This window comes from Geotrypetes seraphini, chromosome 16, assembly GCF_902459505.1.
Source record: "Geotrypetes seraphini chromosome 16, aGeoSer1.1, whole genome shotgun sequence".
Lineage (NCBI taxonomy): Eukaryota > Metazoa > Chordata > Amphibia > Gymnophiona > Dermophiidae > Geotrypetes > Geotrypetes seraphini.
In genome coordinates this window covers 5496479-5568567 of record NC_047099.1, presented here as the reverse complement: position 1 = coordinate 5568567, position 72089 = coordinate 5496479, and the positions used below count along the sequence as shown (strand labels likewise).

General features: G+C 45.1%; 1 protein-coding gene across 1 annotated transcript; it reads left to right on the top strand.

Annotated features, from left to right (window-relative positions):
* Positions 1-32834: 32834 nt before the first annotated feature.
* On the top strand, positions 32835-70912 carry LOC117349957 (myosin-7). Its single transcript, XM_033923751.1, has 40 exons — positions 32835-32940; positions 33516-33556; positions 35152-35360; positions 36329-36472; positions 36686-36842; positions 37691-37718; positions 37827-37935; positions 38192-38284; positions 38425-38488; positions 38585-38683; positions 46125-46228; positions 46517-46655; positions 47126-47244; positions 47770-47919; positions 48176-48346; positions 48543-48852; positions 49544-49614; positions 50840-50927; positions 52247-52364; positions 52487-52610; positions 52865-53001; positions 53694-53949; positions 56131-56373; positions 56465-56641; positions 56772-56917; positions 57098-57188; positions 57707-58096; positions 58390-58516; positions 61677-61795; positions 62004-62200; positions 63018-63201; positions 63610-63775; positions 63936-64060; positions 64575-64883; positions 65530-65733; positions 67500-67625; positions 68710-68985; positions 69789-69884; positions 70017-70154; positions 70804-70912. Exons 3-40 carry the CDS (start codon positions 35160-35162, stop codon positions 70822-70824), a joined length of 5817 nt encoding a protein of 1938 aa, XP_033779642.1. The 5' UTR covers positions 32835-32940; positions 33516-33556; positions 35152-35159; the 3' UTR covers positions 70825-70912.
* The last annotated feature ends 1177 nt before the right edge of the window (positions 70913-72089 follow it).

The window sequence follows — 72089 nt, the reverse complement described above, 5'->3', positions numbered from 1 at the left end:
CTCCATTGATTTTCAGCCCATGTTTATAGGATTTCTACTTAGTCCTGATCAGTGTTTAAGTACTTTCAAATCCCACAACGTTTTCAGTGGGATCAATGGCATCGATTCCCTCCACTTTCCCTAATAGTGTTACAACAGTGTTAAAAGGCTCCAAAAATCACAGGGAATCCTTGTCAGATGGGAGGCGGAGAAGGCAAGTGAAGGAAACTAGAAAGCTACTTTTCTGTAATAGAGAACAGGAAAGAAAAACTGAGGGTACAAACATCCAAAAGAGCAATGGAACCCAACCCCACCCCTAAAACAAACCCCTTCCCCTGACAATGTCTATGAAAGGGGATCCAGTCCGATCCTAGAGAGAGAGGGGGAGAGAGACATATGCAGTGTTCAGAAATGGTATCCAGGCTCTCCTTGCAACATACTCAGAGCTCAGGAAATGGATTTGACCATACCCTATGCACACAGCAGAAATAAGATCCAGCCGTATCCTATGCACACAACAGAAATGAGATCCAGCAGTATCCTATGCACACAACAGAAATGAGATCAAACCTTACCTTACACACACAGCAGAAATAAAATCCAACCGCACCCTATGCATACAGCAGAAATGAGATCCAGCTGTACCCTACACACACAGCAGAAATGAGATCTAACTGCACCCTATGCACACAGCAGAAATGAGATCCAGCCGTACCCTACGCACACAATAGAAATGAGATCCAACTGCACCCTGTGCACACAGCAGAAATTAGATCCAGCCGCAACTTATGCACACAACAGAAATGAGATCCAGCCGTACCCTACGCATACAGCAGAAATGACATCCAACTGCACCCTCTGCACACAGCAGAAATGAGATTGGGCTGTACCCTGTGCACACAGCAGAAATGACATCCAACTATATTCTATGCACACACCACAGATGACATCCAACAACCATACTCTAAACACAGAAAAAATGACATCTGGCCATACCCTATGTACACAGCAGAAATTAAATCCATCCATATCTTATGCACACAGCAGAGATGAGATTCAACCATACCCTACACACAGAGTAGAACCAGAATCCAGCCATACCCTATGCACACCCAAGAAATGGGATCCAGCCCTAGCCTAGAGACACATTCATACACAAAACAGTTTCTGCAATGAGACTCCTTGAATATATATATAATATATATATATATATATATATATATATAGTCATAGAATACCTCATCAATTCAATTCAGCTCACTGGAACAACACTGGAAAGAGAGACACATAATCACTTGCAACAGAGCCCCCACCACCATCACCATATACTGCATGAACGAGGGGATCTATCCCTGCCATAAAAAGACCCTTTCACATATACACAGAGACACAGTGGTCCAGCTATTGGACTCAACTCTACTCCAGAGACTACCCTTCCTCCCCCCCCCTACATCCCAATACCCTCTCTTAGTGCTCCAAGAAACCCTGATGCACTCGCACACAAAATTCCAGCAGTAAGACCTAACCCTGCCCCAAAAAGACTCCTTCATACACACACTGCTCCCACAGTAGGACCCAATCCTACGCCAGAGAAACATACACAGGTCTCTGTGTACTGGAACATTCCCTAGAATCAGATTCTCTCACCTGCATGCTGACTCGAGAAAAGTATTGACTGGTGGATACAGACTGCCACCTGCTGCAAGTCCGGGGAATCACAGAGCAGCCCCTTGGGCACATCCTCAGCTTAGACCCTGTCAAGTAGGAGCCTCAGATGCCTTTCCTAATACTCTCCTGGTCTAACATTTCCAGAATCTAATAGAAGACATGCATTTGATTTTGTCACTTGCTTTTTTAATGCAGAGGTGAAGGAAAACTATGATGCAATCCTATTCCCAAGGGATTACAAGTTACCCTGGCACCCTGGGCAATGGAGGGTGCACTGAGTTGTCCCAGGTCACCAGGGACATCAGCAGGAGAAGATGGACTTTGAACCATGTCTTGCCTGGTTCTCAGTCAACTGCTCTGGTCACTAGGCTACGCCTCCACCCGTGAATCTGAGAGAAATGATCCCCACTGGTAACACAGAAATTAAGGACAGTGAAAGATTTCTCCAGACCACCTCACTAAGCTGAATTTACTCCCTCACAAGTTCAGAACCATGCAGGTCAATTTAAATTTACTTGTATTTAATTAAGTTCTTCATAGACTGACTTTCTCAACAATGTTTACAGTAGGCCTGATATTCAGAAAAGCAGTGGTTAGAGCTACAGCCTCAGCACCCTGAGGTTGTGGGTTCAAATCCCTCACTGCTCCTTGTGACCCTGGGCAAGTCACTTAATCCCCCCATTGCCCCAGGTACACTAGTTAGAGTTTCTAATCTAATCTGGTCTTCTATTTGTGTGTCGCTCATACCAAAGGGAAGGTGGAAAGAGGGAAGGATGGAGTCAGGGGAAGAGAGAAGACTTAAAGGAAGATAGCTGAATTTTTTTTTTTTTTTGGAGGAGGAGGGAGAAGAAAGTTGCATGTAGATTCAGGTGTCAAAGAGAAGAATTTTTAGTTTACATGAAAGGCCACAAGAACAAGCGGCCAAAAGACCCGGTTTGGATGACACCTGAAGTAAAGAGGGCAATCAGTGACAAGAAAGTGTCCTTCCGGAAATGGAAGAGGGACCCAACGGAAGAAAATCACCAGGAGCACAGGATATGCCAAAAGGAATGCCACCGAGAGGTTAGAAAAGCAAAAGGGAAATACGAGCAGGGGCTGGCCAGGGAGGCAAAAAACTTCAAGGCATTCTTCAGTTACGTAAAGGGGAAGAAACCAGTGAGAGAGGAGGTGGGGCCATTGGATGATGGGGATAGGAAGGGAGTGATTAAGGAGGATAAAGAGGTAGCTGAGAGATTGAACACGTTCTTCTCGTCGGTCTTCACGAGCGATGACAAGTCCAATATACCGGACTCAGAGGATCTCATGAGTGGGGAACAGGCTGAAAAATTGGGGCATATAGAGGTAAGTCGGGAGGATGTCCTCAAACAGATTGACAGATTGAAAAGCGGCAAATCTCCGGGACCGGACGGGATCCACTCAAGGGTTCTAAAGGAACTAAGACAGGAAATAGCGGGCGCAATCCAGCATGTTTGCAACCTATCCTTGACAACTGGAGAGGTACCAGAGGACTGGAAACTGGCGGATGTCACACCTATCTTTAAGAAGGGATCGAGAGGTGACCCCGAGAACTACAGGCCGGTGAGCCTGACTTCAGTTATAGGGAAGATGGTGGAAGCAATAATCAAGGACAGCATTTGCGAGCACATCGAGAAAAATGGCCTACTGCGGACAAGCCAGCACGGATTCTGTAAGGGAAGGTCGTGCCTGACAAACCTTCTGTAATTCTTTGAGGGAATAAGCAGTCAGGTGGACAAAGGGGAACCCATAGACATCATTTACCTCGATTTTCAAAAGGCCTTTGACAAGGTGCCACATGAAAGGCTGCTTAGGAAGCTGTGGAACCACGGGGTGGGCGGGGATGTACACAGATGGATCAAGCACTGGCTGTCAGGTAGACTACAGAGGGTCGGAGTAAAGGGCCAATATTCTGACTGGCGGGGAGTCACGAGCGGTGTGCCGCAGGGATCGGTGCTGGGGCCGCTACTCTTCAACATATTTATCAATGACCTGGAAACGGAGGCAAAGTGTGAGGTTATAAAATTTGCAGACGATACCAAACTCTGTGCCAGAGTTAGGACCAGGGAGGAGTGTGAGGAACTGCAAAGGGACCTTGATAAGCTGGAGGACTGGGCAAACAAATGGCAAATGCGCTTTAACGTAGATAAATGCAAGGTTATGCACATAGGGAAAAAGAACCCGCTGTTCGAGTATAAAATGGGGGGGGGATTGCTGGGAGACACCGGACTTGAGAGAGACTTGGGTGTGCTAGTGGATCCATCCATGAAACCATCCGCACAGTGTGCAGCAGCCTCGAAGAAAGCCAACAGGATACTGGGCATCATCAAGAGGGGCATAACAACCAGGACGCGGGAAGTCATCATGCCGCTGTATCGAGCGATGGTGCGCTCACATCTGGAATACTGCGTTCAATATTGGTTGCCGCACCTCAAGAAGGACAAGGCAATTCTTGAGAGAGTCCAAAGGAGGGCAACGAAACTGGTAAGAGGGCTGGAAAACTGCCCATATGCCGAGAGGCTGGATAAACTGGGGCTCTTCTCTCTGGAAAAGAGGAGGCTCAGGGGGGATATGATAGAGACCTTCAAAATACTTAGGGGCATGGAGAGGGTGGACAGGGACAGGTTCTTCAGACTAAAAGGGACGACAGGTACGAGCGGGCACTCAGAGAAACTGAAGGGGGATAGGTTCAAATCAAATGCAAGGAAGTTTTTCTTCACCCAAAGGGTCGTGGACAAATGGAATGCGCTCCCGGAGGAAGTGATCCGGCAGAGTACAGTACAGGGATTCAAACAGGGATTGGACAGATTCCTGAGGGAAAAGGGGATCGTGGGGTACTGAGGGAGGTGCTGGGGTGTTGCATAAGTATAGACAGCTCACCAGGTCGTGCAGGTGCAAGGCCGGAGGGTTAGGACATTGATGGGAAGATAGGACTTCGATGAGAAACCTAGGGGGCAAGGGGGCCCCTTCTGGTGATTAAGGCAGGTCATGACCTGTTGGGCTGCCGCGGGGGCAGACTGCTGGGCAGGATGGACCTGTGGTCTGATCCGGCAGAGGCACTGCTTATGTTCTTATGTACTGAAGCATTTTTCCCTGTCTGTCCCAGAGTGCTTACAATCTATCTAATATACCTGGAGCAAAAGGGGAGATTAAGTGACTTGGCCAGAGTCACAAGGTACAGCATGGGTTTGAACCTACAACCTCAGGGAGCTGAGGCTGTAGGTTTAACAACTGTGCCACACTATCGTCATCTTCCCCCCCCCCAAAAAACAAACAAACAAAAAAAAAAACCCCAACCAAACAACCCAACAACAACAATTTGGTAGCCCAATGGTTTAAAAAGTTTCTGCCTGATTGGAGGGCAGGTTGTATTCTCAAAATCTGAAGGAGTGGACAGGAAAGGAAGGTCCTGAGTGCTCCCAAAGGGGTTGGCTTTCTCTCTTATTACTGTATTCATGGCTGCTCTCCGTGGACTAAACAGATTACGGGTTCCAAGAAAAATAGTGCTGAAAATACAGTGTTGAAAAGGTTAAACCTCTTGGGGACTCTGTCACTCTTTCTGTGGCCCTGGAGGAGTCAATTTTCTCCCTATACCTCAGTTCTAATCCCCGGCTCTGTCACTCTCGGCTTCACTCCTGGGGTGTAAATTGTCTCCCTGTGCCTCAGTTCTAATCCCCGGCTCTGTTAGTCTCACTGTGACCCAGTTGTGGGGGTAGGGGGTCATTTTTCTCCCTGCACCTTAGTCCTAATCCCCAGTTTCATCACCAGCTCTAGGCGTGGTCTGTCTGTACTCGTTCTTCAGTCTTGCATCAGTCTGTTCCTGCACCCTCCTGTCACTTCTGCCAGCCCAGTGTCAAATGTCAGGGGCTCTGTAGCCCTTCCCTTTCTTTCCTCGGTATTTAGACACCACACAGACACGACATACTTTCAAGAATTAACAGTGTGACAAACTTTTATTGTCAACTCCTGGTGCATTAGAAGCGTGTGGAAGAGAAGTGACCCTTCTCTTATCTCAGAGAAAGCAGCAGAGCACACAGGGTGACCGTCTCATTGTATAGGGAAGTCTCCTTGCATTCCTTCTTGGAGAGTCTCTCTATATGCCACTCTGCCAGTCTCTCTCACACTCACATTCAAAAATCTTTCTTGATATAATAGTTTGCTGGTGTGTTGCTAAACAATTATTAAAAGTCTAAGAATGGATAAAATCTCACCAGTCAAAGGTCATCCAGCCCAGTCAGCGAAACACCAGCTGCCACAGTCAAAATCTAATAGGATATTCATGGCCTTTATCTGGATAGTGGACAGTCAGCATCGGAACTTATCCAGAGAGCAGCAATATTCAGCTTGCTCTCTGGATATTTTATCTGACAACTTAGCATGGCCTGTCCTAAACAATCTAGAGAGCAAACTGAATATTGCTACTATCTGGACAAGTACTGGGACCACCCTAGGTCTACTCCAGAACTGTCCGGATAGTCCGGGGAGGGCTATAAGGATATTCAGATGCACTATCTGGATAGTACACAGGCGCCTCAAGCCCCTCCCAAGGAACAGTGCCTGAGGAATCTGAGTAAATCAGGGCCTTCAATGTATGTATACTTTTCACATTTCACGGGGCGTAATTGACAGGGCAGCATTGTCCTGCGCACACTTGTCCGTGTTTGCAATTATTGAGGTGCAATTTTCGTGCATGGATTTGTCGGTGTGCTCGCAGCACTGTACATTAAACACGCAAGTGATGGTCCCTGCTCAAAAGAGCTTACAATCTAATTATGACAGACACACGGGACAGAAAGGGTGAATCCATTTGGTAGGGAATTAGAAGGGAAGCAGTGTTTGAATGGGTATGTCCAGAAACTGGACACTCAAGTCCAGGGATCTCAAAGTCCCTTCTTGAGGGCCGCAATCCAGTCGGGTTGTCAGGATTTCCCCAATGAATATGCATTGAAAGCAGTGCATGCACATAGGATCTCATGCATGTTCATTGGGGAAATCCTGAAAACCCGACTGAATTGCGGCCCTCAAGGAGGGACTTTGACACCCCTGCTCAAGTCTGTCTGCATGATCAGTTATTAAAGAAATGGTCTGGACCCCCAATCTCTCAACATTTTAATCCACTCTCTCATTATATCCAAGCTTGACTACTGTAATGCATTATATAAGGGTATTTGCCAAAAAGATATTCACCGCCTACAACTGATACAAAATACTGCCATAAAAATTATCACATGGCGTAGAGCAAATTGGGTCTAATATGGATGTTTCCAAAAGACTTGAAGAATCTATAAAAAAGCCTACCACAGGCTAACTTGAGTGTATCTATCTTCAATATTAGCTGTTCCCATATAGAACAAAATAATCTACTATCTTTTTCTAAACAGTAAGGAAGTCCTCTTCCTGATTTACCTTTATAAAAATTATCCCAAACAGGAAGAAATTTGATCATGTCACTCCCTTACTAAAAAGTGCGCACTGGCTGTCAATTCCACACCAAATTATATCTAACGTAGCTATTCTCTCTTTTAAGTCTCAAAATACTAAAGAACCAGCCTTCATTCACAAGCTCTTTATTCCACATGACCCTCTAAGAGTCCTAAGATCCTCCTCTCAACATCTTCTTCATACGCCATCTTTGAAAATCATTAGCTCGCGTCGGGCCCCTACAGTATGGAACTCCTTGCCACTCCATATCAGGGCCGGGCAAAACTTAGATAAATTTAAGGAAAATCTAAAATGCTACCTCTTCCAAGATGCATATGATTGCTGAATAGATTTGGTGACTGCCAGGGTAGTCTAATAATCTTAATTCCCTAGCTTCCCTTTGGTTTAAAAAAATGGAAACATATCACCCCATACTTCCAGATACTCCACTGGTTGCCGGTGGAATCCAGAATACTCTTCAAGTTTGCCTGCATCAGCTACAAAGCTATCTTTGGGATGCTACCAACTTACCTCGCCTCTCAATTCATCCTCAACAGCTCTAATAAGAGCTCTCGCAGAATAAATCTCTTTAATTACCCATCCCTGAAATCATGTCTTTACAAGAAGTTCCTAGACAGAATGTTATCATTCCAGGCAGCCAAACTGAACACATGGCTCGTAAAACCCATTCTCGAGGCCACTTCTTATGCCGACTTCAGAAAATCACTGAAGACCCGTCTCTTTAACAAATTCTAATTCCTAAATCTTGCCCAATCCCCCTCAGCTATCCTCATCCCAATCCCCAATTCTCTTGATTTTAGATTAACTCATCCTTCTTCCCATTTGTAAAGGTATTCCACCTAAATTGTTTTCCCCTGCACCCCAATCTCTGACTAGATACTTCCTTTTGATTCAAACCATCTTGGTTCTCTTCCATTTGCAATTTGTATCCCAGAAAGTACTTTTTCTGTTCCCCTTACATCTCTTACTCTCATTGTATGTAACTTGTTGTAAACCGCTTTGAACTTATGGTATAGCGGTATTTATGTTTCCTTTACTTTTAAATTGTAGTTCTCCCCACTTTACTATTGTTTTTATGTTTGTCAAGTATTGTTTAGTCGGTACTTATCAGTTTAATGTTTTCCCCTTTTTAATATAAATTGTAAAACGCTTAGAATTCATGATTAGCGTTTTACCAAAATTTTAATAAACTTGAAACTTTGCTTGATCGGAGTACAGAGGAGATCTGTAAGACTATTCAAAGGCTCTATCCGGATAGTACAGAGAAGATTTGTAAGGTATTCTAGACAGTGGCATAGTGAGGGTGAGAGGCGCCCCGCTCCCGTCCTCTTCTCCTTCCCCACCCCCTTCTGCCACGTGCCCCCCCCCCACCAACTATTACTGCTCCTCATTTCTAGAATCAGTGGTGTGGTAAGGATGGGCTGGGTTGGGCGATCCTGGTGGCGGAGCACCCCCACTAATATAGCACCCAGGGCGGACCACCCCCTTCACCCACTGTGCAGGGTTTAGTTCTAATCTGTATTTACTTATCCTGTATTTGGTGAGCATCTGTTCATATTCTGCTCGAGTGACAGGTGTGAGATTTTGCTAGTGCATATGCTTGTTCTTTTGTCCAGGTAGCAGGTATACCGGTGTTCTAGGGCTCGATGTAATAGTTTTAGTTTGCAGTGCTGTGTTCTCCTGGGTGGGATCGCTGTAAAGGCTGTTTTGCTACACGGATGGCGAGTACTTTTCAGAATTTTGCGTTATAGAAATATCACTTCTCTTTGTGACACTCTCCATCAGGGAAGTTGTTCTCTTGTCACCGACTGAGGGAAGTCACCCTGCCAATGTTTCTCATTGTCTGAGGAAAGACAGTAAGTTTGTGGTGCTAACATCTGTCTCAGTTGATGAGAGAAGTCCCTATGCCATTTTCTCTCTCTCTCTCTGTCTTGCAGTGTATTAGGGAGATTAGGAGTGAAGCCAGGAGTTGCAATGCTAGTGTCTCTGCTTGAATTTAATTTTATTTAATGTGGTGTCTTATATACCGCTAAATCTCCCAAAGAATTTGAGGCGGTTTACAAAACAATTAAATTGACTTAAGTAATGGCTAAAAATCTAATCAGGTACTTTGACTTTCCCTCTCTGTCCCAACGGGCTCATAATCTAACTATAGTCCCTGTGAAAGAAATAATTATTTATATTTACCTATAAAAGAGAAGAAAGAGGGAAAAGATAATACAATAAATTCAATACTATAGGTACATAAAAGGCACAACAGAAGGGAAAATGTCAATATCAAAGAACCCCAAAGAAAAGTCCTAAAAATAAAAGCTGGAAAAAAATAGAAAAATTAAACCAGCCCCCCAAAAATAAAGCACAACGAAAATAAAAAATAAACCTGTCATCCTCACTCTCAGTCAGCTTCTAATCTGCTGTCCACTGTGTCCCCTCACTGCCAAGCGCCTCTCCTCAACATGGGTAACACCCTCCTCATTCTGCGCTGTAGCAGGGCCCTCATCTCCTCAGAGCGCAATCCATACAGGACAGGAATGACGCACTGGGCCAGATTCATGGCCACCGCTTGCCCTGTCACCAGGGCCTGGATGGTGGACAAGGAAAGCAGTCCACGCTGGATCATAATCTCCAGCAGCTGGTGCAGCAAGGCAGGGAAAAGGTAGAGTGCCATCTGTAGGCCGTGGAGAAGGACGATGCGCCAGGCTTTCAGATTCAGCTGTCACAGTGCCCCATCTGTAGAGCGTGCAAGGGCAATGCTGGTGAAGGAGAAAAGAATAGCACCCAAGCCAGCTACCATGCAGAGCCCCACCAGGGCTTTGCGAAAGGTGAAGGACTCGGAGGTGGCGTCTACCCAGGAGCAGTTCCGTACAACCAGCAGAAAGCTCCGGTGCTGCAGGGAGAAAAGCGACACACCATAAGCTGTCACCAGAAGCCCCACCGCGCCCCAGATCACTAGAATAGTGGTGACCACCCGGTGGGGAGCAGCAAGAACCGGGTAGCGCAAAGGCCAGCGGATGGCCAGGTACCGGTCTAACGCCATAGCACCCAACGTGAGCCGGCCAGCCTGCAGAGACAGCATCACCAGGAGAAAGTTGAGGGCACAGAATACCAGGGGTGTTCCGCCAGTGGAGGAAACGCCCAGTCCATTTGCAGTGGAGGCATCTAGGAAGACTGTGTCAGCCAGCAGCTGGGAGGCAAGGAGTAGAAAGTGGGGTTTCTCTCGCAGGGCTGGCTCCCTTAGGATGAAGATGGTCATCCCAGCTGCTGCAGCCAGGAAAAGGGGAAAAAAAGCTGTGAACACTGGAGTGGCGTACTGCCAAAGAGGTTCAATCTGCAGGCCTTTTCCCGTGTAGGAGCCCATGGTGATCTCTGGGAAAGTGAAGGACTGGCAGAGCACAGCTCTGCCTGAGCTTAAGTACCCACCTTCAGAGAGAGGGGTGAGCGAATTCTCCTAACACGGTCCAGGAAAACTAAGACAGCAGAAAGAGCACCATCTAGCCCCAGAGACACATCAGAGCCTGCGAACGAAGTAATTAAAGACAAGAGTCCGAGATAATGGCCCCTCCTGAGACTGGGGAGAAAAGGACAGGAGGGAGGTGTGCAGTCTTGAGAGTTTCCAGGTCAGTGGTCCTCTGATGAAGTCGATGCACAGGTGAGAAATGGAGGGAGGGAACGGGTAATTAACCCTTCGGACCATGGGAAGGAAAGGCCACAAACATCCTCCCCCTAATAAAATCTTTTGGACTAAAAGAACCCCATGAGACCTTCCAGTCCCAACCCGGAGAGCAGACTGACTTACCAGTCCCCCAGGCTCCATCCCTGATCACCACCACAAGAATGAACAGGGAATGGGGGGTATTACCTCCATCTCCAAAAATTTGCAGGTGAAATATGAGAATGAGGAGACAAAGTAGCAAAAACTGTAAAAGAGCAACAGAGAGTGAAAGAGATGGGAAAGAACAAATGGCATTGAAGGAAGACAGAGAAAGCCAGTAGATAAGGTGGACAAATGTTTGTCTAGAACACCATGGGGAATGTGTCACAAACTCTGCTAACTTTAAGTTTCTCTCACCTTTTATCTCCGTCTGCTTTAGCATTTTCCTCAATCACTTTACGGGAGATACAAAACTGTAAATGTAATTTAAACAAATCCATTTCCAGTAAACGCACGTGAATGACTTCTAAACACAAGCTGAATTCATGAAATAAGTGGTGTATTGCCCCTTGCCCTGAATTAGTATTAGAGAATGACACGGTGACAAAATTCATCACCGTTCCCGTTCCCGCGGATAACCGCGGGAAATAATCCCATGTCATTTTCTAGTGTCTATTTCAACCTCAGTCCTTCTACACCAGCATTCTTCAAAGCAAAGCTTGCGGGTCAGTGGTTGTGGCCATTCATACTCTGATTCTTATGTGAGCCAAGGATAATGAAGCCATTGTGACATCACTGATGTGATTGGCTCTTAGGCACTGGTGGAATGAGGCATTATGACATCACAATATCTGCTCTGGATACCAGAGACTGTCATTCTTTAGTGTCTATCTCAACCTCAGTCCTTCTACACCAGCATTCTTCAAAGCAAAGCTTGCGGGTCAGTGGTTGTGGCCATTCATACTCTGATTCTTCCCTCTCTCCTTAAAGAATGACATGAAGATGGTTTCCCACGGGAACGGTGATGAATTTTGTCACCGTGTCATTCTGGAGCAAGAAAAGTTCCTATCATAATTACTGGGATTTATGGACCGCCATTTTGAAGAAATTCACTCCAGGCAGCAACACAGCAAGAATAATTTAATAAATAAATAAACCATCTGAATTTGGGCAATAGACAATTACAGCAGATAAAAATTCAGATTACAGTATTTTATTTTATTTTTTTTAAATAAACCATTACAAAAAACAACAACTCACAACAACACGACAAATGTAGCTTCCAATAACTTGAAGTAATACAGACGTTGGTAACTATTCTGAGAAGGGTCGTCTGCACAAAGGTTCATTTTACACTTTAATACCCACCACAAACCCCTTGTCTCAAAGCAATAAATATGTTGTCAAAACCGTCAACTGCAGGTAGAGTCCGTTCTGCAGCCATCTTTGTCAAAGCACAACCCCCTCCATCCCATAGTGCTTTTGTACATTTTCATTTTCCTGTGTACTGTAAGATGGAACTTAGGAGAAATTAAGGTCCAGATCAGGGCCTAGAAAGATGGAATTAGGGGCTTATTTGATGTTGTAACATCCCCTAGTAGCACACAGGAAAGAGAGTCAAAGCAAGGACATTTGGTGGATTCTTTCACATTTGTTAATGTAAAACGTTCTAGGTGTTCTGACGCTTTCTTTTCATTTCCATCCATTAAAGATGTAAACTCAAACAATATCATCAACGTCTCTTATCTTACCAAGCAGCATCCTGGAGTAAGGATTTGAATTCTTTAATAGTGAATGCTAGTATGAATCAACAGGTTAGGAAACATCTCAAAACATATTTGTTCACCAGATTTCTAGGCAAATAAATCATTCCTCTTGATTGTTTTTTGCTCTCTTCAGGAGAGAATTAAAAACTAAGTTGTTCAGGAAATCTGTCAAGTCAAACTAACCTTCTCAATGTTTCCCTGGATCCCAATGCTTCTTCTAATTATCTCTCTTGTAATTTCATTGGGTTTGCCCAGACTAATTCTTTTGTAATCCGCCTAGAACCGAAAGGTATTGGCGGAATAGAAGACACTAATATAATGTAATGTAATCTTCACAGTAATGCGGTATAGAATTAAGTTTTTATGTTATGTTTTGTTTTGTTTTGTTATGTTATACTGGAACCATCAAACACCACTTGGTCTTGTCAAGTGCTCAACAGCCATAGGGCTGCCAGGGGATCCTCCAGCACTATAAGAGAGAACGATAGATACAGTAAGAAATGGGACAGCACTGGATAATGTCACAGCATTCTCCCACCCCGAGGAGGCAGTGGCAGAGCCAAAGAGACCACGGTACCTTCCTCACCCTCAACCTAAGGCAAAGAAGTCTCAGGGCCAGTTTCTCAAACCTCGCCCTGCTTGTAACGATGGTCGCTAAACTGGTTCCAGCCGGTTTAGTGTGCCAGTATTTTACCGCTGATTCTCAGAATGGCTCAACCTGGTCTTTTCTGAGCTTCCTAGCAGCCTCCGACTCTGCCATGCAAATGTAGTAAAACGAGGTCATCACTATTAGAATGGTAGTAAAATGAGGTCATTAATATTTACACAAGCACTCCGGGCTATTCTCTGTCATTGCTGGGTGATTCTCCAAATGAAGTGCTGGCTTTTCAGGTTTATTAAAAATTTGATATACTACCTTATCAAATAACAGAGCGGTTTTACAAAGTATTATTAAAAATAAAAAATACACTAAAAATGATTTCCATACAGCAACAGGAATACCCAACAGACAAACGATGACTTACTGGTACGAAAGGTAACTGGGCAGAACTACAATATTTAGATAGAAAAGTACGGGAAGGGAAAAAAACAAGGGGGAGGGAGAAGCAGGCCCATCAGCCAAAAAGGCAAGGCTAATGAAAGTATAAGCATAGTCACATAGTAAATGACGGCAGATAAAGACCCAAGTGGTCCATCCAGTCTGCCCAACCATAATTGCTCCATAAATTAATTTAGTTTAAATGGTCCTTTTTCTTTAGATATTTCTAAAAACTTCCTCAACATTTCCTTAAAAGGACGATCATAGATCAAACGCATCTTTAAAAAGAAACGCTTTTAAACAGAACTTTGAATTTTTCAAGGGACGTAGTCTCTCTTAAATGGCTAGGGGCCAAATTCCAAAGTGTAGGTGCCAAAATACTGGTCCTCATAGTGTTAATGTATCTTAATGAGGGGATAGACAGCAGATTTTGATTCGAGGAACGTAGAGCTGGTCCAGGGGTGCTGGCACTGAGAAAAGCGCATCTCGGGCACATGTTTCTGGCTGTGGCTCTTGATAAAAATGTATAAAACCCACGATATTCATATAAATTGTAGTAATATAGTAATGGGAAAAAAATCTCAGCGACAGGAGCAAGAAGTCAACACGAAAAGGAGACCACCATAAAAGTGCTGGGCTTTTATCTCTTTTGCAACATGAGCGCCCATACTGTGCTCCAATAACGCACGCCTATGATATGGGTGCTTAAGCAATTACCAGTGACTGATCTCCTGTAAATCTGGCGACCCTCCGCGAACCCCATTTGCGTGCACGGTTCTGTAAGAATGGCTCATGTTTTTCGAATCGTTAGATTTACGGCCAATACAGCGGCCCGTCAGATTTTACCGGCGATATTAGAAAATCCGGCCCTCGGTGCCTTCCCCAATCCCCCCATGTAATTGACATCATTTAGGCAGAGGCTTTTACAGCAGCCTTTGACATGGTGTAAGGTGGTCACGCTTAATGCAGACTAGTATTCCATGACAGCAGTTGATGATATAGAATCGGCATCATCCCGGTGCCTAACGTTAGGTGACCTGCAGAGAATCATCCACTCATTCCCGGATTCCATAAAAGGCGTCTATATTTGGATGCCCAAGTTTGCACGCACTACTAAATTAGCAGTTGACAGCACTCGTATCATACGAGGTATGACACTCCTCTTTGATTGGTTTTTGGTCAAATCCATTTGAGTGCCAGCATACTTCGTATATCATCATTTGCGATTTTTAAGACTCCTGAGGCAGGCCTGATGGCCGAAACATGTACATGTCAAGTCATTGAGTCGTTGAATGTGTTATTTTGATGTTTGAGCAATAAAGATCTTCATATTACCAGACGAATTGGAGGACACTTTTTTAGTGCACATCATTCTTATTTGGACAATTCCAATCTGTTTTTTGCAATTCCATAAAGAACCATGCCTACATCTTTTTTTGCACGCAACCAAAAGGGCAAGGCCACGGAAGGGGCATGGGCAGGCGTTCGCAACAGTTGGATGTACTGTCATTTGCACACCTAAGTTGGGGACCAGGTATCAGCTAGCGTAAATCTGGCACTCAGAATCGCAAGAGGCGGCACTGGCGCTGTTCAATAAAGGGCACGTGCTGAGGTTTTAGGTTTTTTTTCCAGTGCCTTAACATTGTACACAACTTAGTGAATCCAATTCTAAGTAATTTAACAGGGTATTTTGCCCACGTAAATCAGTAATCTGTACATCGCCCAGGCCACACCTTAAAGCACTTGCTTCCATATTTGAAAGGAGGCATCATAGGATTTGTCTAAGTCAGGGGACGATGATGGAACCTATAGGCTGCATTTTCAAACCTATGTGCATTCATTTCCTTGCAAGTACCTGCAGGGTTTCAAGGGCTGAAAATTTGTAAAGGCTATTCCAGTAGAATACAGGACTGAATAAATCAGCGAAGGCTCAAAATAAATGTAGAAAACTGAAGGTGATGAAGGACATAACAAAATGCTTTGGACACATGTGCTGAAAATTCTGGCAGAGTGGAGAGAGTCCAGAGCCAAAAAACTGCGGAGGAGACCTCAGGAAAAATGAGGAGCGGTGAGGTCGAAAATACAGGAGGAAAGACAAAAATGATTTAGGAGACTCAAGTAACATACAGAAAGCCCAGAGACTGAAAATACCAGAGGAGACTCCAGCAAAATGCAGAGAGCGCAGGAGCTGAAAATGCTGTGTGCTGAATGAAATACCTAGAGCTTTGATATGTGAGACGAGACATTACCCTTCTTGTAATTTTGCTTCCTGCTGGTCAAGCAGTGCCGCTACTGATAAGGAAATTCAGAGCAGCTCAGGAAGAGTCTTTGCACTAGATTGCATTTTTATCTCTGTGTGCTGGTCATCGCATTTCCCCTCCCTTTGTAACTTCTGACCTTCTCTTTTCGCTACGGATGTGTCATTGCAGTGCATGTGTGTTCCTCTCTGTCCCCTGCATTGTATCTGCCTCTGTCTCCCTCTCCTTCCCTCCAGTGCTCCCTTTCTCTTGGTCTTGTCAACGATGCTCTGGGCACTGACGGCTCTCTGGTGATTACTGACCTCTCTTGACAGAATGGTGATGGATGAGTCATTCCCTGGAGGCCCCGATGTCCAGGAATCTGGCCTTTTCTCTTTTTATGGACTTATGGATGGGGAAGTGGTGTGGCATAGATATTTTAAGCCCATGGCCACACGACTCACTGTCTGGCAAGAGGCTGCTCGGCTGGGAGATTACTGAGGTTTAACAGAGCAAGGCAGCTGGGTGCATCACTCTAGCAGGGACTAGAGCCAATATTTTTCATATCTGCCTTTACAAAGAGGATTGAAGCAAAGTGGCTTACAAAGATAAACAATGTGGAAACTTAGAATCAAATCAACAAGCAATTCAATAAACAAAGTATATAAAGAATAAACCAGAGCTCCTGTTTGCTTTTTATTGCCTAGAGAGTTATAAAATCAGAGCACTGCAAATACTAACTTGTGCACTCAGAAAATAAGAATAAGGGATCCTTTTCTTCCCTCAATATCCACTTCTGTACAATAGGAAGCTTGCAATCCTGTTGTGGTTTTATTGCACAGGGGCAGAGGGGTTTGCAACCCAGTCTTCAAAACGCATCTAGCCAATGAATATGCATGAGGTAGATCTGCATACAATGAAGGTAGTGCAGAGAGAATAAAATGCGGACAAATTTGTCCCCCCGTCCCTGCGAAATCTATCTCCATCCCCGTTTTGTCCCTGCCCCATCCCTGCAAGCTCTGTCCTCATCTGCCTCTAACAATTTCAAATCACAAGTGTTTGACGCTTGGGCAGATGAGGGCAGAGCTTGTGGGCAGGGATGGGGCAGGGACAGAACTCACAGAGATGGAATGGGGAAGGAGACAGATCCCTTGGAGACGGGGTCAGACTTGTCCCTCTGTCATTCTCTATTCTCATACTCATTCATTGTGGGCTCCTGAAAACTGGACTAGCTAAGTGGAGCTTGTTACACCATCCTTATGTAGGACTCACTGTCTCCATGTTCTCTCTTTCTTTTAGCTAGTTTTGACAGTACGGGGGCAGCTGTTTTAGGTGCATCAATTCTGCAAGGTGAGAGGCTATTCTATAACAGTGTCTAGGTGCCCAGATTCCGTTATAGAACTTGACATCAAAGAACAGAACATATAAATATAAGAGTTATTGTACTGTATTAGATCAAGTATCCCTCTAGACCAGTAGGTCACAAGAACATAATAGAATCTCAGATAGTGACTAGATTCTGGAATCCCAAAGACTAGAAAGATTCAGTTCAGAATTGCAGAGTAGCAATATTCCATGCAGAATCTCACAGACTAACAAGATTCCGTGCTCTGGAAGGCATTGCCAGAGGTTGTGGTAAGAGTAGATAGCATAGCTGGTTTTAAGAAAGGTTTGGACAATTTCCTGGAGGAATAGTCCATAGTCTGTTATTGAGAAAGACACAGGGGAAGCCACTGCTTGCCCTGTATTGGTAGCACGGAATGATGTTACTCCTTGGGTTTTGGTCAGGTACTAGTGACCTGGATTGGCCACCGTGAGAATGGGCTACTAGGCTTGATGGGCCATTGGTCTGACCCAGTAAGGCTATTCTTATGTTCTTATGCATACGGTAAACGTGAACATATATCGTACACCCCACATGGTCGCAGATCTAATTCGTTTTCATTTCCCTACACAGATCTGCTCTGTTTTCATCCCCAAACTTCAGTTGGCCGAGAGGTGAGAGGGTTAACCTGCCTGGAATATCTCTGATCTCCTGCTGCCTTCTGCCCGTTCTGGGTCTGCTTTTCACAAAGCATCCTGTCACTGTCCAACCATCCTCCTCTGTTCCTTCTCTCTGTAATGGCTCCCTGCATCCCCAATTTAGACTCCTTTCCACAAAAGGCTGAGGGCAACTGAGAGGAGAGCAGCTCCGGTGACAGACTCCAGAATTAGCCACGGATTCCCTTTTGTCTTTCTCCTTTTATCAACTTGCGTGTGCCTTCCCCTTCTTCTGTTCTTTGCTTTTTGACACCCACCATCCTTGTTTCTTTTCCACAATCTCTTTTTCTCTCATTCCTCTTTTTCTGTTGCTTGTTTTTTTATTGCTTTTTTTTTTTTCCTTATCCATTTCTGGAGGTTATTTTATTTTGGCTTTTACTATTTTGTCTTATTTTTGATTTAAGAACATAAGAATTGTCATAGTGGGACAAACCAAACGTCCATCAAGCCCAGAATGCTGTTTCCAACAGTGGCCAACCCAGGTCCCAAGTACCTAGCTAGATCCCAAGTAGTAAAATGGATTTTATGCTGCTTATCCTAGGAATAAGCAGTGAAATTCTCCAAGCCATCTCAATAATGGCCTATGGACTTCTCTTTTAGGAAATTATCCAAACCTTTTTAAAACCCTGCTAAGCTACTGATTTCACCACATTCTCCAGCAACGAATTCCAGAGTTTAACTACACATTGTATGAAGAAATATTTTCTCCAGTTTGTTTTAAATCTACTACTTAGTAGCTTCATTGCATGTCCCCTAGTCCTAGTATTTTTAGAAAGAGTGAACAAGCGACTCACATCTGCCCTTTCCACTCCACTCATTATACTGTGTGCAATTTTGGAGGCCACATTACCGTAAAGATGTGCTCAGAATTGATTCGGTTCAGCGGATGGCCACCAGGATGGTCTCGGGGCTAAAGGGTCTCCCGTACGAAGAAAGACTGAGCAAATTGCAGCTCTACACTCTCGAAGAGCGTAGGGAGAGGGGAGACATGATTGAGACATTTAAGTACATCACAGGACGGGTCGAGGTGGAAGATGATATCTTTCTTCTGAAGGGACCCTCGACCACAAGAGGTCATCCGCTCAAACTCAGGGGAGGGAAGTTTCGTGGAGACGCCAGGAAGTACTTCTTCACGGAGAGAGTGATTGAGCATTGGAACAAGCTTCCAGTGCAGGTGATCGAGGCACGCAGCATCTCAGACTTCAAAAATAAATGGGATACCTATGTGGGATCCCTACGAGGGTCATGCCAAGGGATAGGGTCACTAGGGTATAGACTTGAAAGAGCGGGTCAGTAGAGTGGCAGTATAATTACAATTATACTTAAGGGCGTCATTAGACTTACCGTATTAGGGAGGGTCAATAGTGTGGGCAGACTTGATGGGCTGTAGCCCTTATCTGCCGTCATCTTTCTATGTTTCTATGTTATTTTATAGACCTTTATCATATCACTCCTGAGCCATCTCTTCTCCAAGCTGAAGAGCCCTAGCCGCTTTAGCCTTTCCTCATAGGGAAGTCATCTCAACGCTTTTATCATTTTCATCACCCTTCTCTGTACCTTCTCTAATTCTGCTATATTCTTTTATGATATATGACGACTTGAACTGCACACAATATTCGAGTTGCGGCCGTACCATAGAGTGATCCAAGGGCATTACAACATTTTCATATTTATTTTCCATTCCTTTCCTGATAATTCCTAATATTCTATTTGCTTTCTTAACTGCTGCCGCACATTAACATAGTAAATGACGGCAGATAAAGACCTGAACGGTCCATCCAGTTTGCCCATAAGTTATACTCATTAAAAAATACATGATTAGATTAACTTGTCTCTTCTTTGATATTTCTGGGCCGTAGACAATAAAGTCTGGTATTGTCCTAGGTTCCAAATGCTGAAGTTGCCTTCCAAGTTCATTCCAGTCTATCCAACCATCCCATTGTTTGCAGGACATCTACCATAAAGTCTGGCCAGTAACATCCTCCTGTTCCATATTAGTGGAGTTCCCATTGATATCCATCCTGCACCGAATCACCATATATGGGACACAGACAATGCAGGTTTGTCCAATACTGACCTTAGCTCTTTCATTTACATTCTTCATTTTCTAATTAGAGATCCTCTATGTTTATCCCATGCTTTTTTGAATTCCATCACCGTTTTCCTCTCTACCACTTCCCTCAGGAAGGCATTTCAGGCATCTACCACCCTCTCCATGAAAAAGAATTTCCTAGCATTGCTCCTGAGTCTTCTTCCCTGCAACCAGGGTTTCGACATATCCTTAACGATGACATCTAGATCTTTTTCCTGGACAGTGATTCCTAACATGGAACCCTGCATCGTGTAGCTATAGTCTGGGCTCATCTTTCCCATGTGCATCACTCTCCACTTGCTCACATTAAATATTATCTGCCATTTTGTTCCCAATCTTCCCAACTCACGAGGTCTTCTTGCAATTTTTCACAATCCTTTTGTGATTTAACAACTTTGAACAACTTTGTGTTGCTTCAATTCTCTTCTTTGCTTTCTTTTTGTCTTGCTGTCTCCAAACAATATATCCTTCTGATCTTTATTGGCTTTGACTCTATACAACATATTCAGCTGATTACCACTGATGTCTGTCATTTTGAATCTTATGTATCATCATTTGAATTATTGTACTGTTTTCATACATTTTTGAAATTATTATTTCTTAATGCATTTTTTTTTAGAAGTAACAATTTGTATTATGACAATACCAGCATAAACAGATGAGACCAATACAGCACATGTCATGCAGGATACAGAAAATAAACTCCCGTCCCCCATCCCGAGAAATGACAAGCTGCGTATGAAACATGTCAGATAAAGAAAGCACAAATGAGCTAAAGTATAATCCAATGAGAACCTTAGGAAAACAAAAGAATAGGGGGGGAGTCCTGTACTCTTAGGGCCCCCCCTCCACGCAGCTAAATAAACAGTATGACTGACTGATATGCAAGTTGCTTAACCTCAAAGCCACCCTTCCCCTCCCTCCCCCCCAAAAAAAAAATCCCTCTCTGGAAGTAACCAGTCACAATATTAAGACAAATCATTGAGAATTAAACTTCTAGCTCGAGGTGATAAATCCCGGAGCTATGGGTCCCAGAGCTGCAAAAAGGCACAGTGATGTTCAGCAGAGAGACAAGCATCCTGGAACAGCAACAAACGATGAAATTGATTGCACCACTGCCAGAAGCCCGAAGGAGCGTCCTGCATCCAGCATTGCATAATACATCATTTTTAACATACCTTGGGGTCTTTTTACTAAGAACCCCCTTACCTTATTTTAAATAAGCTTTTCCTATATCATCCAGAGACTTGATGCCTGGCAGCGTTCAAGGCCCAGTTAAAACCCCACCTCTTCGAGACTGCTTTCAACTCCTCACTCCTCTCACCTTGAGTTCTGCATAGGGTTACCATATTTGGAGCCTCACAAACCCGGACGCTCCGCTCTGCCCCCATCCCCGCCTTGTTCCACATCCAGCCCCACCAGGTTCCGCCTCAAGTTCACTCCCTCAAAGCCTTGTCTTCTTCCCCGATGAGCTCTGGCCACGTCTGGAGAGCTTCGAGGACATGCAGATGTTTTTGACGACATTCGCGCATGCTCAGAGGCCCTACAGATGCAGCCGGAGCTTGTCGGGCTTTCCAAAACCCAGACAAACTGCCGGGTTTTAGAAAGTCCATCTGTCTAAAAAGAGGATATGTCCAGGTTTTCCCAGACGTCTGGTAACCCTAGTTCTGCATCCTTAACCCTATATGTCATGTCTGTCCAAGTACGCTCTTCTGAACAGGTTCCGTCTATTAAATGTACAGCACTGCGTATGCCTTTCAGTGCTAGATAAGTGATAAATAGTTCTTGCCTCGACTCCTGTTATCATTCCCATGTAACTTAGACCCCTGCGTGAACCTTTTTTTAATCCAAACAAGGGATTCCCTCTATTGTCCTCTGAACTCATGCTTCAGAAATGGACTACAGCTCTTCCGCCAGAAAACAATGGGATCCCCCTTCCCCAACATCCCCTTGGTGGCAAGAGAGCATGATTTATCATTAGAGAGGGGTACTCCACAATATGTCATATTATCTCATCCCCTTGGTCTCCCTTCCAGTTGTTGACATTCCAGGCCGGGCCTCAGTGCCAGGTAACGCTCCATTGTTCTCCATTGTTATCAGAGCCAGGGTATAACTGTTTCTCTGAATGGAATTCCAAAGCTATTGTTCAAAGTTCCAAAAAGAACAATAGGATTTTGGAAGTCCAGCCAACAGCATCCTCTCCTATCCTGGCACAAAGCTGAAGGGGAGCTACCAGACAGAAGATTATGGACACATTTGCCTCCAAAAGGTCTGCCCTCAGATTCCAGGCCTTGGGCACAGAAATTAAAATCACTCTTTTCTCCCACTGTAAATCAGAAAGGCGGATTGCTTCTCATTTTTCATTTTTAAATCTTTTATTGAGATTTTCATAATAATAAGAATAACAGAAATAGAAAGATGACTTATACCAATCTTAACTTTACACATTTTTATGATGCTTGTAATATATTACTTTCTATGAGTCTCGTAAAGAGCTTTTTCTTTATGCTGGGTTTTTTTTTTTTAAGGCTTTGTATAATTGTTGCATTTGCTCCCAATATACAATACATAGGTGCAACCAGGGAACAACAGGCACCTATGTACTGTATATTGGAAGCAAATGCAACAATTATACAAAGCCTTAAAAAAAAAAAAACCCAGCATAAAGAAAAAGCTCTTTACGAGACTCATAGAAAGTAATATATTACAAGCATCATAAAAATGTGTAAAGTTAAGATTGGTATAAGTCAATATTTGGAAAAGTTGGAACATATCTTAATGAGAAGATGATACAGTAGATAAAGGGGACCATATTTTTTTTTTTTTTTTTTTTAATCCCTTATTTGTAATTGTGCTAGCTTTGCATTCAAAATTATATATCATCAAAATGGTAACCCACCAGCAGGTAATATTTAACAACTGAGCTGACTTCCAGTGTGATAAGATCATCTGTAAGGTTATAGCTATAAGAGCATCTAATAATTTGGATTGCCAGGATAAGGCACCAGACAGGGCAAGTGATCTAAAAAGAATTATATCAAAAGATAAAGGATCTGAAATGGGTAAAAAAGTGCCAATGATTTTCACACAGAGTTCCAAAATACTTGAATGATTGCTTCTCTGTTATATCTTTGGTTCTCTCTCTTGCATTTCTCTGTGATTCTCACTGCTGTTTATACAGAGGCAGATTAGACATTCTCAGGTGACAGCCAGGATAATACAACCACACCCGAGGTGATGTCATCAGACAGCTGCCTGCACAGAATTGCCTAGTTCGCCTGGAAAATTCCTTTGAGTTTTGTGGGCATGCAGCGTCATTCCCACGTTGCACCCTGCATCTCCTCTCCTTCAGTCTCTCTTACCTGCAAGCGAAGGCAGGCAACCACCCTCTCCATTAAAAAAGAAAAAAAAAACCACGTTCTTCTCACTGACTGTGCGGAAACCTCTCTGGAATGGGACAGCACATGAGACCCCCCAAAAAGATGGATCCTTCAACACCTGATAGCGACCCAATGGACCTCAGCAAGGTATCGGTGTGTCTGCATCATCCTGCTGACTACAGGAAAAAAACATTTCAGGTAATCAACCACTGTTCCTGCTGCATGGAGCTCATGGTCTGTCCAAGATCTTATAGGCGAGATGTGTAAGAAAAAAATGTGTTTATTTCCTTTTATCATGATTAAATTACAAAGGCCATGATGAGGAGAAGACAGGTTTTAAAAGGGAGGGTTTAGGTGGGATTTGAATGCGGTAAAAGAGAGAGGGTAAAACCTTCACTCAGGTGGCTATTCCATGCATTTGCTGCAGTGCAGAGTTGTCGAAGTTATGCTTAGTGTCCTGGATCCTAGCTATAGGAGCTGAATGTATCCCTAAAGTGCACACATCCCTCACTTGTACACATGAATACCTACAAATGAATGCACATACAGTCTGCACACTTAAAATGTTCTGAAGAATGAATAGGTGAGACAAACATGAAAAATGTCCATCAATCGGCTGATAGTGAAGGAGCCCCATCAAGTTTTGTATGTGAGAGTTTGGGGGACTTTTTAGACTTCTCTCTATAATTCCGTAGTCAAATTGCATCTGTTGTAAAAAAAAAAAAAAAAACAATTATATTTTTCAAGATTCAAATGGTCTTGAAATTACGGGACCTGCTTTCTCCATCTAATTTTCAACAAGTCATGCAATGCTTTGTTTTGCCACCTTTGGATTATTGTAATTCCCTTTTGTGCGGATTACCAAAGAAATCACTGAGGGCCCTCCAAGTAGCTCAGAATGCCACAGCCAGAGTGATCGGTAGGATTCCGAGCCATGTTCATGTTTCTCCTTTGCTTCTTGAGCTTCATTAGCTCCCAATAACATGGAGAATTCAATGTAAGATCTCGACTTTGGTTTATAAATCAGTCTATGGTCTACTACCTGAAGTTGTTGCTTCAATATTGGAGACATATGTACCCGCATGTTCGCTGCGTTCTCAGTCTAAACAATCATTAGTAGTTCCCGGTCAACATTATATATCTGGATTTTCAGAAGGCGTTCGACAAGGTTCCACATGAACGACTACTTTGAAAAATTGCGAGCCTTGGAATTGAGGGTGAAATACTCCCATGGATTAAAAACTGGCTGGCGGATAGGAAACAGAGTGGGGGTAAATGGACAATACTCGGACTGGAAAAGCGTCATGATGAGTGAGGTGATTAAATTTGCAGACGATATGAAGTTATTCAGAGTAGTGAAGACGCAGGAGGATTGCGAAGACCTGCAATGTGACATAAACACGCTCAAGAAATTGGCTGCGACATGGCAAATGAGGTTTAACGTGGATAAGTGTAATATGATGCATGTCGATAACAAAAATCTGATACACGAATACAGGATGTCTGGTGCAGTACTTGGAGAGACTTGGGAGTACTGGTCAATAAGTCAATGAAGCCGTCTGTGCAATGTGCGGCGGCGGCAAAAAGGGTGAACAGAATGCTGGGAATGATTAAGAAGGGGATAACGAATAGATCCAAGAAGGTTATCATGCTGCTGTGCTGGGCCATGGTACGCCCTCACCTGGAATACAGTTCAGCACTGGTTGCTGTACATGAAGAAGGACACAGTACTACTTGAAAGGGTCCAGGGAAGAGCGACTAAAATGGTTAAGGGGCTGGAGGAGTTGCCGTACAGTGAGAGATTAGAGAAACTGGGCCTCTTCTCCATTGAAAAGAGGAGATTGAGAGGGGACATGATCGAAACATTCAAACTAATGAAGGGAATAGACTTAGTAGATAAAGACAGGTTGTTCACCCTCTCCAAGGTAGAATGAACGAGGGCACTCTCTAAAGTTAAAAGGGGGATAGATTCCGTACAAACGTAAGGAAGTTCTTCTTCACTCAGAGAGTGATAGAAAACTGGAACTCTCTTCCAGAGTCTGTCATAGGGGAAAATACCCTCCAGGGATTCAAGACAAAGTTAGACAAGCTCCTGCTGAACCAGAACGTACGCAGGTAAAACTAGTCTGTTGGGGCACTGGTGTTTGACCTAAGGGCCGCCCCATGAGCGGACTGCTGGGCACGATGGACCACTGGTCTGACCCAGCAGCGGCAATTCTTATGCTCTCCAGTCCGATCTATATCTAAATCTTCAAGTCATGTACACATTTTTTCTGTGTTTGGACCCTAGAACAATTTACATTTTTTAAGGTGGTTCATCCACTAAGGATAACTTCATTGTTTGTGTGCCCTTCAGTATGAGGATGTTGTTACAATAAATTTTTGCATCGAACAATTGCATATCAGGCTGTTAGTTGGGATTTGGAACTGCGCATTTTGTTTGCTTCTTCGATTTCATATATACATTTCCGAAAACCATTAAAGACATCTCTTTTTGTAAAATTCTTAGGAACGTAAGGAAGATGATATTTCTCTTGTATTTCTCTTGATGATGTAAACCGCATCGATCTGGAAGGTATTGTGGTCTAGAAATGTATTTTAATGGAATGGAATGGAGTTCTCTCCCAGATGCGTCTGATTCCGGGTTTTTTATCCTTTCGTAAGAGTTTGAAGGCTCATCATTTTAGAAATGCTTTCCAGGATTTGGGAGTGGTTTAGTTCACACATGATTCTATTTTATGAGTTGTATGAATGTTACAAGTTAACAGAATAATGTTGTATATTTATGTTGTGTTATTGAGTAACTTTATTGTTTTTATTTTATGAGTTTGATGTTGTAACCCACACATATGCGGGATATAAATGTGTAAGTGAATAATTAAAATTGACATTAAGCAAACCTTTTTGGTTTTTTGGGCTGTGTACACCCTTAGGAGCAGAAATCTAAGCAGGTCGTGGTGAGAGAATGTAAAAGGATTTTGACAGAATGTTCAGAAAAGACAGATTTGGTGATGTGTTTTAGCCACATTTTGGATGTGCTCAGAAAAAACAGGATGAATAAAAGGCGATCCCACGGTTTTGGTCAAGCGGACTGGGAGGATACCAACGGAAAACAATGGGAGAAGAAGTTGTTTCTTGGCTGTATTAAAATCAAGGTGATAGTGGGAAATCCAGGATAAGCAGATTGAGATTTGGGACTACGGGCGGTGAAAACTCTGGTAGATCTGGAAGTTGTTTTCATGAAAATGACATTGAAAACCACAGTGAGAGATTATAGTACCGAGGGAATGAATATAGAGGGAAAAGAGAGGCCAGAAAAGAGTTTTGAGGTGTACCAACCCTTCGTCAGCACTGGAGGATTTACCAAAGGTGTGATGAGGAGACATGTCTTTACATACTTAAAATCAAAATGTATGACTGTATGAGAAACAAACCCTTTCCCAGGGAAAGAAGCTGTAGAATTACTGTAGGGTTTGTGGTACAAAGCTACAAGAAGGTTGATGGGGGTGAAATCAAGAAATAGGGGGTGTTTTTTAAAACAGGAATGTCTGGCCAGAAGAGGTGGCAGAGGAGAAGAAGGCAGGGCTGGAATCCAAAAGGGTTTAGCATAAACACAGAGGATGTTAATGGCGTGAGGATGGTAACCTGCAGGGAATGGCAATTCACTTCAAAACAGCAGTGAAATGATTGTTTACGGTTTTAAGAAGGCAGGAATGGAATTGATAAGCATGTCTCTGCTATAGGACACCGGAAAATTCAAGAAAGGGATAAAGACTATCTTTTCTCGGACTACGTCAACTGAAATTATGAAGTTGACAGAGAGAGGAGACGTAAACTTTCAGGGATGAACGTAAATAGATTACATTTAGTTGAAATGGCCAACCTCCTTAGGAGGGGTTTAAATATAGTGTATTTAGCTGCAATAGTAAACCTAGTATTATATGTGAATACAGTATAATCTCGTTATAACGGACTCTCTTATAACGGAACCTTGTCTATAGCGGACGAGGTCCTCTGGTCCCGGCCGAGCGCCTTTATAAACATGCAGAAAATCATCGCATATAGCAAACTCGCATATAACGGACGTTCAGATATAATGGACAACCAATCTGATCCCTAGAGTCGCTTTTAGCTGTAGTTTTGTTCGGCTATAACAGACATGCAGGCTCCGCCTACAAGGCATGTGGCTTGCCGGTGATATAATCGCAAAATGCAGCCCAGACAAAAATGACAGATTATTTTTCTTTCCAGTACAGTACGACATAAGGCTTTAGAACATCTTTTAGTGTTCTGGTTTTGCAATCATTTCATGCCATACCAATGTTTTACTTAGTTTTGTTCTTGATGTTGCTGATATGGTTGTGCAGTGACTGTTGTTCATTTATTGTATGTTGTTTCAAGTTGACCTAATTAAAGTTTTTTAAAAATGCAACTCTGGATATAACAGACTCTGGATATAACGGACCATTTTTCCAGGTCACTTGAAGTCTGTTATAACGACATTATACTGTATACGTAAGAAGATTGATTTGGTATAAACAAGTGCATATAAGTAGGATGATCAATGTGCCGGTAACATAAATAGGATGATTATGTATGGCATACTCATGCCGGTATTAATAATTCTGTATTGTAACACCACCACAGATCTCCGTGTATTTCAATATAGAGCCCATGAAAGGGTGCTAGATGTTTGGAACAGTCTCCCGGAAGAGGTGGTGGAGACAGAGACTGTGCCTGAATTCAAGAGGGCCTGGGATAGGCACGTGGGATCTCTCGGAGAGAGAGAAAGAGATAATGCTTGCTGTGGATGCACAGACTAGAAGGGCCATTTGGCCTTTATCTGCTGTCATGTTTCTATGTTTCTAACATCTCGCAGAAGCTCTATGTAACTCTATATTGTAACATATAGACACCAAACCCTACCTGACCACTAACAATACTACCCCCACCCCTCAGCCACTCTATTAGCAGAACACTTCCAAAATAAAATTACCAATGCAAGAGCTACCCTCAATGACACCTCTACCCATCCTAACGAATTCACAATTCTCCCCATAGATAAAGATGCTACTGCAGCAGATAGAATATGGTCTCAATTCCCCAACATACAATGGTCTGAATTCAACAAATACTACAAAAAATACAGCCATGCATCCTGTGACCTCAACAACTGTCCACCATATCTCCTAAAAACATCCAGCACAAAATTCCGCGCTCTTCTTCTAAACTGGATACAAATCTCGCTAATAAACGGCCACTACCCTACCAACCTCAGCGAAATCATCATCACCCCGATCCTCAAAGACCCCAAAGGACCGATAGACCAAACAGCCAACTACAGACCCATTGCCTCTATTCCACTCTACATCAAAATAATAGAAGGACTAGTTGCCAAATTCCTCTTCAATTACCTAGAAAACCATAACATACTTCATCCCACACAATCCGGCTTCAGAAACAACTTCAGCACAGAAACACTACTAGGATCTCTCTTGGACACAGCCAGATAACATCTCAGCACAGGAAAAAAAATGATGCTCATACAACTAGACCTTACCACTGCATTCGACTTGGTGGACCATAACATTCTACTACAAATCCTGGATACAATAGGTATCACAGATAAAGTATACACATGGTTTGAAGGATTCCTTAAATCAAGAACCTATAGAGTAAAATCAGACAAACAAAAATCTGAACCTTGGTCAAACTCCTGCGGAGTTCCCCAAGGATCCCCTCTATCCCCAACTCTCTTCAATCTCTATACAGCCTCCCTCTCTCACCTGGACAAACAAGGCATAACCTCCTACAGCTATGCCGATGACATTACCATTCTCATACCCTTCGATCAACCTGAACGGTTTATATATGATCTACAGGTACTTATTATGTGTCTGGGGCAATGGAGGGTTAAGTCAGAAGGAGTTGTAGTGGGGCTCAAACCTGGTTCTCAGACCATGACATGGTGGGTGATACCATTGACGTCTCCAGAGGGAAATTGCGTGGGGAAGAAAGATCTGTGCAGCTGCTTCTATGTTGTTCCCTTTCTCTTCTCGGTTCCCTTTTCCGTCACTCATTCTCTTTATATATGTTATCTTTACGCTGACCTTCCATCCTTTCAGACCCTGATGGACTGCCCAGAGCAGTTTCCAGCATGTATAAAAATGAATCTTATGCGCCGTGTTTAAATATGACATGTCAAAAAACACAATGAAACTAAGTGAACCCTAATACAGTTCAAAGACATCCAAAAAACCAGGCCCTTTCCCCCATCTGTGGTAGTGCTTTGTGTGCTATATTTAGTCTCTTGTGCAGGTCCGTAAGAGACTTGTCCTTTGATACCTGATACCCGCTTCTGATGTGGTCAGAGGGAGACAATAAAAGCTAGAGAGAGAGGTGACCTTTCTTCACACCGCCCGTTTCCTTATATAGTGCTGCTGGAGACACTGGCCTAAGATACAAAAACATATAAACCTTTTTATTTATAGAAAGGATTTTCTCGGCATCCTTTCTATTGAATGATAAACCAGAGAATCGGAACCCTTCATAGCCAGGTGCAACAGTTCCCTCTTAGTTCTGTAGGAAAGTTCTCAGGCATGTTGCAGTGGGGTGCTGGGAAGGGCTTATTTAGAGATACTGATGCCTTATGATGCAGGAAAAAGAGGGCTGACAGCTACGGGACTCGGGTGCGAGCAGTGGGAGGTGAGGGATGTCGGACACTACCCCTATAGAAATAAGTAGTAGTGGCATGCAGTGAGGGTTTTCAGGGGACTCGGTGAATCCCCAGCTCTACAGCCCTGCTTTAAATTTTTTTTTTTTTGATGCACTTTGATTTGTTGAATAGGCAGCCTGCTGAACCAGTCAAACTGCATCAAACAAAAAGTAACCCACCCCAAAAAAATAAAGCAGGGCTCTTGGGCTGGGGATTCTCCAAACCCCCCTGAAGGCCCTGACAGTACTAATCTGAATTTGATTGGCTGAGCAGCATCTGCCTGTTGCCTGCTTGACCAATAAAATTCAGAGCAGGGCCTTTAGGGGGTGGGGTGAATTCCCTGAAGGCCCTGACCGCATGCCACTGCACTGCCTGCTAGATCCAGTACTGAGATCCCCATCCCTAGGTAGGGTTATCAGATGTCCAGATTTACCCGGACATGTCCTCTTTTTAGAAGGCATGTCCGGCAGCTTTTCAAAACCCGGCACTTTGTCCGTGTTTTGAAAAGTTTCTTCTTTGGGACCGTGTCGGGAGGGCATCCATGCATACATGGATGTGACATGGTGACATGCGCACACGTGTGCGACGTCATCACATTGCATCCATACATGCGCGGAAGCCCTCTTGACTGATGAAAAAAGGTTGAGGGGTGGGGCTGGGGCATGACGTGGGTGTAATATGGTGGGCCTGGGGACGGGGCAATGGGTCTATGTCTGATAACCCTATCCCTAGGTCTAACATTGCGTTCAGTCCTACATCTGCAGCACCCTCAACTACTGCAATAATCAGGCCCACAACATCACACCTGATTTCTGAGAATGTCTCTCCCCCCATGGCTGTGCCCCCTTGTATTGCACTGTAAATTTTAGGTGTGCATTTTATAGACTAGGGCACAGAGCAGATCTGCGCTTCAACCCAAATGAGTGACAATTAGCCTCAATTTTAATTATTGATTGCTTTTGTATTTTCCCATAGATTTTACGGTCTCTTTGAATGTAAATTGCCTTGAACCTTTTTGGTATTGTGCGATTAAGAAGTTGTCTATTAGATTAGATCATCAATTGTTGATGGCTCATTAACTAATTAGCATGCATATCTGGGAACTGGGTCTAATTAATTTTGGTGGCCTATGTAGGTTCTGGGGGCAATCAAACCTTACATCTCCAAACCTGACCTAGCCCAACTCCTCTACGCCTATGTTCTCTCCAGCATAGATTACTGTAACTCCCTATTTAATGGAACGGCCAAAAAAGATCTCAAATGCCTCCAGCGCATACAAAAGGCAGCAATCTGCCTCCTACACAACCTCAACTACCATGACCCTATCTCCCCAGCCCTCTGCGCAGAGCACTGGCTCCCGATCAACCAACGCTGTGCTTTCAAGGCCCTGGTGATAGCACATAAAAGAATCTACGCCACCACCCCAGCATACATACACCCCCAACCGCCTCCTCCGCTCTGAAACACCTATGCATTCCCCCAGAAACTGCCCGCAAACGCTCCAGCAGCCACTTCATCCCCCCATCTCTGGAACCAACTCCCCCCACAAATCAGACTACAGAACTCTCTGATGACCTGGAACGCAGTAAAGACCCTCCTCTTCAACTGAAATTCTAACTGCAAACTACCCCTTGACCCCCTTATATTCCCCCTCCTTTCTGCACTCAAGTTGCTGTATAGTCTTGTACTGTCCAAAATGTTTTCCATTGTGAATGTTGGCTTGTAACCTGTTCTGAGCTACTGGGAGGACGGGATAGAAATCAAAATAAATAAATAAATAATAGTTAAGAGAATCAGGTCGAGATCCAAGGAGGCCACGGTTCAAATCCCGTTTTTCAAACGGACACACCTTGGGCAAATATCGGCCTTTGAATGCCTCAGGTGCTAACGCATTAAGCCCTCCAGGGCAAGGAAATGCCCACGGAAACCTATGCAATAGCTCGGGATTTACCACGCAACTTGTAGAGAAAAATTTGTATCATTAAAATTTTAAATACAAAGTACTCAAAACAAAGATTCTTCAACCAAGTCCACGTTAACAGGGATAAAGGAGGAACGTAGGAAAAAATGCCTATTAGTGAACTGAACCCCTGAAAATAATAGGCTGACAAAAATGCACAGAGGAGCAGATTTGAGTGCTGAAAAATCCCACAGCTCTGCTAGTGCACCTTAATCTCGCCCTGCAACACTCTTTGGTACTTCAGCACTAAAACTGCTGCCCCCACCCCATTTCTTCCCCAAAGCGCCTCCTATTTATTCCAGTGGTGTCTGTGACTCTCTCTTACTGCTCAAATCTGTTACTTTAGGGGAAATTTTTAAAACCTGAGATGGAGTTTCCTGCTGCTTTATAACATGGCTTAGACCACCTATGGGTATATCAAATTGAAATCCTTACATGCGGCTAGCTGCTGCTGCTCCCTTGTTCCTTCCCCCTTCTCAGACTATCTATTTTTTACTAGAAGCAAATGTTCCCCCCGCACCCACTGTTTCACTTTACCTTTATCGAGGGAGGATGATTTTCATTGTCACTTATTATGTGGGTAAACATCTGTTTATACACATGTAAAGCTTTTCAAATGACCCCCTTCCCCTCCAATCCATGAGCCTCCTCTTCCCTCCAGGTTTTCCCCAACACTCCCCACCAGCTGTGGAACGCCTGGCCTCTCCAGGCGCAGATACTTGAGATATTTTGGAAGCCAGTGCTCCCTGAACCTGCCATCTGTCAACACCATGCCTGAACAATGACGCTTGGATACTATTGTTCTCCAATGGGGGTGGGGGGGGGAGTAAAAGCATTCCAGATCTGGAAGGAAACTCAAGGGGGTGTGTAGAAGAGATGGACAGGTATAAATGACCAGGCCACTGGCAGCTTTCAACATTCTTCCCTCTCTGTCTGTAGCTGTGTTTGCTGTCAGGTAGGACTGTCCATCTGTGTGTCACTATTAAGTGTTTGACATTACGAGAGGGATCAGGGCAGGAGGAATTAGGGGAGAATTTCCAGCCCTGAGAGCATGCAGCAATATTTTAAAATGGAGAGTGCATCTTTGTTATCTTTTCAATTTTGGTGGAACTCAGTTTGCTTAACTGGGAAATATGAGGCAACCATAATGGAAAAGAGAGGCAAGAAGGCTAAATTTAAAAGATTGTGGTCACCTATACTAGAATATGTGGATAATGGTTGAGTGTTATTGAATGAATGGATATGTATGTATATTTACATATGAATGTTGATATGGTTTTTCACTCTCTGCAAATGGGGAGGGATGGGTGGGTTTGGGGATAGTTCATTATTAGACACTTCATGAATATTTTTTGCATTGTGATAATATAATTTGTAAACAGACTTTTCAGAAGGTTTATTCTATCCTGTTGAATGTATGTTTGTTATATAAAATTTTAATAAAAATTTTGGAACTGACAAAAAAAAAGAATGGAGAATGGCCTGCACTGTGCTTCCAACAATGCCTTTTTTTTTTTTTTGCTATTTCAGGAGCTAACGTCTTCCTTCTGCCCAACATCCCACAAGCAAAGGTGAGCAGAGGTTGAGTCGGTGTACGCCCTGTGTCCCTAAGACGATTTTCTGATCACTCGGGAGGGAGGGGGTTATGAAGAGAGGTCATTCTCTGAGGAGCCACCTAGATCTAAGCGACAAGAACACGAGTGAATGACCGGATTCCTGCAGTGCGCTATTTGGGAAATAAATGCCAGTATTCTAAGGCTCTCACTTTGAAGAAGGGCAGAGCGCATATACTCACGCTAGATTACATCATACAGTAATCTGTGCGCATTCTTTAATAATCTAGGCACACATTTATAACAGCTTTATAGCTGGTTTAATGGCTTGTGCTATAATGTGGACATATTTGTGGGCCATATTCTGTAACAAAAACTAGATGCCTGCTTTTCTTTATAGAATAAGCCCCAATTAGATGCGCTCTTGAACCTAAAAATAAGCACACCCCCTCTTGAATCACACTCAAAGTGTACAGATGCTTTTACCTGGGTAACTTCTCTTTGAAAAATAAATGTGAAGTACTTTAAAATTCCTCCTAAGAATGGATTCTTGCAAACCAGCTAGGCAGAGAGAGAGAGAGAGAGCATTTCAGACGAGCTTTTGGCCTAGGTATGTGTCTTTCAAAGCTGACCCCTGTAAGAAAAGAAAAGGCAGATCTGGAACAACAGAACTATAATGTGGAGGACAAAATAGCTAAGCCTGATTCCTGAGGTTTTCTTTAAATGAGGTTTGGGGGTAGCAAGTGGGGAGATCTCTTTTTGCTCTGTTGCTGTGCCCTGCCTGTCATAAAGTTTGAAGCTGGTGTGTGTGTGTTTGTCAGTATGTCGTATGTGTGTGTGCGTGCATGCAAAGGTGTGGGCATAGGAGGAGGTTGAGTGGGGTCATGACTTGGTGCATCCATTTTCTTTCACTAACATTTTAAATTCTGATACATTTATAAGAACATAATTGCCGCTGCTGAGTCAAACCAATGGTCCATCCTGCCCAACAGTCCGCTCACGCGGAGGCCCCAAGGTCAAGCAAGACCAGTGCTCCAAATGAGTCCAGTCTCATCAGTTTAGCATGAACTTGTCCAACTTTGTCTTGAAACCCTGGAGGGTGTTTTCCCCTATAACAGACTCCAGAAGAGTGTTCCAGCTCTCTACCACTCTCTGGATGAAGAAGAACTTCCTTACGTTTGTACGGAATCTATCCCCTTTCAACTTTAGAGAGTGTCCTCTTGTTCTCCCTACCTTGGAGAGGGTGAACAGTCTGTCTTTCTCTACTAAGTCTATTCCCTTCAGTATTTTGAATGTTTTGATCATGTCCCCTCCCAGTCTCCTCTTTTCAAGGGAGAAGAGGCCCAGTTTCTCTAATGTCTCACCTATCATAAAACTTCTAAGCAGCAATACATTTTAAAAAACTCATTAAAATTAAAAATATATATATTTCTGGTTGCAATATTCATTCGTAATAAAAAAATTGGTCAAAAATATACATTACAATATCAATAAAAACACATCTCATAAAACAAAACACTTCAGAACAAAAGTTGGTTCAATTATTATAGACTAATAATTGTGCTTTGAGTTCCTTCCTAAACTAGGATCTGTCTCTCTTCACACCTTGTCAGGTGCAGCCATGGGAGATGCAGAGATGTCAGACTATGGCATAGCTGCCCCCTTCCTGCGCAAGTCAGACAAGGAGCGGTTGGAGGCGCAGACCCGACCCTTTGACTTGAAGAAGGATGTCTTTGTGCCTGACGACAAGCAGGAGTATATCAAAGCCAAGATCGTCAGCCGGGAGGGTGACAAAGTTACTGCCGACACGGAGAACAAAAAGGTAAGAGGAACGACGTGCCTTAGCCACCAGCTCATCCCTGATCAGGATAGTAGCAGCCCCTGAAGCAAGCCTGAGGTTTGGGGTTCGGTCTGTTCAAGTTCCTCGTGCAAAGAAACTCGGGAAGTGAAAAAAATACAAAACAGAATCAGCTCTTGCTGGTAACCTACAAACGTACACACAGACGCATACAAACACACACACACATGTATACACAGAGACGTACACACATGCATGCAAAATACACAAGACATGCAAAAGTACGCACACAAAAAAATATGCATGCAACCCCACACATAGTCATGCAAATACGCACACATAAACACAAAGCACACACACTCACGCAGAAACACACACTTTCACATGCAAACGCGCAAGCAGTGCTTTAGGAGAATGCAGGCTTCTAGGATGGCCTCTGAATCAGTAGAATGTCATTGTACAGACTCTTTGTACACGTGTGAATACGAGTAGGCCTGCATGCCTGTGGCGTAGCGAGGATGAGGTGCCTGGGGCGGTGGTGCCCCTCCCCCACCCTCATCTCTGCCCCCCTTTTTTCCCCCGTACCTCTAGTTGAAGTTGTTGCTCACGGCAGTCAGACACGTGCTCCTCGCGACCCCTTCAGCTCCCTCTTCCCAGAAGTGATGTCAGTGGGAGAGCCGACAGGGTCGCGAGGAGCACATGGTTGACCACCACGAGCAAAAACTTCAACTAGAGGTATGGGGAAGGGGAGGGTGCGCAAGTGGCGAGGGGAGGAGTGGGGAGAGGAAGAGGGGTGCTGGCACCCCCACCAACATGGCACCCAGAGCGGACCCCCCCTTACTACGCCACTGCTGCATGCACACTGGTATCTGCCCTGGGCTGTGTTGCTACAGGAGATGGTTGTATCTGAAGCAGCTGCATGTTCCATAGTCTCAGCTCCTTCTGAGTGAATGTACTTTAGCCATGACATGCTTCCTCTCTGCCTCTTGCAGACAGTGACAGTGAAGGAGAGCCAGGTCATGCAGCAGAACCCCCCAAAGTTTGACAAGATCGAGGATATGGCCATGTTGACCTTCCTGAATGAACCAGCCGTGCTATATAACCTCAAAGAGCGTTATGCAGCCTGGATGATCTATGTAAGTATTATACCACGCCCCAGGAGTGCTCCCTGTCTGAGCTGTGATCTGTATGCCACTGCCACTTCCCTGCCCACTGACACCCCAGTGCCAGCATCAGCACACAGCTCTGGACAGAGGAGCAGGCTCTGTTGTGCTAATACTATCCTGTTCCCAACCAGTGCTTCATCATCAAAGCTGAACTCTGTCCGTATCTCTCCATCCCTTCCACAGACTTACTCGGGGCTTTTCTGTGTGACCGTGAACCCCTACAAGTGGCTGCCTGTGTACAATGCAGAGGTGGTCGCTGCTTACAGAGGCAAGAAGAGGACTGAGGCCCCTCCCCACATCTTCTCCATCTCTGACAACGCATACCAGTACATGCTAACAGGTAAGGGACATTCCCTCTCCCCCAGTACATCTGGCCATTACATTCTAACATTTAAGGGACATCTCTCATAGAAACATAGAAATAGACGGCAGATAAGGGCCAAGGCCCATCCAGTCTGCCCACCCTAATGTCCCTCCCTCTCATTCCCTTTTTTTCCAACACATCCTGCCACTGCAGGCCCTAAGGTCACACATCCTACCAATACACGCTAAGAGACAAGGGATGGCCTCCCTCCATTTCCCAAGCATCCATTGTCTCTCGCTCCTGCACATACCTCTGGTCAGGATGGTCTCTTACACCCACCCTTCTAGCCATGTGTGTGGGACCTTCTGAGCATCCTACTTGATTTGTAGTTTACAGCAGATGCATTTACCTAGTTACTTTCCCTTTGGAAACTGGTAAAATGCATCTGGTGAAACCTAGATATGCAGCATCAGCTGTTTGTGTGGGTGGCCCCCCCCCCAGGGCAAAAGAACCACTGCACATTTTAAGATCAAATGTGTGGGTACTGATTCACTCCCCCAATTTAATTACACCCGATGGCGTAGCGAAAGTGAGAGGCACCCCTCCCCGCCCTATTCTCTGCCCCCCACCCCTACATACACCTTTCCCCCCTGCTGCCACGCGTGTGTGCTGTTTCCTTTCCCCCGTACCTCTGTAACATTCCTGACATGAGCAGCAACCTCTAACCTGTTGTTGCACCTGCGTGGGCTCTCCCTCTGATGTCACTTTCTAGGCACGGGTCCAGGAAGTGACATCAGAAGAAGAGCCAACGCAGGCAGGGCTTTGGGCTGTTTTGCTAACCTCAGGATATTCCTAATGGTGTTCCTGTTTTTTCTCTCCCACAGACAGAGAGAATCAGTCCATCCTGATCACGTAAGGAATTTTCTTTTACTTAATTCACTGCTCTCACAATTATCCACTTTCTAATCAGGGCCTCTTTCTTTCTTTCCTCTGCTCCTCAACCCCACCCCATATTTCCAGTGGAGAATCTGGAGCTGGGAAGACGGTGAACACGAAACGTGTCATCCAGTACTTCGCAGTAATCGCTGCCATCAGTGATCGCAAGAAAGATACTGGACCAACGGGCAAGGTGACAAATTCTGTTCTGAATTTTCTTTCTTCCCTTCTCAGTCATATTTCTCTTTACTACTTTCTTTTTTGTACCTGTCCCTGTCTTTCTCTCTTATTTTTCATCTCTCCTATCTTTGCCCATTTTACCTTGTCTTCTCACTTTCTCTTTCTGTCTCTCCTCATCTTTTGTAACTCTTCATTTTTCCCCTGTTTTCCTTACCTTTATTTCTATCTTCCTAACCATTACATCATCATTGTTTTGTTTTCCTCATTAGGGAACACTGGAGGATCAAATCATTCAGGCCAACCCTGCACTGGAGGCATTTGGAAATGCAAAGACTCTCCGAAATGACAATTCCTCTAGATTTGTGAGTTCTTTTAAAGTGGTTTTTTTTTCATATCTGAGGTGCAACAGAGGAAGCAAGGAGTTATCTGCAGTAGTGGTATATTAAATTCAAATTTTTTCCTGTACCCTCTCTCTTTCCCTTCTCAATTTCTTTCCCTTCAGGGTAAATTTATCAGAATTCACTTTGGAGCCACTGGAAAGTTGGCATCTGCTGATATTGAGACCTGTGAGTGAACTAAATGAAATGCTTCTCATTTCTAAAGAAATGCAAACATTTGTCTCTTTTTTTCTTACATTTTCCTCTGCTCATCCCTTCTCTTAGATCTGCTGGAGAAATCTCGTTGCATTTTCCAACTAAAATCAGAAAGGAATTATCATATCTACTACCAGATCCTCTCTAACAAGAAGCCAGAGCTGCTAGGTAAGCATCATTTCCTAGCAACAGAAACCCCAAATACTAGAAAAGTCAGGGAGAAAAATTGTTTGTATTAGGAGCTAAGATAGGACTTACCATTTGGTTTTACTTGATGCACCAGCCACAGACCAGCATTAAATAGTGCATAAGCAACGCTTCTATAAACTTTTCTCCATTCTGTATTATTTGCCATATTCTCTGTTCTCTGCTCTACTCCCTCTCTCTCATCCAATTTTTTTTAAATCTGTTGATAATCTCTTTTCTGGTCTGTTCTTCTCAACCCTCTCAACTATTTTGCTGCTGTTGTTTTGCTATGAAGATGGTATATTTTTATTTTTTTAAGTATTGTGTTTTATGTTTATATGTATGTAGAATTTTGTACACTGTCACTGTCTAGAACTATAGGATTGAACAGTTAAGAAATTGTATTGTATTGTGTTTATTTATTCTTCGCCTTATACAAAGGGAAGCACAAATGAACACACATAATAAATACACCAACATACATAAAATCAAACATAAAACAATTTAAAGACAGTACAACACAAGGCATTTAGCTGTAGCCATAACCAATATTGACTACAATAAATCTCCCGATCCATCACTCCTCCTTCAGCCATACTTCATTTCACAGAAAAGGTGACATTTTAATAGTTTTTTGTTTTTTTTTTATTTTATCAGATCCCCTTGTTGCCATATATACTGCGGAAGCTTTTATTTTATATATTTTAAATACAGTGGTACCTTGGATTACGAGCATAACCCGTTCCAGGAGCATGCTCGTAATCCAAAATGCTCGTTTATCAAAGCGAGTTTCCCCATAGGAAATAATGGAAACTCGCTTTGATAGGTTCCCCCCCCCCACGAGAACCGGCATTGCTCCCCCCGAAGGCTCCCCCTGCGATCTGGCACCCTCCCCCCACGATCCGGTACCCCCCTCCGCGATTCGGGACCCCCCCCGCCGCGATCCGGCACCTCCCCCGCCGCGATTGGACACCCCACCGTCGCTTCTTACCGTCACCTGGGCACCGGCACCGGCATGTCCTGTGCTTGGTGCCGGTGCCCGAAGATCGGCCTCCTCTTCTGCTGGGCCTTGAGCATGCGCAGATGAGGAGGCCGATCTTCAGGCACCGGCACCAAGCACAGGACATGCTGGTGCCGGTGCCCAGGTGACAGTAAGAAGCGGCGGGGGGGTGCCCAATCATGGCGGGGGGTGCCCAATCACGGTGGGGAGGTGCCCAATTGCAGCGGGGGGGTGCCCAATTGCGGCAGGGGGGTGCCCAATCGCAGCGGGGGGGGTTCCGGATCGCGGCAGGGGGTTCCGGATCGCGGGGGAAGGGTGCCGGATCGCGGGGGGTCGAGTGTTGGATCACGGGGGGGGGGGGGGGCGCTCATAAATCGAGCCACGCTCGGTTTCCGAGGTGCCGATTTTGCAAATGTTGTGCTCGTCTTGCAAAACACTCGCAAACCTGTGCACTTGTAAACCGAGGTACCACTGTACATAAATAAAACCCATCTGTCTCTCCTTTCTCATCCTACTTCCTCACTTTTATTCTCTCTCTTTCCAAAATTGCTGTTCTTTAGCACTCTCCAGACCAGTAGAGGTTAACTTTACGATTGGGTATATATCTAATCATGACCAGCAGGTGGAGACTGAAAACAAAACTTTGGGACAGTATATCCTAGCCCCTCCTCTCTATTTCCCTCAGTCTTCTTTCAGTCTCCAGCAGGTGTTGAGTGATCTGTACCCATCTCCCTTGGTAGGGCTGTTGGAATTTGTTTAGGGGTTTATTGTCCCTGTTTTTAGCCGGACGGAGCTTGGACGGACTCTGTTTGGGGGTTCGTCCGACCTCGGGGGTGTCAAACCCGGCGGGTCACGAGCGGGGTCCCTCCCCCCACTTCCTCCACCTCCCCATATTTTTTTAGAGGAGCCTCAGCAGTAAGCCTTGCCCCCTAAATCAAGCAAGGCATATTGCTTCGAGAGCCTGTGGAGTCTGTTCTGTAAAAAAAAAAAAAAAAAAAAAATCCTGAGGTAGTGCTGGTCTGGAGGGTTGTATCCCTTTAAGAAAACTGTATTTTACTGTATTTTTTCAACTAACCGGCACTTTTTTACAGCTAGGTCGCGTATGGAGCAATGAGCACTTCTAAAGGGAAAAAGTGCTCATTGTGCTCCAGACGCGAGGCACTCGCGGCCGGCCTGTGCAAGCGGTGTTCAGGCCGGTGCGGTGGAGGAGCTCCGTCGGCAGCGGCTGCAGGCGCCCAGAGCTCCCCGCCGATGGTGCCTCGCGAGTCGGCAGGGAACGGTGGAGAGACCCGGTCTTCTCCGTCCGCCCACGGAGGGATTCCCCGAGCCGCCGACGGTCGGGTTTTAGAGGATTCCCTCTCAGCTGATATTTTGACAGCTGATGCCGGCTTGCCTGTTTTAGCGGCTGAGACTATTCAGGTCTCTCAGCCGCTGCAGGCTATGGAGGGAGCTGTTTTGGCGGGAAAGACGCCATCTTCTCTGTCTGGCCCCTCCATTTTGTCTTCCACCTCAGGTGACCTTCCCCCTGTTTTGGCTAAGCAGGGGCAGGTTTCTGCTGGGTCCCCTGCTGTGGCAGGGAGTCCCTTGGGACCCTCGGGGGGTTTTTCCCCTGATTTTTTCTTTTCTTTATGCAAAGCCTATTTTCAGGCGGCTGGGGGTCCCGGTTGCGCCCAGGGGGTCTCGGGGGGTGGGGTTTCCTCCGCGCTCCCTGCGGCTTTGCCTCTCTCGTCTGACGTGACGTCCCCTCCGCCGCCTCTCTTGTCCAAGCGTCCGCGGGTGTCGTGGGACGAGGATTTGTGGTCGGAGGAACGTGTCGGTCTGGAGGAGGACCTGGACCCTTCTGAGGAATTCCAGGACCCTCTGGAGGGGACGGAAGCTGGCGGCGGGTTGTCGGGTTTCCCGTTCTCCAGTGACGAGGCGTCCGTGGTGCGCCTTTTTCAGAGAGATGAGCTGCCTGACCTTATTCAACAGGTTTCTTCGGCTTTGCGTTTTGAGGACGCGCCGCCGGAGACTCCGCGTGTGGGGGACCCTCTGTTACGAGGGATCCGTTCCGTTTCCCGCTCCTTTCCTATGCATCAGGATATTAGGGATATTATTCTGGAGCAGTGGAAAACGCCGGAGACGCCGTTTCGGCTGGCGCGCAGCATGGCTCGCCTGTATCCCATTCCTGAAGGGGATCGGGCTACGTTAGCTTCGCCAGTCGTGGATGCGGTGGTCTCGGCTATTTCCAAGCGGCATACCGTGCCTGTTGAGGGCGGTTCTGCCTTGCGGGACTCTGAGGAGCGCAAATTGGAGACCATCCTTAAGCAAAATTTTCAAGTCTCTGCCTTTGGGGTCCAGGCGGCTATTTGTGGGGGACTGGTCGCTCGCGCCGTGTTTCGGTGGGCGGAGCGGGTCTTGGATCGAGAGTCTGACGACTGGTCTCTGGTGGATCAGGAGGTAGCGAAGATTGAGATGGCTGCCTCATTCCTCTCGGATGCTCTGTATGACTTGGTGCGGATCTCGGCTAAGTCCATGGCTTTTGGCGTGGCCGCAAGGCGTGTGTTGTGGCTGCGCGCTTGGGCGGCGGATGCTGCGTCCAAAGCTAAGCTTACTAAATTTCCCTTTCGGGGGTCGTTTTTATTTGGAGAGGACTTAGATAAGTTGATTCAGACTCTGTCGGACTCGAAAGTTCCCCGTTTGCCGGAGGACCGTGCCCGCCCGGCGTCTCGGGGTGGTGCGGCCCGGGGGCGTTTGCGGGAATTTCGCAAGTATCGCCCTGGGCGTGGGGCTGCTTCTTTCCAGTCTCCGGGGTTTTCCCGGGGTCGGTTCTTCCAGCGCATGCAGCCCTTTCGGGGGGCCCGTCGGGGGGCAGGGAATCCCTCCGCCGGTTCCCCCGCTTCCCGTCCTGCACAATGACGCCTTGCCGGCGCCCCCCTTGGTTCCGGTGGGGGCCCGGCTGCGCGACTTTTTTCCCAAATGGGCCGAGATCACGTCCGATCAGTGGGTCCTGGAGGTGGTGCGGGACGGTTATGCCCTAGAGTTCGCCCGCTCTCTGCCGGATTTTTTCCTCGCTTCTCCATGTCAGACTCCCGGGAAGACGCTGGCGTTTCGCCAGACCCTTCAGCGCTTGCTAGATCTCAGGGCAGTAGTTCCAGTGCCCCCCCCGGAGTGGGGCACGGGCAGGTACTCCATTTACTTTGTGGTGCCCAAGAAGGAGGGGACCTTTCGGCCCATCCTCGATTTGAAAGGGGTCAACAGGGCTCTCAAGATTCCCTCTTTCCGTATGGAAACTCTGCGGTCGGTCATTCTGGCGGTTCAGCCGGGGGAGTTTCTCACTTCTCTCGATCTGACGGAGGCCTACTTGCATGTTCCCATTCGGGCCTCTCATCAGCGTTTCCTGCGCTTTGCGATCTTGGGTCGGCACTATCAGTTCTGTGCGCTTCCCTTTGGGCTGGCCACGGCTCCCCGGACGTTCACCAAGGTGATGGTGGTCGTCGCGGCAGCCTTGCGGTCGGAGGGCATCCTGGTACACCCCTACCTGGACGACTGGTTAATTCGGGCCAAGTCGTTGCAGGAAAGCTCCCGGGTTACGGCTCGGGTGGTGGAGTTTCTCCGGTCGCTGGGCTGGGTGGTCAACCTTTCCAAGAGTCGGTTGGTTCCGGCTCAGCGTCTGGAGTACCTCGGGGTGCTGTTCGACACCTCCTTGGGGAAGGTCTTCCTCCCAGAGGCCCGGGTGAGCAAATTGCAGTCTCAGATTCGCCTGCTTTTGGCGTCCCGGTGTCCTCGGGCGCGAGATTTCCTCCAGGTCCTGGGGTCGATGGCGGCGTCCCTGGACGTGGTGAGGTGGGCGCGGGCCCACATGCGTCCTCTCCAGTATGCTCTGCTCCGGAGGTGGTCTCCCCAGAGGCACGGGATGGATGTTCCGGTTCCCCTGCGAGGCTTGGCGCGCTGCAGTCTGCGTTGGTGGCTCCGGACCCCTCACCTAGTTCAGGGGGTGGGTCTGGATCTTCCGCAGTGGACGGTGCTCCTTACGGATGCGAGTCTCCTGGGTTGGGGGGCCCAGTGCCTGGGTCACTCAGCTCAGGGAACCTGGTCCACGGAGGAGGCCTCCTGGTCGATCAACGTGTTGGAGACCAGGGCGGTCCGGCTGGCGCTGTTGGCTTTCCACTCCCTTTTGTTGGGCAAGTCGGTCAGAGTCCTGTCGGACAATGCCACGGCGGTGGCTTATGTCAATCGTCAGGGGGGCACCAAGAGCACTCTGGTGGCGCAGGAGGCGGCTCGGCTCATGGTTTGGGCGGAGTCGCATCTTCTGGACCTCTCGGCCTCTCACATTGCCGGGGTAGAAAACGTTCAGGCGGACTTCCTCAGTCGTCACTTCTTGGATCCGGGAGAGTGGTGTCTCGGCGCCGAGGCGTTTCAGTTGCTAGTGCGTGCTTGGGGGCAGCCCCTGATGGATCTGATGGCTACAAGTGGCAACGCCAAAGTACCCCGCTTCTTCAGTCGTCGCAGGGACGGTCTGGCCGAGGGTCTGGATGCTCTGGTTCAACCGTGGCCAACGGAGGGGCTGTTGTATGTGTTCCCTCCTTGGCCATTAGTGGGCAGAGTACTGCTTCGCATTGTTCGCCATCCGGGGCTGGTGGTCTTGGTGGCTCCGGATTGGCCTCGTCGTCCGTGGTATGCGGATCTGGTGAGGCATCTGGTGGCGGATCCTCTTCCTCTGCCTCTCGGGTGCGATCTTCTGACGCAGGGTCCCATTCCCATGTTCGACCCGTCTCCCTTTTGTCTTACGGCTTGGCTCTTGAAAGGGGCCGCCTGAGTAAGAAGGGATATTCCGACAAGGTGATCTCTACTCTTTTGGGGTCCCGAAGGCTTTCTACCTCTCGGGCTTATGTACGGGTTTGGCGTCTTTTTGAGGAATGGTGCCGAGCGCGGGGAGTGGTCTCCTTTCGCGCTTCTCTGCCTAACATTCTAGAGTTTTTGCAGGATGGCCTGGATAGGGGCCTGGCCTGGTCTTCTCTTCGGGTTCATCTGGCGGCCCTGTCGGCTTTTCGGGGGCTGGTGACGGGTCAGCGTTTGTCAGCCATTCCTGATGTGATTCGCTTTCTTAGGGCGGCCAAGTTGATCAGGCCTCCCATAAGGCCCTCGATTCCCTCTTGGGATCTCAATCTGGTTCTCTCTGTTCTAGTGCGCCCTCCTTTCGAGCCGTTGGATGGCTGTTCGTTGAAGGACCTTACGCTGAAGTCGGTCTTTTTGGTGGCCATTACTTCCGCTAGACGGGTGTCTGAGCTACAGGCTTTCTCTTGTAGGGCTCCCTTCCTGGAGTTTTCGAAGGAGCGGGTTGTTTTGCGGCCTGTTCCTTCCTTTCTGCCGAAGGTAGTTTCTCCTTTTCATGTCAATCAATCGGTGGTCCTCCCGGTCTTGGGTAGTCGGGAGGGTTCTTCTGAGCAACGACAGCTGCGCAAGTTGGATGTCGGTCGGGTCCTCCATGCTTATGTGCAGCGGACCCGGGATTTTCGGAGCTCCGATCATCTCTTTGTGCTTCTGGCGGGTCCTCGTCGGGGGGCTGGCGCTTCTAAGGCTACTATTGCGCGCTGGATCAAGGAGATGATTGCTTCCGCTTATCTTCTGAGTCAGAAGCCGATTCCGGAGTTTCTCAAGGCTCATTCCACTAGGGGTCAGGCGGCTTCTTGGGCTGAGTCGTCGCTCGTGCCTCCGGTGGATATTTGTAAGGCTGCGGTTTGGTCCTCCTTGCATTCTTTTGTTCGGCATTATCGGGTAGATGTTCAGGCGCGTCGGGACGCGGTGTTCGGTGAGCGTGTTCTGGTATCGGCCCTTCGGGGGTCCCGCCCGTGAGAGGGACTGCTTTGGTACGTCCCAATCGTAAAGTTAACCTCTACTGGTCTGGAGAGTGCTAAAGAAGGAGAAATTAGGTTCTTACCTGCTAATTTACTTTCTTTTAGCTTCTCCAGACCAGTAGAGGTCCCCACCCTGTCTGTTGTTGTTGTTGTTGGGGCTGTTGCGCGGGCAGTTTTTGGTTTTTGCTGCGGGTTCTAGTATTTTTCTAGGGCCGGGGAGAATTGAAGAACAGCGGCTGTGGCTCGGCTGGCTTAGCTGGCGAGCTGTGGGGACCTTCTTCCTTCGGGAATTTCTCCTCTGCATTTTCCAACAGCATTTTTGGGTATGTTATTTGTTACTCCTTTCGGAGTATTGTGTTTTCTCTCTGTTGTTTTCCAGTTCTTGGTTCTGCTTGGCTATTCGGCAGACTGAGGGAAATAGAGAGGAGGGGCTAGGATATACTGTCCCAAAGTTTTGTTTTCAGTCTCCACCTGCTGGTCATGATTAGATATATACCCAATCGTAAAGTTAACCTCTACTGGTCTGGAGAAGCTAAAAGAAAGTAAATTAGCAGGTAAGAACCTAATTTCTCCTTTTCTTTCCTAGATATGATGCTGGTCACGAACAATCCCTATGACTACGCGTACATCTCCCAAGGAGAGACTACCGTGGCCTCCATAGATGATGCAGAAGAACTGATGGCTACAGACGTATGTGTGTGGGAAGTGGGAAAGGAGGGATGATGGGAAGGAGGTGGTTGATGTTGACTCGGTACTCTGGAAGACAAGGCAGACCTCGCCTGTCTATTCCTCATGATTGCCCATTTTTCTCTCCCTCATTAGTTCTTTGACCTTCTCTATTCAGATTCAGGAAACTTTATTGGCATGACAGTTTGTGCAAAACAAAATATAAAGTGATTTAAGAAAAGAACTGTAATGTACAGGAGAGAAATAAACATTCTGGCGATGTTTAAGAGTATCTTTTGTCTCTATGTGCAGAGTGCTTTTGACGTATTGGGCTTTACTCAGGATGAGAAAAATTCCATATATAAGCTAACAGGTGCTATCATGCATTTTGGGAACATGAAGTTTAAGCAGAAACAGAGAGAGGAACAAGCAGAGCCCGATGGTACTGAAGGTGCGTCCAGCTCATTGCTTTGTCTCTGTTGTGTGTACGAAGAACCTGATTTTTGGTGAGGAATTTGTCTGTGTAAAATGTAAAGCTACAATATTGTAGTGCCTTTGTATGAGGTGACATGCAGCAGCAGGGCTTATACAGCTCTGATTTATAAATATTGACTTATTTAACATACATACCACCTCTCCAAAGAGCTTTCAAGTTACCGAGTTCCAAGGTGGAGATTATAGACCAGTCTTGGTTTTCTGACAGCCCCTCCATGATGCATTATGGGACCTGAAGCATTAATTTCAATGGGTAGAAGCAGGGACTATAAATCCCACACTCCTTTGGGGTGTAAGTTCAAACCCAGAACTAGCCAAATAGTGTCCCTTCCAGAACTGGCTAACTTGGCAGCTCTTGAGATGCCTTTCGAGGCTGTTTACCATCTGCAGCCTCAGGGACTCACACCATGTGCTTCCTGCTTTTAGATGCTGACAAAGCAGCTTACCTAATGGGTCTGAACTCAGCTGACCTTCTGAAGGGCCTGTGCCACCCCAGGGTCAAGGTGGGCAACGAGTGGGTCACCAAGGGGCAAAATGTTCAGCAGGTAAGCCTGGCATAGGAACTGTGGATCTAGTGGGTATCCTCTAATATACCACAGTAACATAGAAAAGTGAAGGCCGATAAAGACTATATGGTCTGTCTAGATTGCCCAACCAAGCCATCCACTATCCTTTCCTCTCCCTTAGAAATCCAATATATTTATCCCAAGTTTTCTTGAATTCAGATACATTTCTTGTCTCCACCATCTCTACCGGGAGGCCATTCCAAGCGTTCACCACCCTTTCCGTGAAAAAGTATTTTCTAAGGTTGCATCTGAGTCTGTCCCCTTTCAGCTTCATCCTATGCCCCCTCATTCCGGAGCCTCCTGTCAATTAGTATTTGTTGCGAGGCATCATGCGCATTTATGCCATGTAGATATTTAAACATCTCTGTCATATCGCCCCTATCCCGCCTTTCCTCCAAAGTATACATATTGAGACTCTGGCTATTGTCCCTCTGTCTGTCTCTCCATCCTTCTCTGTTCTGCATAATTTTTGTTCTCATTTTCTTTTCTGCTTTAACCCCTCAGGTGTACTACTCCTGTGGAGCTCTCGCCAAATCTGTGTATGAAAAAATGTTCCTGTGGATGGTAGTGAGGATTAATAGCACCCTGGAAACCAAGCAGCCACGCCAGTACTTCATCGGTGTCCTGGACATTGCAGGCTTTGAAATCTTTGATGTAAGAAGCACTCTTCCCCTAGCTGTGGGTGGGAGGGTATGGTGCAGCGCCTCTGCTAGTGGAGTGGAGGGAATGTGCAATAAATGATGAGTGAGTGCAGGCTGCGTGGGGAGGGAGGAGTTATAGAGACTAATGGAGAACATTGGGCGTAGCTAGAGCTCTAGAGAATGAGAGAGGAGCGGTGACTATAGGGAGTGGTGATGAGCGGCAGGAGTGCCTCTGAGTTGACCTTTTTTTTCCTCCTATTCCCAAATAGTTCAACAGCTTTGAACAGCTCTGCATCAATTTCACCAATGAGAAACTGCAACAGTTCTTCAATCATCACATGTTCGTGCTGGAGCAGGAGGAGTACAAGAAAGAAGGCATTGAGTGGGAATTCATTGATTTCGGCATGGACCTGCAGGCCTGTATTGACCTCATAGAGAAGGTAAGAAAGACACAGACCAGAGCAGAGTCTTCCTATTCCTTCCTCATGGCATACTCTCAGATTTAACTTAGCTCTTCAACTCTCATTACCATTAGCCAAAATAATAGTTCCTGTAGGCTGTGCTTTTTACATCTGATGTCTGTTGAATCTCTTGCCAGTGTTGATGGTAGATACTTCTTCTTCCCCTCTCTCTCAGCCCATGGGAATCATGTCCATCCTGGAGGAAGAGTGCATGTTCCCCAAGGCCACGGACATGACCTTCAAGGCCAAACTGTACGACAACCACCTGGGCAAGTCCAGCAACTTCCAGAAGCCTCGCAACATCAAGGGCAAGCCCGAGGCCCACTTTGCACTGATGCACTATGCGGGGACCGTGGATTACAACATCATGGGGTGGCTGCAGAAGAACAAGGATCCCCTCAATGAGACCGTGGTGGGGCTCTACCAAAAGAGCTCCCTCAAACTTCTGTCAATTCTCTTTGCCAACTACGCAAGTGCTGACTCTGGTATGTCAGAATTTGAAGGTTTGGGGAAATACGTGTGATCTACACAAGGCAGGCACGATCTGTTCAGGGTTTTTTTCTCATACTCATTCTTTAAGCAGCCTGCAGTGGATGCCAGCTTTTAGCAAGAGTTGCAGTAGTGACTTCACGTGTATCAGTGATGTCATGAGAGAGAGAGAGACACACACACACGGAAAAAAAGAGAGAGCGAAAGAGAGAGAGACACAGAGAGAGAGAGAGACCCCTCTGACACTAGCAGGGTTAGTGGGAACTTTTCTTATAAGGGTTTCAATATGTGATGGTATGTGTCTCCTACAGCTTATCTGTGGCATGAATTTTCAAAGGTAGGTTTCTCAGCTCAGTGCAATGTTCAAACTTTGAGCGTGTGTAGTGTCCCCAGATACATTTTCACCAGTTCTCAAAGGGAAAGATTTCCCCCTTGAAAAAGTACTGGCTTTCTCTATAGGTAGGTTTTATATGAAAATTAACATGTTTCTAGTCGTAGGATACACCTCTGACTCACCTGCTTTCACTGGTGTCTAGGATACACCTCTGACACTTTGCACAGCTGCATGCCTATGCTCCTGCCTCTTACACCTGGAGTGCACACTCGTGCTTTCAAGAGCTTTACAAGGGTGACTTCATTTCCTGGATTTTCAGTCTTGATGTTTTTTTGTCGCTTTGACTATTGCAGAGCAAGTGACTAAAGGGAAGGGAGCAAAGAAGAAGGGTTCCTCCTTCCAAACGGTGTCGGCCCTGCACAGGGTAAGGCAAGCCCTCCGTCTCAGGCCTTTCGTGCATCTTTCATCATGTTTTTGTGACGTCCCTCACAGTCCCCCCCACCTCCTTTACTAATGTTTAGTGCCAGCATCGGCGGAAACTGCTCCGATGTTCATAGGAAATTCTACAAGCATCGGAGCAGTTACTGCCGCTGTCATCGCTAAAATCCACACTACACGTTAGTAAAGGAGGGGGGAGTATTAATAATTACAGTCTCTTCTTTCTCTCTTTTTTTTAATTTATTTATTAAATTTTCAAATTACAAATAAGCAAACTTACTTGAATACTTGAAATTCACTAATTGTGAGATCCAATAAAAAAAAAAAAAGAAAGAAAGAAAATTTCTACTCATTATTTAGTCCACAAAGTAAAAGTTAGGGACAGTTAGGGAATTTCCAAGTCCCTATCTTATTTATTTAGTTTTTATTTATTGTATCTTTAATGCATCATTTTTGTAAACCGCTTAGAAACCTCACGGTTATTAGCGGTATATAAGAATTAAATTAAATTAAATTTAAAAGATCCAGGAGTAAGGAAAAAAAAAAGGAAAAATAGATAATGTAAAGCAGTGGTTCCCAACCCTGTCCTGGAGGACCACCAGGCTAGTCGGGTTTTCAGGACAACTCTAATGAATATGCATGGAGCAGATTTGCATGCCTGGCACCTCCATTATATGCAGATCTCTCTCATGCATATTCATTAGGGCTATCCTGAAAACCCAACTGGCTTGGTGGTCCTCCAGGACAGGGTTGGGAATCACCGATCTAAAGGACAGCCTAAGAGAATATTATCCGACAGCCAGTTCGTTACACTGTGGGCGATATTATTTGACCGATAGTCACTCCTCCTCCCTCTTTAGCCACAATAAATTCTAATAGTTGTTTCGGTTCAAAGAAAAAAATCATTTTTTCCCTCTAATGAAATAAAACATTTCACAGGAAATTTCAAAACAAAAGATGCCCCCAAGGCTTGAACCCTTGACCTACATAACAGGAAAGCTTTTCCTCTTTTTTGTGTCACTTGAGATAAATTGGGGAATGCTCGGATTATTGAACCAAAAAATTGATCATTCATATGCCTAAAATAAGTCCGAAGTATTAAATCTCTGTCGAACTCTAAGGCAAATGTCACCATGAGAGTAGATTTTTCAGTTATTACTGCCAGTGAATTTGCTTTCTCTTTTTCACATGCGCTTCTTCTCTCACTGTAGGAAAATCTGAACAAGCTTATGACAAACCTGCGCTCCACTCACCCTCACTTCGTGCGTTGTATCATCCCCAACGAGACCAAGGCTCCAGGTGAGTGACAGCCGCAGGTCGTGTGCAACCCCCAGTCTCTCCTGTGGGGCCACAAAGATATTATGGGATTCATATACAGACAGAACATGAAAACCCTCCTTTCTTGAGTGCCCCCTCTTCAGCTGTCCGTGCAGTATTCATACATCACATGTACCAGATGTGACACTTGTATGAGGATCTTATGCAAATCTGCATGGTGGTGCCTCCGCTCTAGCTGTCCGTGCTGTATTCATAGTTTCCCATATAGGTGTCATATCATGTGTAAAGTATGAATACAGCACGGACAGCTAGAGAGGGGGCACTGCAATTGTAGTTCTACCCATTCTCTCCTTATGTGTCCGTTAGTCTGTATGATTTTATTTATTAGTTTTTATGATAATGTATCTAATTTTAATTAATCTGTTATATATATTTTTATCTGTAAATCGCTTAGCAAATTAAATTAAGCGATCCAACAAGTCAAAAATAAACTTGAAACTTGTAATAGGATATTTTATATGATTCCTGTACAGATGTAATATTTATGAAAATCTGCACAGCAGTTCCCCCTCTCTTCCCCTGCCTTTGCTTCTTCTCAATTTAGAGTATTTGGAGTGGAGTAGAAGAGTAGCTTAATGGTATTTTGAGCAAGTCATTTAACCCTGGGCTGGGGCTCTTCTCTCTGGAAAAAAGGAGGCTCAGGGGAGATATGATAGAGACCTTCAAGATCATGAGGGGCATAGAGAGGGTGGATAGGGACAGATTCTTCAGACTGAAGGGGACAGCAAATACGAGGGGGCATTCGGAGAAACTGAAGGGAGATAGGTTCAAAACAAACGCAAGGAAGTTTTTTTTCACCCAAAGGGTCGTGGACACTTGGAATGCGCTACCGGAGGAAGTGATCAGGCAGAGTACGGTACAGGGATTCAAACAGGGATTGGACGGATTCCTGAAGGATAAAGGGATCATGGGATACTGAGGGAGGAGCTGGGATGTAACACAAGTATAGAAAGCTAACCAGGTAATGAGTATAGAAACCAAACCAGGTCGTGCATGTGCAAGACCGGAGGGTTAGGACTTCAATAGGAAGACAGGACTTAAATGAGAAACCAAGGTGGCAAGGGAGCCCCTTCTGGTGATACAGACAGGTCGTGACCTGTTTGGGCCGCCGCGGGAGCGGACTGCTGGGCAGGATGGACCTGTGGTCTGACTCGGCGGAGGCACTGCTTATGTTCCTCCATTGCCTCAGGAACACCAGGTGAATTCTTTCTCTGTCTCTTTCTCTCACTGACGCCCTTTTCCTCTCTCCCATTTACTGCCTGCTTCTATGTCTCCAACAGGTATGATGGATAACCCCCTGGTGATGCACCAGCTGCGCTGTAATGGCGTCCTGGAGGGAATCCGGATCTGCAGGAAGGGATTCCCCAACCGCATCCTTTACGGGGACTTCCGTCAAAGGTCAGTTGCACATCTTCCATAATGGGATGTGCGTGTAGGATTGTAGGTCTCCTCCTTGTGCAGAGGATCATCCGGACGATCGTTGATTTAGATATCTAGAACTGGAATTCTTTTCTCCTCAGGTACCGAATTCTGAACCCCGCAGCTATCCCTGAGGGACAGTTTATTGACAGCAAGAAGGGGGCAGAGAAACTCCTGGGATCTCTGGATATTGATCACAATCAGTACAAATTTGGGCACACCAAGGCAAGTCTGCAGAAAACAATCCCCCCTCACTTTTTTTATTTGAATTTATGAACTGCCTTCTTAAATTGCTCCCTGAAGGGAAGCCGTCTCTGAAGGTTTTCAGATGACGCTTTCTTTTTGCCATAATGGTTTCTCTTCATCCTCTGACATTGACATTTGGATGTTCTTTCTGCCATGTAGGCATCTTCTAAAATAGGTCTTCTGTTCTTCTTATTGACCATCCCTTATCTTCTTGCTTGCTGTGTGCCCTGCAGGTGTTCTTCAAGGCTGGTCTCCTGGGGCAACTTGAGGAGATGAGAGATGAACGCTTGTCCCGCATCATTACACGGATCCAGGCACAGTCTCGGGGTGTCCTGTCCCGAATTGAATTTAAGAAGATTGTGGAACGCAGGTAACGCATATGGTACAGCCTTCTATATATGGCCAAGGGTGTTGGAGAAGAGGAAGAACTGTTTGCCAAGGCACCCTTCAGCCTATTTATTAAACTATGGCAATGGCTCTTTTTGATGCGGGATAATGTCAAAATGATCATGCTGATTTAGGTAAAAACTCGGGTATGCCGTGGTACTATGTTAACATATATCTCAATAACACACATTATTGTGCTAAATTTTTAATGTATATCATTTTGGAAGTATAGTTAAAATTCATGAATTGGCAGTAACATGCATTAATATAAGTTTAAAGGCTTCCCTTTACGTAATTCCTCTCTCCTTTCCAACCTGCTTGTCACAGATTCTTTAAAATCCCCATTAGCACGTGACATAGATTTTAACAAGTGTCAGCTATATTAATGCATGAAGGCAACGTTTTTACATTTATTACTTTAACACCCCATCACCATTCTATGTCTTTTGTCTGCCCATCACACTATTATCTCATCCAAGCATTCATTTTTCCATCCAAAGTTCTATCCATCCATTCTTCCAGCTATCAATGGAAGGTTCTGGATAGAGACCCTTCAAAAGGGATAGTACAAGATGAAGACTTAATATCATGTGGTACCAGTTGGGGGCAAAGGATTTTGTAATCAATACGGTCCTCCTACAACCCCATGTCTCTTTCTGTCTCTTACCTATATAGGGATGCCCTATTGGTCATCCAGTGGAACATCCGTGCTTTCATGGTGGTGAAGAACTGGCCCTGGATGAAACTCTACTTCAAGATCAAGCCGCTGCTGAAGAGTGCAGAGACGGAAAAGGAGATGCAGAACATGAAGGAGGAGTTCCAGAAGCTGAAAGAGGCCCTGGAGAAGTCTGAGGCCCGTCGGAAGGAACTGGAGGAGAAGATGGTGTCCCTCCTCCAGGAGAAGAATGACCTGCAGCTTCAAGTCCAAGCTGTGAGTGATCACCCTTAGTGTTTAAAAGTTGTCCAGAGAAAGGGATCATCATGGATGTTGAGTGAACTGCAACCATATTACTTTATCTGACTCCTTCTTTATTGGGTTTTATATTGATCACGGAGATTATTTAATGCATTATTCTTTTCACTATCTCCAGTTTCATCCTTTACCTGTGACCATAATTCCCCTTGTTTTATAACGTCTGTGCTTAATTGGACTCAACATTTGCAGACTCAGATTATAGAATGAATAGCAGAAATACGTATTTTATATGATGTTATATCTAATGGTAAGCTGCTTGAATTTTCACAGTTGCAACATAAATTTGGACTTAATAAATCACAAAGTTTTAGATGGTTGCAACTGAAGCAGGCCATTCAGGTGGGGTTCCCTGAATGGAAAAATTTAAATAATCAATATAGTTTGGAATTCTTATGCTTTCAGGTGGACTTCCTGGGACACCAGGCCGCATAGTGGTATAAATTGATAGCTGGATTTATAAATAAGAAACCAAAAACTGGTCTTAGGGACATTTGGAGTATTGAGATTAAGCATCAAATTTCTGCATCTCAGTGGTCATGAATTTGGACTTGGAGGATGAGATGTACAGTGTCAGCATCTATGAGACAAACGTAGTTTTTTTTGTTACATAGAGCGTTCTGGACCCCTGTTTGTTTACAAAAGTTGGATAGCTCTAAGTCAAATAGATGTTGGCATTGTCATCTCGAAGCAGGGACTTTAGATCATTTATTGTTCTATTGTCCATTCATTTTGGATTTTTGGAAATCAATATGTGGCCAAAATAATTGTTTATTGGAAAATCCAGTGGCATTGTCCTATGATACTGTGTTATTTGGCATGACAATGAGGGCTAAAAGCCAAATATCATCTAAGAACAACAGGCTTTTACTAATTATGACAGGAGTTGCCATACAACAAATAATGAGCAATTGGAAAGATTGGAAGAGGCTTAACTATAGTTTTTGGTGGAATTCCTTATGTCATATGTATAAAATGGAAAGAACATTAGCTACTCAGAAAGGAAGTTTTAAGAAATTCCAGGAGACTTGGGAGCCATTAACAAAATATTGTAATGTCTAAATATTGTTTTTTCATTTTAAAAATGCACATCCGGGAGGGGGAGGGTGGAGGTCTGGTATGATAATGAATTTTAGTATATAGATATGGGATTCCTGACTGAAATTTTATGTGTTAAAATTGTGATTGATTAGGGGGGAGGGGGGGATTAATTCTGTGATGGACATTAATAGTATATTAAGTGTGGTATTTGAGTATAAGATGATGTATTTATTGTTACACTTATTGTAAGTTTTAAAAAAGAATAAAGAATTGGGGAAAAAAAAAAGAATGCCAGCACTTACACACATGGATGTTACAAAATCATCCATAAGTGCTAGTTGGGCGCTGAGCGATATTCTATAACCTCAACGCAAAACCTACAGAGTGTGAAAATGCAAAAGGGTGTTCACATGGGTGAAGCATGGGCAAAGCACAGCCATCTCCCACAATTACACACACATGTTATAGAATAGTGTCATCCCTTATTCAGTGGGGTAGTAAAGGGGGGTGAGGGGTGCAGACCGCCCCGGGTGCCATCTTGGTGGGGGCACCAGCATCTATCAGCCCCCCCACGTCACCCTCGCACCCTCCCCACCCCCACCCCCATCTCCTACCCCGTAACTCTTTAAATCTTTGCCAGCACAAACAACTTCTCCAGCCTGCTGCTCAAACCAGCCTGGCTCCCCTCTGAAATCACTTCCTGGTGAATGTAAATGCCAACTTGCACTAGTATTCTAAAATGCAATCTGGGTACTCAGATCCTGTTATAGAATTTTTGGTGTACTCTATAGAATCGCCCACTAGGGATGTCTACAATACCTTGTACTACTACCTAATGCTGGCTGTATGTCTGGGTCTTTCTTTAACAATGGCAAACATCCTTTGGTATCTACTTGGTGGCTGTGCTTCTCATCCCATGAAACTCCTATTCACTTGTGTGTTGAAAACTGGATTTAGTAGGCTTCTTTCCTTCTTTCACTGGAAACCAAGATCTAGAATAGGGAACTGGTTTGAGATGTGTTTTCATCAGTATAAAGGGGTGGGGCCTGGGATTTATTACTTTCTTTGCTCATGGCCCGTGCTACTGTGTACCCCCAGGAGCAAGATAACCTAGCAGATGCAGAGGAGCGCTGCGATCAACTTATCAAGAACAAAATCCAACTGGAAGCTAAGCTGAAGGAACAGACGGAGCGGCTGGAGGATGAGGAAGAGATGAACGCTGAGCTGACTGCCAAAAAGAGGAAGCTGGAGGATGAGTGCGCTGAGCTCAAGAAGGACATTGATGACCTTGAGCTAACCCTGGCCAAGGTGGAAAAAGAGAAACATGCCACAGAGAACAAGGTGAGGAGCTCACATTAATTTCTCCATGACTAAGGCCATAAAATAACTATTATGGGCTTCATGACTATGTTGCCTCTCTCCCACCCATTAGGTCAAAAACCTCACTGAGGAGATGGCTGGTCTGGATGAGATCATTGCTAAACTGACCAAGGAGAAGAAAGCTCTGCAGGAGGCCCACCAGCAAGCCCTGGATGACCTTCAGGCTGAGGAAGATAAGGTCAACACATTGACCAAAGCCAAAGTTAAACTGGAGCAGCAAGTGGATGATGTAAGTTAAGCATTAGGTTGTAAAATATTCCTAGAGTTGAGACCCCTTAAGAAGGAGAGATAAGCTTGATCCTAGCTAGGAGTGTTGGGTCTTCAGTTCTAGAGACACCATCTTTGATTCTGTTACTTAGCTGGAAGGTTCCCTGGAACAAGAAAAGAAAGTCCGAATGGATCTGGAACGGGCCAAGAGGAAGCTGGAAGGGGACTTGAAATTGACTCAAGAAAATGTCATGGACCTAGAGAATGACAAGATCCAGCTGGAGGAAAAACTTAAGAAGTAAGGAAATCTAAGAAATGTTTCAGACAGTGAACCTTACTTGAGCTCAGAAGGTTGGAGATTCCTTTTCCGGCTCATGGCTGGCATAGTATTTGAGGAACATTGTCTCTTTCACTTCAGCAGCAGCATTAAAACACCTTTGTTTTCTTCTTTTTATTGTTGTTTTTAATCACTTGTCAGGAAAGACTTTGAGATAAGCCAGCTATCCAGCAGAATTGAGGATGAACAGAACCTGGCTGCCCAACTTCAGAAGAAGCTAAAGGAGCTGCAGGTAATTTGCTAGCCTGGACTACCCATGAGGTTTACCCACTCTAGATCAATGTCTGTCCTACTTTACTTTTCCATACCAAGACATACTGAAACATTTCATTATGTTCTAGAACATTATTAAATTGAATGTTGTCCTTATTTTAAGCCTTATCGAACAAATATCCACTTTTATTTCCTGGCATTTCATTCTGATATTCCCTTCTTTGTAGTCCATTAACTAAGGTGAATCACCTTTATTACAGAGCAATACATGCCCTTCCATCCTGGAATTCTATTCTGATGGAGTATATTCTCTGTTGTAAGACAACATTCCAAGGCATTGTGCTTCAGGTTCTAGAATTTAGTTCCAGTGCTTTATGGCATGTGGTGTAGAAAGGTTTTCTAATTTATTACCTCACCACATTGCAGCCCAGTTCTTGCATTCTTCTAGAATTCTTTCTGGGAATATTCTGTCGTTTCCTGTAGAACCTTATCCCAGTTCTAGAATATAATTGCAATACATTCTGTTCTGTGCTCCAGGCACGTATTGAAGAGCTGGAAGAGGAGCTGGAAGCTGAGAGAACTGCCCGGGCCAAGGTGGAAAAACTGCGCTCTGACCTCGCACGGGAGCTGGAGGAGATCAGTGAGCGGTTGGAGGAGGCAGGGGGCGCCACCTCTGTCCAGATAGAGATGAACAAGAAGCGGGAGGCAGAGTTCCAGAAGCTGAGGAGGGATCTGGAAGAGTCCACACTGCACCACGAGGCCACGGCTGCCACGCTACGAAAGAAGCATGCAGACTCTGTGGCTGAGCTGAGCGAACAGATCGACAACCTACAGAGGGTGAAACAGAAGCTGGAGAAGGAAAAGAGCGAGTTTAAGCTGGAATTGGATGACGTGGCCTCCAACATGGAACAACTGGTCAAAGCCAAGGTGTCTATGACACAAACACGCTTTCTCTATCTTTCATCCTTTTTCCCTACTTCTCACTTCATTTTCTTCTTTCTCTCTCCTTCCATCTTCTCTACCTCATTTGTCATGCCATCTCTTCTTTTTTACTTGTCTCTCTGCTTTCTCTTCCCTCCCACTCTGGTCTTTTCTTCTCTGCTTCCTTCTACTTGCATCTCTGCCTTTTCTGTCTGTCTCCCTCTCGGGTCTCTTCTTTCCCCCCTGCATGCTTTGCTGTCTTTCCTTCCCATCGCTAATTCGTACCCTTCGGTTTTCAGGCCAACCTGGAAAAGATGTGCCGCACACTGGAGGACCAGATGAATGAACACAGAACAAAGTCAGAGGAAGCACAGCGGGCTGTGAATGAGTTAACCACTCAGAGGGCTAAGCTTCAGACAGAGAATGGTAAGTCACCCTTCAGAGGCTCACTGGGCCCTGTAAGCCATAGAGGAGCATAAAATAGATAGAGGTTGATTTTCAACAAATACTAATCTTCTAAATTCACCTAAATTTAGGGCTAGGTTTACTAACCTGCTTTAATGCCAACACATGAATCATTTTTATTCAAAATGACAGATTAGTAACCAGGACCCTCTGAATAGGGTTACCAGATTCTCCTTTGGGAAAATCCAGACCCATGACCACGCCCCCAGGACCGTGTCAATTCCGTCCCCCCCCCCCCCCAGCCCCAACCCCAACCCCAGATGGCATCTGAGCATTAACGGATGCCCTTCTCGATGCGATATTGTCAGGAAGCATCGAGAAGGTTTTCAAAACCTGGACAAAGTGCCGGGTTTTGAAAAGTGATCTGGACCCCCGGACATGTCCTCAAAAGGAGGAGATGTCCGGGGAAATCCGTATGTCTGGTAACCCTACCTCTGACTCCCTGTCAGGACCCTGTGGCCTCTGTAAAATACTGCATGTTAAACTGCAGGCCAGTAAAAGGTTCACAAATTTAGTCCTGGATTTCTTTTGTCTACATTTGTGCACTTAGAAGTCATAAGAATAGCCTTACTGGGTCAGACCAATGGTCCATCAAGCCCAGTAGCCCGTTCTAAGGGTGGCCAATCCAAGTCACTAGTACCTGGCCAAAACCCAAGGTGTAGCAATATTCCATGATACCAATACAGGGCAAGCAATGGCTTCCCCCGTGTCTTTCTCAATAACAGACTATGGACTTTTCCTCCAGGAACTTATCCAAACCTTTCTTAAAACCAGCTAAGCTATCTGCTCTTACCACAACCTCTGGCAACGTGTTCCAGAACTTAACTATTCTCTGAGTGGAAAAAAATTTCCTCCTGTTGGTTTTAAGAGTATTTCCCTGTAACTTCATCGAGTGTCCCCTAGTCTTTGTCATTTTTGACGGAGTGAAAAGTCAATCCACTTGTACCTGTTCTACTCCACTCAAGATTTTGTAGACTTCAATCATGTCTTCCCTCAGCCGTCTCTTTTCCAAACTGAAGAGCCCTAACCATTTTAGTCTTTCCTCATACGAGAGGAGCTTCATCCCCTTTATCATCTTGGTCGCTCTTCTTTGAACCTTTTCTAGCGCCACTATATCTTTCTTGAGCTAAGGAGACCAGAACTGAACGCAATACTCCAGATGAGGTCGCACCATGGAGCGATACAGGGGCATTATGACATTCTTAGTCTTGTTAACCATCCCTTTTTAAATAATTCCCAGCATCCTATTTGCTTTTTTGGCCGCTGCCACACATTGGGCAGAAGGTTTCATCATATTGTCTACAATGATACCCAGATCCTTTTCTTGGGCACTAACCTCCAAGGTGGACCCTAGCATCAGGTAACTGTGATTCAGGTTATTCTTCCCAATGTGCATCACTTTGCATTTGTCCACATTAAATTTCATCTGCCCAGTCTTCTAATTTTTCACAATCCGCATGCGTTGTAACAACTTTGAACAGTTTAGTGTTATATGCAAATTTAATCACCTCACTCATTCCAATTTCCAGATCATTTATAAATAAGTTAAATAGCACCGGTCCCAGTACAAACCCCTGCGGCACTCCACTGAGGAGTATATGGTTAAAAAAATAACCAGATATTCAAATTCTATAACCAGTTAAGTCAAGAAAATTATAGTCTAGGTTTAACTGGATCACTGATTTGGTTAACTTTTAGGACAGTGGTTTTTGAACTACCAGTTAAAATTTTAAGCTGGTCTGATGATTCCTCTCTTTAACTGGAGCAGGACTTGTTTACGTGTGGCTTGAGAAATTTTAAAATTACTCCCCAAGTTAACCAGTGAAATCGTCTGAATATCAACCTCCCGGTGCTTAAAATCAGCGCTAAGATCCATGGTCTAGTTTCACCCCTGTGGCCACTCATTTTTTTATGCTTCTAAATTTAGTTCCAAATGAAAAAAGGATGGCAAAGTTAAGAGCTCATCCTCAATCAGTTTTCAAAGAGATTGATTTAGGTGTCTTGAACCCTATGAAAATTGACTCCATGGAGGAAGGGGGTAATTTTAAGGCCACTTGCACACAAAGAACAGAGGTTTATGTGTATAACAACAACAAAAAAAAAAAATCCAAAACAACAGATATGATATGTCGTATAAATGCCTACCTAATATAAATGTGCTTGAGTCGAGTCATTTTCATTTGAAAGGAAACTCTGCAATGAGAGGGCATAGGATGGAGTTAAGAGGCGATAGGCTCCGGAGTAATCTGAGGAAACACTTTTTTATGGAAAGGGTGGTAGAAGCATGGAACAGTCTCCCGGAAGAGGTAGTTGAAACAGAGACCGTGTCTGAATTTGAAAGGGTCTGGGATAGGCAAGTGGGATCTCTCGGAAAGAGAAAAAGATAATGGTTACTGTAGATGGGCAGACTAGATGAGCCATTTGGCCTTTATCTGCCGTCATGTTTCTATGTTTCTAAGAAATGGTCCTGCACAGAATACAGTTGGGTTATAACAACAGTGTTGAGCATTACAGCCACAAAGGTTTGTGCCTGTTTGTGTTTCCAAGGTTGTGTGTATTCACTTATATTTATATGACTGTGGGTTTACCACAAGATTATGACTCCTGATGCAGGCTTCTAAGTGCTGAAACCTAGCCCTGTGTTGAGACATAGCTTTGTGGCAGACATTGAGAAATCTTTTAACCTATTATTTAATAAAATTGTTGCCTGGACCTTTTCAGTCTCCTTCCCCCCTTTTTTGGAAGACCATTTATCTGGTCCTACTTTTCTTGGCTTGTTATCAAATAGCCCACCTTATATGCAGATAAAAGTTTTAGCATAATTCCATTTTACCCATAGGCATTCCAGGAGATATAGTTAGTGTTTAAATGCATTCTTTAGGATTTTAAAAAGGCTGCATGTAAATTATCTTGAAAATTTAGCGGGTACTAAATAGGAAGAGTAAACGGTGCATTTTGTGTCAGTGGTTTTCAAAGAGAATGTGAACACGTTCCTTTCCCTTTGACCGTTGGCATAACTTAGGTGCATATTTTCTGCACAGTTTAGACAGCCTGTTACAATACACCATCCTTTTAAGAGATTTCCCCGTCTTTATTTCTATTTGCACCACTTCATCTACAGGCGAGCTTTCCAGGCGCCTGGAAGAGAAAGAATCCCTGGTCTCCCAACTGACCCGTGGCAAACAGACCTACACCCAACAACTGGAAGACCTCAAGAGGCAACTGGAAGAGGAAGGCAAGGCAAGTCTTAAGTCACCTTCCCTCCAGGTCATGTGGTTTGACTGGCTACTATTCTTGCCTCAAAGTTCCCACTGGAAGGTGCCTTAGCGTAGAAACCATTTTGAACCAGGCCCTGATCTCTTTGGAAGTTGGGAGAAGGGGACAGAAAAAAAGGAAAGGGAGAAAGTTGATTTGTTATATTGATTTCTCACTCTTTTAACACCACTAGGCCAAGAACGCTCTGGCACACGCTCTTCAGTCTGCCCGGCATGATTGCGACCTGCTGCGGGAGCAGTATGAGGAGGAGCAGGAAGCCAAAGCGGAGCTCCAGCGTACTCTCTCCAAGGCCAACTCTGAGGTGGCACAGTGGCGGACCAAGTACGAGACAGATGCCATCCAAAGAACCGAGGAGTTGGAGGAGGCCAAGTGAGTGTTTTTTCATCCTAAACAGAAGTAAATTATATCTTGTATCTTCCTTCTAATTATTCTGATGTACAGGCAAAGAGAAAGGGAAAGGGTGTACCAAGCCACTGATAATTCTTCCTCCCCCACAAGGGAAAATACAAAATATAGTTGCCAAGCAGAGTGTTGAAGAAAAGAAAATGGTGCCTATCTTTCTGCCAGATAGAATGACAGAAGTACAACATTCCATTTTCATATTCCAAACACAGAGAATAGTCTAGCAACTTCCTTTTGTTTTCTCACATCTTCCTCCCTGGACCATGGCTATAGATGGTGAGGTCAAGGAAGAAGCGGTAGCCCTTAGTATAGAGAAGAAAGGCTGGGGAGAGGGGTCCTCCTTGTCACACTGTCCCTTCTTTATCCGTCTCGCTTGCCACGATCACCGTTTCTTCTTCTAACAGAGAAACTTTTTGTTTGCTTTTATGTTTTGGATTGGAATATATAAGACGAACAAAAGGTTTCTCTGTTGGCAGAGTCACCGCTTCCAGCCAAACGGGGGAGAGGACCAGGAATCAGGTAATGAGAAAGGGGAAGAGCGCACAGCTATATCCCCACCCCACCCCCAAAGCTGTGGTTACTCCACATTGACAGAATCCTCTCTGTCAACCCATTAATACTGATTCCTCAATGGTTTCTTGGTATTGAAACATTGCTATCTACAGACCCCTCGGTAATGATTCTTCAAGTAAGTATTCTCGTATGTTTCTTTGGCACGGATAGCTTCTATTGACTTCTGTCATTAATTGTTGCCCCTCTCTCCCTTTCCATGGTTCTCTGACAGAAAGAAGCTGGCCCAGCGGCTACAGGATGCAGAAGAGGCTGTAGAGGCCGTGAACGCCAAGTGCTCCTCCCTAGAGAAGACCAAGCACCGACTGCAGAATGAGATTGAAGACTTGATGGTGGATCTGGAGAGGTCTAACGCAGCTGCTGCAGCTCTGGACAAAAAGCAGAGGAACTTTGACAAGGTTTGGGAAGAATATGGCACCCCAAGCTTAGAAAGAGAGAAAAGGACCAGGAGGGGTTGTAGTATGCGAGGGAGCAGAAGAAAGTAACCCAAATAGGAGAGGAGAAAATGAAATAGCATGCAACAGGAACAGTAGGAGAGAAGCGTGAAAGAGAGAGAGTTTCAGAAAGAGAATTAAAGAAGCACAGAAAAGCAAAAGAGAGGAAGAAAAGTATGAAGACAAGAATTTGTGAGTCAAGAGAGAAGTTGCTGGGATATGAATTCAATGTAAGGGAAAGTCACAACAGAGAGAACTAAGGGTAGAGAGTCTGATTCAGTGCTCAGATACATAGTCTTGGTTGGTTTGGTTGGGCTGTAGCATCTGGCATCACAGGTAATAGACGTTTGCCCTCTGCTTTCTGACTCCCAGATCCTCTCTGAGTGGAAGCAGAAGTTTGAGGAGTCCCAGACAGAGCTGGAAGCCTCCCAGAAAGAAGCCCGATCTCTTAGTACTGAGCTCTTTAAGTTGAAGAACGCTTATGAGGAGTCTCTGGAACATCTGGAGACCTTCAAGAGAGAGAACAAGAACCTGCAAGGTGAGAATGTGATCATAAGTGGAGATTCTGGGATGGTGTATATGCTGATATGATATTTAGTTGTGGAAGACCTCAGTCTAATAGGATACTTTTATGAACATCCTCAGCATGGCAGTCTTGTTCTGGCCCTTCACAATAAGTCTTTCTGTTTATCTTCCAGAGGAGATCTCAGATCTCACAGAGCAGTTGGGAGCAAGCGGGAAGTGCATCCATGAGCTGGAGAAGGTCCGGAAGCAGCTGGACCAGGAGAAGATGGAGCTGCAGGCAGCTCTGGAAGAAGCTGAGGTAATGAGTTGACCAAAGGTGTACCTTCTGAATCTGAAAAATACTCTGAAACAGAAGTGGATGTGCAGTTTTCCATTTAGCCATTCTTTTTTTTTCTATTGGTCTGTGATACTGCCTTGGTGTGGGGAAGCTGATCTATCCTTATTCTCTCTGTGATTTTTAAAGGGATGTCTGTGACTTTGGAGTCCATCTGAAGAATCTCCCTCACTTTTATTATATTCTTGATATGCCACCTTTCTGTGGTACAATCAAAATGGTTTACATAACAAATGCCCATCTATTCCAGGATTACAAAAGTAGTAAAGTTTCATTACTGAATAATCTCATGCCCATCTAGATATCCCCTACTTTTCACAATGTGATGTTTGATTAGTATCATACACCTGTCTGATCTAATACAGGTTGAACTCAACAGACAGCTGGTCTTCTTCAAACTCAACCACCTGATTAAATTGTCTAATGTTCCCACAAGCAGCAGAAGTCCAAATGATTATACTTTTCTCTCCCTATCCAGGCTTCACTGGAGCACGAGGAAGGAAAGATCCTGCGGGCACAGCTGGAGTTACATCAGCTGAAGGCAGACTTTGAGCGGAAGCTGGCAGAGAAGGACGAGGAGATGGAGCAGGCCAAGAGGAACCACCAGCGAGTGATGGATTCCCTGCAGACATCACTTGAGGCAGAAACCAGGAGCAAAAATGAAGCTCTGAGGATTAAGAAGAAAATGGAAGGGGATCTGAATGAGATGGAGATCCAGCTCAGCCAGGCCAACAGGATGGCGGCTGAAGCTCAGAAACAAGTGAAGGCCCTGCAAGGTTATCTGAAGGTACTGGGGTCTCCTCACTATACATGCATTAAGTGGTGACATAAAAAACACCCCTTGATAGCATATTCATAGACAATCTTCTGTCTTTTCACAATATGGTGGTAGGAGATACTGTTTTCCTCTTCAGACCATGTGGGAATTAATCTGCCATCATATACTATTGCTATTATGTTACTATGTGCATAGTCTTCATCATAAGGTGTATGGGGACAGACTTAAAGATCTCAATCTGTATATTTTGGAGGAAAGGCGAGAGAGGGGAGTTATGATAGAGACGTTTAAATACCTACGTGATGTAAATGCGCATGAGTCGAGTCTCTTTCATTTGAAAGGAAGCTCTGGAATGAGATGGCTTAGGATGAAGTTAAGAGGTGATAAGCTCAGGAGTAATCTAAGGACATACTTTTTTACAGAAAGGGTGGTAGATGCTTGGAACAATCTCCTGGAAGAGGTTGTGGAAGCAGAGACTGTGTCTGAATTCAAGAAAGTGTGGGATAGACAGATGGGATCTCTTAGAGAGAGGAAGAGATAATGGTTTCTGCAGATAGGCAGACTGGATGGGCCATTTGGCTCTTATCTGCCACCATGTTTCTATGCTCAGGGAAATCTCCAAAAAAAACACACTCATTCTCTCTTCTGTAACTAGGATACACAAATTCAATTGGATGACGTTCTCCGAACCAATGAGGACCTGAAAGAGAACATCGCTCTTGTGGAGAGGCGGAACAACCTGCTGCAGGCTGAGCTGGAGGAGCTGAGGGCCATCGTGGAACAGACAGAACGAGCCCGTAAATTGGCAGAGCAGGAGTTGATCGAAACAAGTGAGAGAGTGCAGTTGCTCCACTCACAGGTGAGGAACTCTCCCACCTTCTCTAATTTCTTCCAGCCTGGAGCCAACCCTATTTACTGATGTTTCATCCTAATTAATGGATCTTTCCAGATCCAGCCTCCACATCCTGTAATGGTTCACTATGAGTTTAAACTTTTCCCCCTTATATTTTAATGGTTCTTTCCATATTGAGATCTGACCATTAGTGGTTCCTCTCTGATCAGACAGCCTCCCTTGATTCACTAATAATTCTTCCTACATCCAACTAGGAGCAGCCTAGTAGTTAGAGCAGAGGCCTGAGAACCAGGGAGGCGAGGGTTCAAATCCTGCTTCTGCTGCTGACATTCTCTGAGGTCTTGGGAAAGTCATTTTAACCCTCAATTGCCGCAGATATTAAATTTGGCCCTTAGTTAATAAGTTGTAATAATAACTTTATTTTTGTATACCGCAATACCACAAACAGTTCAGAGCGGTTTACAATGTAAGAGACTGTACATATACAGCGAAGATACAATGTAAGGGAATATACTATGCAGTTGAGAGCAAATTACAATGCAGGGACTGTACATATTTAGCATAGGTGTTAAAAATGCGGAAAGCAAAGCAGAATTACAGTGCAGGAGTCTGTACATCTACAGCAGCGATATTTATACAGTGAAAGAAACGGTACGAGAGAGATCAGGGGAGAAGAGGTGGGAGGGTTTGGTTATTTGGAGGGGGAGGGGTTCGAGAAATTTATCATAGAGGTAAGATTTGAGAGATTTCCTGAAGTATGAGTAAGATGGGGCAGATGAGATGAGGGTGATCAGGCAATCTGTCCATCTGCCAGCTTGGAATGAGAGAGTTCTATTAAGGAATCTTTTCTAGGTGCATCCCTTTAGGGATGGGTAGGTAAACTGATAGGCATTGCGTGTGCGAGTGGTATCTGGGAACGCAAAGTGGTGAGAGAGATATATCGGGGATAAGCCAGTTAGGGTTTTGAAGCAGAAGCAGGCGAATTTGAAGATGATTCTCGCTTCTAGTGGCAACCAGTGAAGTTTTCTGTAGTAAGGGCTGATATGGTATGACTTTTTGAGGCCATAGATTAGTTTTGAATGAGTCTTAGACGTTTGATGGTTTTCTTGTAGGAGCCCAAATATATAATATTGCAGTAATCCAGGGTGCTTAAGATTAGGGATTGGACCAGCAGTCTGAAGGAGAGGAAGTTGAAGTAATGTTTGATGGTGCGGAGTTTCCAGAGGGTATGAAAACATTTTTTGACCTGGGCATTGGTGTGATCTTCGAAGGTCAAGCAGCGGTCTAGGATGACTCCAAGGATTTTGATGGTGGGATTAATAGGGTAAGTTAGACCGTTGAGTTGTAGGGTGGTGGTCGTTAATTTGTGATTGGGGCTTGCAAGGAAGTGTTTAGTCTTTTCTGGATTTAGTTTCAGTTTAAACCGAGTTGTCCAGTGTTCGACCATGAATACAAGGCAGTTCACAAAATACAAATGATAAGAAATAAACAATTAACTGGCATTAAATCATCAAGACACATTAGTAAGTGAGAAATGACATCTAACAACCATGGATATGCAGACTAGATAGGTCATAAGGTCTTTATCTGCCTTTATTTTTTGTTGTTTTTGTTTCTATGTAATCCTTGATATGGTGTCTCATCCTTAAATGGCTCATATAATCATAGCCTGTCTTAAAATGCAAAGCGTGCTGTTGGGGGGGGGGGAAGTTTTCAGTCCCAGCTCTGGGTCGAATTGCACTCAGTACAGGTTCTCTTGTCTATCCATCCAGAACACCAGCCTGATCAATCAGAAGAAGAAAATGGAAACGGACATCTCTCAGCTGCAGACAGAAGTGGAGGAGTCTGTGCAGGAGTGCCGCAACGCAGAGGAGAAGGCCAAGAAAGCTATTACTGATGTAAGTACCTGAGGGCAAGTAGCTGCTGCGCTGGTGCATCCCCTCCCTCACACCCTCACTGGTACCCGAGATCTTCTGTTCCCACAGAGGGACAAGAACAACTGCGAGTGGTCATCCCCACTGGTTCTAGTCCCAGAATTAGCCCCTCCCTCACCTGCTGTGCAGTCATGGGTGGTCCTCTTCACCGATTCTAGTCCCAGACCTAGCCCCTCCCTCACCCGCTGTGCAGTCATGGGTGGTCCTCCTCCCCAATTCTAGACCCAGACCTAGCCCCTCCCTCACCCGCTGTGCAGTCATGGGTGGTCCTCCTCCCCAATTCTAGACCCAGACCTAGCCCATTCCTCACCCGCTGTGCAGTCATGGGTGGTCCTCACTGATTCTAGTCCCAGACCTAACTTCCCAGATTCCAGCATCCCAGATGCAGACAGATGTCTGAAAGCTGATCTAGTTGTCAGTGAGCAGTTCTGCAGAGGGGCTCTTTATCAAAGCATCATAAATAAATTAACATTATTAACATAAGACACAGTTATTTGTAGATGCCTTTTCCTAGCCAATAATTTTCCTCTGTTCATAATTTTTACTATGCAAGTTATGATATTATTTTGTAGATATGACTTTTGAGGACTGTTTGTATGTTTATTTTATCATGTTTTTGTTTTAAAATTATGTATGTAAATTATGTAAACCGTTTAGTTTTAAACAGTATAGAAATAACAAATTTTGCATACCATATCATACCAAAGGCTCAGAACAGTTCACAATAAATCAACTTAACTTTTTTAACATATATGCTTGCAAAGGTTAAATAATTTATAAGGTATCATACTATTCCCTTACTGCTTTCTCTCCCTCTTTTCTCCTTCTTTGTCTTTTGCTCATAAACACCTTCTCTGTCTCCTTCCCCTCCTACCTATTTCCATTTCTGTTTCTCCCTCTTTTTATCTCCCTCCCATCTTCTGTCTTTCTGTGCTTCCTCTTCTCTCCCTATTTGTCTCTACATTTTCTTTTCTCTCTTTGTTCTCTCTATATATCTCTCCTTCCTCTGCTTTCTCTCTCCCTTTTCCATGTTTCCTCGACTCATCAGGCAGCCATGATGGCGGAGGAGCTGAAGAAGGAGCAGGACACCAGCGCCCACCTGGAGCGGATGAAGAAGAACATGGAGCAAACCATCAAGGACCTGCAGCAGCGGCTGGATGAGGCTGAGCAGATCGCCCTGAAGGGTGGCAAGAAGCAGCTACAGAAGCTGGAGGCCCGTGTGCGAGAGCTGGAGAATGAACTGGAAGCCGAGCAGAAGCGTAACGCCGAGTCCGTGAAGGGCCTACGCAAATACGAGAGGCGCGTCAAGGAGCTCACCTACCAGGTAAGCACCCTTTTTTCGGTAGCATTCTGATGCACAGCTTAATACAACGGGATCACTTCTACAACTCCTTACTGTCCTATCCCACAGGGAAATAGTCCACAAACATGTTAGGGACGCCATCTTTGCTATCAAGGCACCAAAGCTGTGGAACTCTCTACTAGAGAATGACACGAGGACAAAATTTTCCCTGTCCCCATGGGAACTCATTTTCCCACCCGGTGAGTTCTTTTCCTGTCCCTGCCCCATTCCTGCAAACTCTGTCCTAATCTGTACAAGCCTCAAATACTTTAAAATCATAAGTGTTTGAGACTTGTGTGGTTAAGGCAGAGCTTGCAGGAATGGGGCAGGAACAGCGACAAAACTCATGGGGATGGGACAGGGAAATTGAGTTCCTGCAAGGATGGAGACAAATTTGTCCCCTTGTCATTCTCTACTCTGTATCACTGTCATTACAGTCATTAACCTCTACTGATAAGTTCAAGGTAAACCTAAAAACAGTCCTCTTTGCTGATGCAGAGGGCATCAAGTAACATGGAACCCTCCATATGTTTTCTCCCTCCCCTCCTTCCTTTCATACTATGTAATTCATCCTTGACCTACTTATGTACCAGTTTGTTACATCCAACTATGACTATAGTAACCACTGTATGTATCTTACTACACTGTAGACTGGAAGCCACCCTGAAGGTTTTCACCAAGGTGCGGGGTAGCAAAAACATAATAAACTTGGATCACTTCTGAGTTCACTGGGTTATTACCTGTCTGTCTCCACCCACCATTCCTACTTTCTTTTCTCCCCACAGACGGAAGAGGACAGGAAGAACCTGGCTCGGCTTCAGGATCTGGTGGACAAGCTACAGCTCAAAGTGAAGGCGTACAAGAGACAGGCGGAGGAGGCTGTGAGTCCCTCTAGGCCTCATGCTATCTCTGTCGCTCTCTGTTTCTATTTCCGTGTTTCTCTGGTATCCCAAAGGATTGTTCCCTGTTCACTCTATCTCCTATCCATCCCTCTGTCTTCTTCTCTTCCCCAGGAGGAACAGGCCAACAGCAATCTCGGAAAGTATCGGAAGGTTCAGCACGAGCTGGACGAGGCAGAGGAGAGGGCCGACATCGCAGAGTCACAGGTCAACAAATTGCGTGCCAAGAGCCGTGACATGAGTATCACCAAGGTAACTACCAGAGGCCACATGAGGTTATGGGGAGGGGCTGGATATGGAAGTGCAAGAGAGGGAACATGGGAATGCGGGAAAAACCACATCTGTAATTGCCTGGGAAGGGCCAGACCTGCTGCTGGATGTGGGGCCTGCAGGGGAGTGAAAGGGAGTTGCTAAACTTGGGTTACAGGGGCCGGGCTGACACAAAGCCTGCAGCAGAAGGGCTGGAACTAAGACTGAGTTGGCAGAGCTGGACTTGATCCTGACAGTGTGAGTAAGTGGCTGGATTTGGGAGTTCAGAACAGGCAGGGTTACCAGATGTCCGGGAAAACCCAGACATGTCCTCTTTTTAGAGTGGACTTTCCAAAACCTGGCATTTGTCTGGGCTTTGGAAAGCCCCGACAAGCTCTGGCCACATCGGAAGGGCCTCTGATTATGTGGGGATGACATCACACACATCTGCGCATGCTCCAGGCCCTCCAGATGCAGCTGCAGTTTGTCCAGAAGAATAAAGGAGGTTTTGTGGGGGTGGGGGTGGAACTGGGCGGGGTCATGTGTCTGGGGTTTCCCGAAGAAAAATATAGTAACCCTAAGAACAGGTCTAGGGGTGCACACACAAACACATTTACTCACCCTTGTTACCTTGTGTTGGTTGTGTTTGCAGAAAGGAATGACTGAAGAATAAGCAGTCGTTGCGGAGCTGTCTGTCGCTGAGGTCTCGCTCTCTTCTTTTCTTTCTATTTCTGTAGAATAAAGCTGTATTTAGAATCTGCTCATCTCTCTCTGTCTCTCTCTCTCTGGGGCTAAAATTCTCAAAAAGAAATAAATACCCGTATCAGATTCTGTCTTGCAGCAGACTGCAGACCCTTGGACTGTCAGTTCTGGGCACATGCATGCAAGCCGCAGGCACATACAAACACACACACATATGTGTGGAAGTTTCTAGAAGCTGCCTAGCGGAAACTATTGCTCCAAGACCCTGAGGTGTTGCAGGCGAAGGGAATTCATCTTTTCCAAACACAGGAGAAATCCTTTTATACACCCGTGAATACTTTTACAAAGCCTATCATCTGATACCTCCTATCCCCATCTTCCATCAGTACTGAAAACGTTGCGGTCCAAAACATTTCAAAAAGATTTAGGGGGGGGGGAAACATATTTCAAATTACCCTCCCTGAAAACAGGGAAGGTGCTTGCTTAATATTGGAGAGCTCAGCAGCCGCTGGCACACACATTGGAGCCAGCTCTGTGGATGCATCCCAGTACGGAGCAAGCTCCTTTACCATGTCCAGGGAGGATAATTTGAATCGGGTTCAACAGCCCAGTCATTTTGAATGTTGACACCTTTGATTAGTTTGTTCGTTTTCTGTCCCGTTCTCCCCAAAGAGCTCAGAATGGGTTAAAGGTTGACATACATAATATACCGTTGACAGGTTACCATTTTCCTGGTTATTTCTCACCCGCCCTTATCTAAGGGATAGTATGTTCTTAATGTGGCCCTGCATCATTCTTGAATCTGCTACAGAAGAAGTGTAGCAGTCTATGCCACTGGAAATGCTGCTCAGTGAAATCAAGTGAAGCCGCAACCGTGTTCTTAAGTATGAGTCATGCTTAAGTCGGGCGTCTGTAACTCAGGAGCTTTCTTTATACATAAAATGCAGATACAGGATAAATTTGTCATAATTACAGTGCAAGATTTATCAATAGAAGTTCCTATTCTAATGTGACACGTACTCGATATACATAATTATACAAGTGCCCAGAATCCATAGAAAGCAGTATATGATGGGGAGAGGGGCATACATCCACCGCCATCAAGCCCATGTATCAGCTGTCAGGCACACCAGGGATGCTTTCTGCTCTTCAGAGTTGCGCAGCCTCCCACTGCACAGGCTGAGCATATGCAGGAATAAAGAGCTTGTGAGTCTGCAAGAAATATGTGTATCTCTA

Bases quoted from the DNA above. Each gene is read 5' to 3' on its own strand.
- LOC117349957 (XM_033923751.1), top strand. From the start codon at position 35,160: ATGGGAGATGCAGAGATGTCAGACTATGGCATAGCTGCCCCCTTCCTG. The intron at 48,347-48,542 runs GTAAGAAAGACA...CCTCTCTCTCAG, and splicing joins GTATTGACCTCATAGAGAAG to CCCATGGGAATCATGTCCAT. The intron at 56,374-56,464 runs GTGAGGAGCTCA...CCCACCCATTAG, and splicing joins AACATGCCACAGAGAACAAG to GTCAAAAACCTCACTGAGGA.